General features: G+C 47.2%; 1 protein-coding gene across 1 annotated transcript; it reads right to left on the reverse strand.

Moving 5' to 3' along the window:
• Positions 1-14,517: 14,517 nt before the first annotated feature.
• Hdhd5 (haloacid dehalogenase like hydrolase domain containing 5) lies at positions 14,518-36,090 on the reverse strand. Its single transcript, XM_055604321.1, has 8 exons — positions 35,950-36,090; positions 28,070-28,273; positions 25,663-25,775; positions 23,171-23,264; positions 21,598-21,628; positions 19,340-19,517; positions 15,616-15,804; positions 14,518-15,444 (listed from the first exon to the last, which is right to left on the reverse strand). Exons 1-8 carry the CDS (start codon positions 36,073-36,075, stop codon positions 15,117-15,119), a joined length of 1,263 nt encoding a protein of 420 aa, XP_055460296.1. The 5' UTR covers positions 36,076-36,090; the 3' UTR covers positions 14,518-15,116.
• Between the last annotated feature and the right edge of the window lie 35,465 nt (positions 36,091-71,555).

Here is a 71,555-nt window from a genome sequence, read left to right on the forward strand (position 1 = left end):
AAGAGCGTTAGATCCCAGGGGACTGGAGTTACAGGTGGTTGTGAGCCATCACTTGGATGCAGGGAATCCAATCTGGAGCCTCTGGGAAAGGAGCCAGGATTCATAAGTAATGAGCCGTCGTCTCTCCAGCCCCCACAAAGAGTTGCTTTTCCGTAAGAGGTCCTTAAGCTGAATTTCCTGTAGACCCCAGCCCCTGAGTGACAAGTACACAAACCATCAGGATAAGACAGGGTAACCACCATGGAATAAGCTGGTGACCATAGTACTGGTAGCATCTCATCTCTCCTCTCTTTAGATTTCCAGGCTTCTTCACCCACTCATACACACACACACACACACACACACACACACACACACACGAGTGGGTGTGGGAGGAATTAATTCTAAACATCTGAAAAGGATCTAGACAAGGAAACACAGGTGCTGGGCATGGTGGTGCACGCCTTTAATCTGAGCACTTGGGAGGCAGAGACAGGCAGATCTGTGTGAGTCGGAGGCCAGCCTGATCTACAGATCGAGTTCCAAGGCAGCCAGGGCTACACAGAGAAACCCTGTCTCGAAAAACCAAACAAAAACTGAAAGTGAAAGAAAGAAAGAAACAAACAAACACACAGTCCCGGTGCTCCTTATAAGCGTGTGGGGGTCTGTGTAAACCTTCCACACAGCACCTGGAAACAGAATGAACTCGACCTATCCACGTCATATTACTGATGAAGGCATTCGGGTTAAGTTAGACTTCTGCTGGTCAGCCTGGCTGCCAGTTCTCTTCACAAACCCAGATGTCAGCAGCTCGCAGGTGTGGGGGGAGGGGTCAGTCAAAGCTGTTTCCTCAAGCACTCCCCACACACTAGACACTGGATAGAGTTCCTCTGGCACTTTATCTAACACTCCGAACTACAAAGCCAAAGGCTCATGGCCTCCTGAGGAACAAGAGACAAACCGGCAGGTGGACTCAGCCTTGTCCAGCTCAACAGTGGAGGAGGAGGGTTCAGTGGGGTGGGGCAGCCTTTCCTTGCACTAACCATGGCCCTGTTCCCCGCTGGTTCATCTCTGCTTGGACTCTGCCTCTCACCCTTAGAGTGAGAATAAAGGTCAGCTTCAAAGGGAGCTGTCAGAGCACTGAGGAGTCCACAGAGGCCCCTCGTGTGAACAGGAGATGAGAAGAGACAAGCGGAGTTGGCCGGTTCTCAGTCACAGTCAGCAGACAGGTTGCCCAGAAAGAGCAGACCTAGCAGGAGGGCGGGACTGAAGCGGGCACCTGTGCAGACTCAGCTTCCTTGAGGACTTGAAGCTTTGGAGCTACTCAGCACTCTGAGAGAACAGATTAGAGCCTGGGTGTGCCCCGAGCTGCCTCATGGCGATGCCAGCACCCACCGGGACACGCCTCAGCCCCTGAGCTAGGTGCTGGGGCTCCACAGATTTTTTTTTCCTAAGAGTTTCTGAGCAGGGAAGTCTCTGAGCACTTAGCACTGGGTGGTAAACTAAGTGATGTACCGTCCTGAGCCCTGAGTCAGGAGCCGGGAAGTAAGGCCTGACTACGAGAGCTGTTCTGAAGATGTTGGCAAGAAGCTGGGGTTGGGATGGGGGATGTGGGTAGACAGTATCCCAGAAGCAGGCAGCCGGGTCTCTCTGAGGAACGGCTGCTGGCTGGTGAGCTCCCTATTACGAGAAATGTCCATCTTAGCAAAAAGAGCTAAGAAAAATACAGCAACCTTTTAATGTATAGTTAATCTAATGTGAATGCAAGGAGCATTTTTGGTTTTTTGTTTGTTTGTTTTGTTTTATTTTGTTTTGAAACAGTGCCTCACTTTGTATCCCTAGCTGTCCTGGAACTCATCATGTAGACCAGGTTAGCCTTTAACTCGCGGAGACCCTGCCTCCGTGTCCCCGGCTCTGGGATTAAAAGTGTGTGCCAGCCTGCTGGATCTTTTCGTGGTTATTGTTGTGTGGTACAGGAGACAGAACCCCAGGGCCTCACACAGGCTAGGCCAGCATCCTAGCACGGAGTTATCTCCAACTTGTCTGCGCACGTGTGCGTGAATGTGCCCCAGAGGCCAGAAGAGGGCATCTGAGTCCCTGGGCCTAGAGTTTCAGCTATGGAGCTGCTCTGTGGTGAACTGCCTCATTTTCTGTATGGGTTACTTATCTCAACGCTATGATAAAAATACCTTTTGTTTTGTTTTGGATTCACTTGTTTTTTTCAAGACAGGGTTTACTCTGTTTGTAACCCTGGCTGTCCTGGAACTCCCTCTGTAGACCAGGCTGGCCTCGAACTCAGAGACCTCCCTGCCTCTGCCTCCCCAGTGCTGGGATTAAAGGCTTGTGCCACCACTGCCCAGCCATGATAAAAGACCTAATGGACCCATTAAGACAGGTTACTGTTGGCTCACTGTTTGAAGGGACACTGTTCACAGTGTGGGAAGGCACAGTGTCAGGATACGGAGGCAGCTTGCCAGGCCTGCAGACAGCAGAAAGAGCTGGCTGCTGGCTCTTGTCTGACGTACTGCTTTTATTCAGTTCTGGGCTCCAGTCCACGCAATGGGGCGGCCCACATTCGGAGCCGGGCTCTCTGCCTCAGCTGAACCTCTCTGGAAGCACCCTCATAGACACACCCAGAGGCTTGTCTCCTAGAGGCTCCAAATTCAGTCAAAGCGACAGTGAAAATTAACCTTCGTGGCCAGGAAATAAAATCAGCAAAAACAACAAATCTCAGGGAGGGAAAAACCTAAATTTCAGCATTTCCATATCATATATTTAAAATTTCCAGGTCCCCGCCACCATGTGTGGTTTTTCTGGGGACATATAGTCTCATGTTCTCAGCCTTGTTGCAGACTTGATATCACATCCACAGATGTGATATCTGGAATGTCTAGTTTTCAACAAAGAAGACATGTAAAAACCAAATCACCAGGAAAGTATTTTCTGTGCACTGCAAGAAAGCAGTTGATGGAAACTGGCTATGAGGAAGCCCAAATACTAAATTAAAACAACTATTTTAAATGTTTTAAAAAGTTAAAGAAGCCAGGCAGTGGTGGCACAAGCCTGTAATCCCAGCACTCGGGTAGGCAGAGGCAGGCAGATCTCTGTGAGTTTGAGGCCAGCCTGGTCTACAAAGTGAGTCCAGGACAGCCAAGGCTCCACAGAGAAACCCCGTCTCAAAAAAAACAAAACTAAATAAAAATAAAATTTAATTTTTTTTTAAAAGTTAAAGAAAATAATTTTATGAAATTAAAGGAAAGCAAGAGAACAATCTTCCACTAGTGCAACTCTTCAGGAAGAATTGGGAGGTGTGGTTGTTGGAGGAGGTATGTCATGGGGGTAGGCTTTAAGGTTTCAAAAGACTTGAGTCGTTCCTAGCATGTCCTCCCTCCTTCCTGCTTGTGGGTCAAGCTGTGAGCGCTCTGCTGTTCGCGCTGCTGTGCCTTTGCCATGCCAGCATGGACTCTAACCCTCTGAAACCATCAGCCCAACCAAACACACTCTTTTGTAAGCTGCCTTGATCATGGTGTTTCGTCACAGCAATAGAAATGTAACTAAGAGACCCCCACCCAGTTAGGGTGGTATCATTTCCTGGGCTGGTCTCCTGGATTCTGTAAAAAGGAGAATGTGGGCTGAGCGCAAGCATTCATTATTCTCTCTCCTGACTGTAGATGCAGTGTGACTGGGTCCCTCAAGCTCCTGGTGCAGGAAGACTTCCCCACTCTGAAGGATGATGGATTACCACATCAAACTATGAGGCAAGACCAACCCTTTCTCCTGGAGGTTGCTTCTGTTGGGGTATTTTTATCCCAGTGAGTATATTTTTGTTGGTTCGTTTGTTTGTTTTGCGAGACAGAGTTCTCTGTGCAGTTTTATCTCTCAATTGCTGGGGCTAAAGGCATGCCTGGCTCACACTGAGTATATATATTTTTCTCCCTCCTCCCCCAGACAGTGTTTCTCTGTGTAGCCTTGTCTGTCCTGGACTCCCTTTGTAGAGCAGGCTGGCCTCAGACTCACAGAGATCTGCCTGCCTCTGCCTCCCAGAGTGCTGGGATTACAGGCGTGCGCCACCGTGCCCGGCTCACATTGAGTATAATCTAAAGGCAGGTTATCCAGGTTCAAATCCTGCTTCCACCACATAGAAGCTGATTAGGTACACTTCTCTGGAAGGCAAGAATCAAGAGTGAATACACAGCTGGAAGGTGGCGCACACCTCTAATCTCAGCACTCAGGAAGGCAGAGGTAGGCAGATCTCTGTGAGTTCAAGTCCAGCCTACAAAGCGACTCCAGGACAGCCAAGGCTGCATAGAGAAATGTCTACAAAAACTGAAAGGAAAAAAAAACATATTAAAAGGGGATTAATTATATTGGCTTGCATGGTCCTGTCTAGCTAGTCCAACAGTGACCATCTTCAAACTGAGAAGCCGAGAACCTCCATCTTCGAAGGCCATAAAGACGGACAGGTGTTTCTGAACCTCAGCAGTCAGTCTGGAACTGAAGACTGAAGGATTCCTGAAGAACCACTTGGTCTTCACATTGGACAATATAAAGGCTCGGTTCTGTCATTGGTTGAGGGCGGCAGCAGCAGCAGGGTCAGTGAAACTCATCAGCAAGACATGAAGGCAAGCAGGCGAAAAAGCAAGCGTTCTCCCTGAACTTCCTTTTATTTGACTGGCAGATGCCACTCACAATTAGGGTTCGTCTTCTGATTTTAAATAACCTAATCAAGGAAATCTTTCCCGGATATGCCAAGAGGGTCTTGTGTTGTGTCAAACTGACCAAATTAACCATCACAGAAGCCAAGTGTGATGGCTGGTCTTAGCTGTCACTTTTACTGGAATTCAAGCTATTTAGGATCTCTAGATATGGCTGTGTCTCCAGAGAGGATTGACAGTTTGGACAGTGACTGAGAGTTGGGGGCAGAGGCTGCTTCTAATGAGGATGGCACCGTCCAGTGGGCTGGGGGGTGGGGTGGAAAAGTTGTAAGAGGAAGCCAGCAGATGCATTCAAGCTGCACTCCTCCTGAGCAAGTGTCTGCTGCTGCTACCGTGGCCCACAAACATCAGGTTCTAGCTTCTGGGCCTACACAGATAAACTAATCCAGGGACTCACCAGGGGCTTCCAGACCCCGCCCTTCCCTCCTTTTTAAGAAGATGAGCCCATTATTTTTTGGTTCATTTCATGCATCTGCAGTATCTTTCAGTGACATATGATTCTTCACCATAATCTTTAATCACTACATAACCATAACGAACTGCTTTAGAGTGGTTTTCATTCTCCACAAATTTTGCAGAGACCTATATATTGCCCCATTATTTTTTAATAATTTATTTTTATTTTACGTGCATTGGTGTTATGCCTTCATGTATGTCTGTGTGAGGGTGTCAGATCTTGGAGTTACAGACAGTTGTGAGCTGCCATGTGGGTGCTGGGAATTAAACCCAGGTCCTCTGGAAGAGAAGTCGGTGCTCTTAACCACTGAGCCATCTCTCCAGCCCTTGCCCCAGTTCCCTGCTATCAGTTAGGTTGATTTGGGGCTCAATACACAGGGCCTCCACTAATTTGACATGCACTGTGTATTAGTAAAGTTTTCTCTAGAGGAACAGCACTGATAAACACACACACACAGTCTTTACTAGAGTGGCTTACAGGCTGTGGGCCAGGTAGTCCCACAGTGGCTGTCTACCAACAAAGTCCAAGAATCCAGTAGTTGCTGGATATCCCAGCTGGTCTTTGGTATATCCTAGAATGCCAAAGAAGTAGGTTCTAATGCCAGTGAAGGAATGGACTCGTAAGCTGGGCAAGGACAGTCAGGCTGTGTTAGTTTGAATGTAATTAACCCTCACAGGCCCATAGGGAGTAGCACTCTTAGGGGGTGTGGCTTGTTGGAGGAAGTGCGTCTCTGTGGAGACCACTTTGAGGTCTTTTATATGCTCAAGCCACACCCAGTTGCTCAGTCTCCTCCTGCTGCCGGGATCAAGACTTGGGGTTGGTGTGGGCCCTCCAGCACCATCTCTGCCTGCAGGCTGCCATGCTTCCTATCATGGTGATAACGGACTGAACCTCTTAGCTGTAAGCCAGCCCTAGCTAAATGTTTTCCTTTGTTGTTGGCATTTGTTTTTTTTAAAACTTTTATTTACATTTCTTTTATCCTTTTCTCCCTACTCCACCCCAACCCCTTCCAACATCCCAACACCGGGTAGGAGAGAGAAAGGGTTAGTGGGAGAGGGGGCACAGTTCTCTTTCTTAGCTGCTTCCTGCTGGTTTGGGTCACTGGGCTCTGAAGAGCCAGTCCACTCCTCCTTTCAGGAGATCTCCAACTTCTTGTCTCACAACAGCAACCAGGAGCCACAGTGGGGAGGCAGGAGCAGCTTTGTTCTTTCTCTGATCTCCACTTTCTGGGCTCTGGCATTTACTCTCTTCAGAGTCCTCAGATTTAAACCATCTACAGCTGGCAAAGAGCTCTTCTCAGAGCCCACAGGAGGCAAATAGTCTGCTGCTGTGGACCATCTGAATCAGTCCCACATCCCACACCTGGGGCCAAAACAAAAACATGTTTATATCCACAACACTTTATAAGCATTGCCATGGTCTCTTCACAGCAATAAACCCTAAGACACAGGCCAGCAGAACTTGGTGGCGCACGCCTTTAATCCTAGCACTTGGGAGGCAGAGGCAGGCAAATGCCTGGTTTACAAAGCAAGTTCCAGGAGAGCCAGGGCTACACTGAGAAACGCTGTCTCAAAAAAATCAAACCAACCAGCCAAACAAACAAAAGACACAGGGGGTTGGAGCCAAAGCTTCCTTCTTCCATGTCCTTTTATAGGCTAGAAGGTTGAGCCAGATCAAAGGCGGACCTTCCCACCTCAAACATGCGTCTTTCCACTTCAAAGATTTCTTTTTTTTTGGCTTTTTGAGGCAGAGTTTCTCTATGTTGTCCCGGCTGTCCTGGAACTCATTCTGTAGATCAGGCTGAACTGGAGCTCAAAGATTCACTTGCCTCTGCCTCCTGAGCGCTGGGATTAAAGGTGTGTGCTATCACTGCCAGGAATCCACGTCAATGATTTAATTAAGAAAAATTCCTCACAGGTTGTGGTAGTGCGAATAGGAGTGGCTCCTATCGACTCTGGTGTTTGAGTGGCAATATTAGGAGGTGTGGCTTTGTTGGAGTAGGTGTGGCTGGGAGGTTTTATATGCTCCAGCTAGGCCCAGGGTGACACTTTCGTTTCCTGTTGCCTGCCGGTCCAGAAGAAAACTCTCAGCTCCTTCTCCAGCATCATGTCTGTCTGAACCCTGCCATGCTTCCCACCAAGATGAGACTAGACTAAACTTCTGAAACTTACGGTAAGTCAGCCCCAGTTAAATGTTTTCCTTTATAAGAGTTGCTGTAGTCATGGTGTCTCTTAAAAGCAATAGATACCCTAAGACACAGGTGTGCCCAGCCGCTTGGGTTTTAGTTAATTCCAGATGAAGTCAAGTTAATAACCAAGAATCATACACAGGCTCATCACAATCGAGTACAAGCACATAGAGATGGGCTTGGCACAAAATTCATCTAAAATCATGCTTCTACAACCAAAATAGACTTAAGGTTCAACTTAATGTAAAGCTTGATTTGCTGGCTGACTAATGATAACCCCCTTCCCTCGCCCCGGTCTATCTACTGACTAGCTGTACAACCTGCTTGGTAGATGCCCAGCAGCAGCTGCTGGGTGAGTAAATAAGGAGGAAGGAGCAGAGAGATCAACAGACAAAGGGGAAGAAAGAATGTGCCCCGCTCTCCAGAGAGAGCACCCAAGGAACATCGAGGCTCTGCTGGGAGTGCTGGGAGTCGGAGCGGGGGCGGAGTGTGGCAGGGTGGTAGCCTTTAAGTGAAAACGGTCCAGGCTTTGCAAACAAGAGTTGCAGGGACCTGGAAGCAGGTGCTGCCAACCCCCTGTCAACTTCCTCGAAGTTCACACTCCGAAACATCTCCCTGCCTCCGGGCCCCAGAAGCTGCCAAGAGGCCCACGCAGAGAAGCAGGCATCCGAGCAAGACCCACCTCAGCAGAGCAGGAAGCACTGGGAACTGAATTAACACACACACACACACACCACACACACACACACACACACAATTATTTTAGCTGAGGTATTTTAAAATTCCTCCCTCAAGGCAGCATAACGTTGCTACAGCAACCCTGGCTCTGTCCTGATTACCAGCATGCTCCCTGTACCCGCGTGAGGCAGTCCAGAGGGGTAACTTAGATTCTCCAGGGGTCTGCCATCAGTGGACCACTCACAGAGCACCTCAGTGATCATGTCTGTTCACTGTGATGGCTCACACAAGTTTGGTCCCAGCATTGGGGAGGTAGAGGCAAAAGATACTTGAGTCCAAGAGTTCAAGACCAGCCTAGACAACATTGTGACACCCATGGCCCCCAAAATAAAATATAAGCAAACTGTGGGTTCATTGCCTACCATGTATGATTCCAAGGGGGGGGGGGGATCAGATTGAAGCAGGGGAGTGTTATGGTAGCCAGCTGTGGTGGTATATACTTACAGTCCTGTACTGGAGAGGTAAAGGCAGGCAGCCCAGGGATTCAAGATTATCCTCCACTGTGAAGCAAGTCTGAAGCTAGCTTGGCTACAAGACCCTATCTCAATACAAACAAAACAAGTGATGGAAGCCTTGCCTAGCACGCACAAGGGGCCTCATCCCTCTTTTAGCAATGCAAAAGTAGCTTTTTGGTGTTGTTTTTTTGTAACACTGGGTTTCTCTATGTAGCACTGGCTGTCCTGGAACTCGCTTTTTGGACCAGGCTGGCCTCCAACTCACAGAGATCCTCCTGTCTCCACCTCAAGTGTTGGAATTAAAGGTGTGAGCCATCACATCCAGCTTAAAAACAGTTTTTAAAAGGCTTGCATCCTATTCAGATTGACATAGGGCCTTTTTTGCTTGTTTTTGCTTTTCAACACAGCATTTCCGTGTAGCCCTGGATGTCCTTGAACTCACCCTGTTACCCAGTGTGGCCTTGAACTCAGAAAGATCTGCCTCTGGGGTGCTGGGATTAAAGACATGTGCCACTGCCCCCAGCTGTTTCTGCTTTGATACAGGGTCTACACAGTCCTTGGAGGCCTTTTGTTTTGTTGCTCCATCAAATATGCGCAGATCACATTTTCATTTAGTTTGATATTGAGCCAATAAATGAAGGCAGTTGGTCAAGAGTTCAGTCTGCACTTCCCATTTAGCTAAATTAGCCCCTCAGGGACAGGACTGGACCTGCTGCCCTTGACACAGATCCAGGTTAGTGTACAGCATACACAGGCTGCCATTCTGCACCCAGCCAGGAATCATGTATGATGTCTTTAGGGACACAAGCAAGAGAGAAGAAATGAACCACTGCTACAACTGTCCCTGGCACCTCGCTGAAGGGTCTGGGCTACAGTCCAGGTGCCCTAATATTTGCACTCCAGAGAAGCTCAACATGCCAGGCCCAAGGAGCAACTTCTGGCCTCCGGCTCCACTAGGCAATGGGTGGAGGAAGACAGAGGAAGCCCACAGCCTGGGAAGGTCTTAGGGAGTGCACAGACGGAGTGACTTAAGAGGCTTGACTACAGGGGAAGTGCCTCTTTAAAAAAAAAAAAAAAAAATCTGTTTGCCTGCACCTCTGTTTCTGCACCACATTTGTGTGGTACCTACGGAGGCCAAGAGAGGGCACTGGATTCCAGATGGTTTTGAGTCGCCATGTGGCCCTGGAAATAGAACAAGGGTCCTTTACGGGAGCAGCCAGAGCCCTTAACCACCAAGTCATTTCTCCAGACTGCCCCCTCTGCCTCTCTCTGGTGGGGCTGCGGATGGTTACCCCTCAAGAGTGCTACTGCTGCCAACATGTGACCACTGCCGTGATGCTGAGTGCTGCTGGCCAAACGGCAGGCCTTTATGTTTCTAAAATAACCGAATGGCTTCTGCCTTTGCACCTTCTCAGTAAGCGAAGAGGTAAGAATTGCCTCTGTCTAGTGGGGCTTGTGAGATGCCAGACCCCTGAGGTTGTTTAGAAACACTGGGCCGGGGAGATGGCTCAGCGTGTTAATGTGCCTCCCACGCAAGCCTGGCAACCTGGCTTCAGCTCCCAGACCACACATAAAGAGGGGGGAGAAGCAACTTGACAAGGCCATCTCCCCATCTGCACACACTCGCCATGGCCTGCGCACCCCTCCCCGCACCACGCATACACAGTAAACAAGACTTTACCGAATTTGGAGCCAGGTGTGGCGGCTTCTGCCCGTTATACCAGCACTGGAAAGGAAGAGCCAGGAGGATGCCCAGCCTGCCTCAACTGGCCAGATAGCCTAGCCAAATCTGTGGGTTCCAGGTTCAGTAAGAGGCCCTGGATTACAAAATAAAGTAGCTCGGAGGTTAAGAGCACTGGCTGCTCTTCCACGTGACCCAGGCTTGACTCCCAGCACCCACAAGGATATTAGCATCTGTGATTGGGCCCAGGGGCTCTGATAACCTCTTCTGGCTTCCACAGGCACCAAGCACAAATAGGGTATGTGGTACGCAGGTACGCACACAGGCAAAACAACCACACACAGCGATAAAAATTGAAACAGTAAATAAAACTAAAACTAGGTGGAAAGTAATTGAGGAAGACACCAGACATTGCCCACATATAAGAGCACAGGCAGGCATGCAGAGGGACGCGTGTCCCCTCCACACCCAGAAGGTTCCCTCCCCACCCATGTATATATATATATTTAAGGTAAATCAAAAGTTGACTGGTAGTGGTGCGTTCGAGGCCAGCCTGGTCTACAGAGTGAGTTCTAGGACAGCCAGGGCTACTCAGAGAAACCCTGTCATAAAAAACAAATGGCTAGGCATGGTAGCACACACCTATAACCCCGGCACTCTGGGAGGCAGAGGCCAGCCTGGTCTACAAAATGAGTCCAGGACAGCAAAGGCTACACAGAGAAAACCTGTCTCAAAATGAAACAAAAAAAGAAAAACCAAAAATTTCTTAAAAACCTAAAAGAAAATTAAAGAAACATGGCAGGGGGTTGTGGTAGAATGTGTGCCTAGCCCACTCAAAGACCTGAGCTCCGCTCCCCTGTGAAACAAGCAGTAGAAACAGGTCAGTGGCTTGTCGGTACCTGGCACTGCAGCTGTTCCTAGCTTCCGGCCCAGCACGCACGCTATCACTCTTGCTATGTGCAGCCTGGTTCATCTTAACATTTGAAAGATCACTACAGTTTTAAGGGAGGGAGAGCACATGCCCACGTGCACATGGGGAAATCAGAAAAACTTGCAGGGGTCCGCTCTCTCCTTTTGCCACGTGGCTCCCAGGAGGGATGGAATCCGACTGTCAGGCTTTGCAGCAGAGCACCTTTTCCCACGGAGCCTCTCTCTGGCCCCAGAGCCTAAATTTTGAGTATCACTGTGCTCTGTCTGCCCCTGAACTTAGTGGTGCCGGGGAGAGCACGCTGTAGTCAACCAGATGGAGGCAGGAGTCCTGGGGATGGTCTGGAAAGTTCTCCAAGGCAATGAAACCCTTTGCCCTTTTCTCCTGATGTGAAATGTACAGAAACAAGGATGTGGGATAAATTTCTAAATCCTCAAGGGCAGCCCTGAGCCTTTCTTGCAGCCACAAAATACTGAATCTGGACTTTCTACTGCCTAGAAAAATGGTTCTGTGCGAGAAATTCTGTCCTTTAAAAAGCTCATCTGCTCCTTTTTTAAAAATAATTTATTACATTTTATTTCCTGTGTATTGGTGTTCTGCCTGAATGTATGTCTTTGTGAGGTGTCAGATCCTCTGGAGCTGGAGTCACAGTTTTGAGCTGCCGTGTGGGTGTTGGAAATTGAGCCTGGGCCCTCAGGGAGAGCAGAAATGGCTCTTACTGGCTGAGCCATCTCCCCATTCCCCCCTCTTGTTTTTTGAGGTGAGGTTTCACGTAGCAAGGCTGTCTCTGACTTTGTTTGTTAATGGAGTCAAGAACCGTGAACTCTGGGTCCTCCTGCCTCTACCTCCTGAGTGATGGGCTTACAGTATGTGCCACCATGCCTGGTTTATGAAGTGCTGGGAGCAGCCCAGGGCTCTGTGCAGGCCAGACCCTCTCGTAAGTGAGCTGTATCTCCAGTGCTCATTTATTTCTGACATAAGGCTATGGCACAGACACCACGAACACAAACCTGACACTGAGAAAACAGAACCTTGAAGAAACGGAAAGGGCACACGATTATACGGCTGGAGCTGAGATTCATTCCAGGTCAACCTGCAGTCTTCATTTCTGTCCTTCTCCCCAAACAAAAGGAGATGTTCAAGGTAAACATTCAGGACCAGCAGGGCGCATCAACTGAACACGGGTCAATAGACTAAATCCTGCCAAGTGCCAGTGAGGGATACAATACAGCCCGAACCCAAGAAACTTCTGTTTTAGTAGAAAGAAAAGAATCAAGTACATATTTAGGTCAAGGGGCGTAAGTACTGTTGAGCAGCTTAAGGGAGTGAGAATATGCTGTTTCTTAGAGGAAGCCAGAGTCTTTGAGGTGACCTGGCCACTAACAGAGGGGGAAGTAACGGTGTGAGGCAGATGTGGCGCAGAACAGCAGAGGCCCTGAGGCAGGACATGCGTGGCAAATGAGCATGACTGGAGGGAATGTGACTGGAGGCAAGGGCCACACTGGGTGTCAGGAGGGAGAGGTATTTTTAACGTGGTACGGAACCAGCTTTAGCCGGGCACTGGTGGCACACGCCTTTAATCCCAGCATTAGGGAGAAACCCTGTTCTGACAAACTAAAATTGGTGGCTTTTATTCAGTGAAACAGGAAGTCATAGGAAGGTTTTGATCACGAAATAGACCCAATATATTATTATTGTTGTTATTGGTTTTTCAAGACAGGGTTTCTCTGTGTAGCCTTGGCTGTCCTGGTTTCACTTTCTAGAACAGGCTGGCCTCGAACTCAACTCAGAGATCTACCTGTCTTTGCCTCCCTTAGTGCTGGGATTACAGGTGTGCACCACTGTGTCCAGCAATAGATCCAATGTATAACCTGGCTGACTTACAGGCCAATGAGGGAATAGCGGGAAGATGTGGAAGAGATGAGACAAGGAGCCCTGTGGGGAGTGGAGAAAGCCTGAATGTGTGAAGTTCTTGACTGATGTGATGCTGACATGAGCTGGCTGAGCCAAGAACCCCTACCTAGCCTCAGACCCATGGGAGAGAATGCGCACAAGCCCCATCCACATCCAAGGTGAGGCTGAGGGATGGCAAAGCTTCCTCTGGTCCACGTGTGAGTGCAGATGTCCACCATGGCCTTCTCCTCTGGGGCATTTACAGCCTCCAGACTGCTCCCTGATAGAGCCTGCTCCTACTGAGGTTGGCTAAAGCTGCTTCCTTGTTCAGCTGTACGCAGTACCCCACCGCTCTGTTCAACTGTAACAAACGTGCTGCGCTCGTAGAGTGCTGTGGCCCTGAGAGTGAGGGGGAGGGAACCCCCAGGAGGCAACAGGAGAAACCGTTATTTGTGAGGGGTGGGAGTGGGTATGCTCGGCTTTGGACGGTTAAGCTCTGGTCCTTGGGGAGTGGGCACGGAACAATTTTTTCATCTTCTAGGACGCCAGCTCTCCATTCTATTCCACAGGTCACTTCCTCAGTCTCCTTCGTCCCCTCACCTCTAAACAACAAACGAAGTATCCAGAGGTGTCAAGAAGCTAGCCAGTCAGGTGTAGTCAACAGTATTTTTAAGAAAAATGAAAGCCTGGCACAGTGGTGTAGCTCTATGACCTCAGCACCTGAAAGAGGAAAGCAGGTATCAGGAGTTCAAGGCCAGAAGGATGACAAGGGAAGGGGACAGGAAAGGAGGGCAACGGAGGGAGAAAGAGGAAATAGAGTCAGGAGTTCATGCCCTATGCAAGTGACTGGTGTAGTAAGACAAGAGCAGAAACTAAGTTTGTTGGCAGTTTTTGTTTTGTAGTTTTCTTCCTCAGACAGTGTTCTGCTGTTCTAGGCTGGCTTCAAACTCAAAATCCTCCTGCCTCAGCCTCCAGAATGCTGAGATTAGGGCCATGTGCTACCAACTCTAATTCTTAGGTCCCACCTAAGAAGGTGGCATCATGCTAGGAACAAACCTTTAACACATGGACCTTTGAAAGGCAGTCAATATCCAAAGTATAGCACCAAGAATTTTGGCAAATACCAAGGTTATGGAAGAGACAAAGGGAAAGTGGAGCCGGATTACTCTTTAGGACAGAACGTAAGGAGCACTTACTTTCTGGACTCACTATGGAAAAAGCCCTCAGAACAGACATGAACAAGATCCCTTTTCTTTTCCACATCAAAGCTGCTAAGCATATGCTGCAACGAGATGAATTCACTCCTAGACAGAGCCCTGCCTGGGAGTGGGAGGACGGAGAGCAGAGGAGAAGGCACCATTCTTAGAGAATGAAACGCCGCAAAATTTTCTGCATCTAGGAAGACGAGCATGTGTGTCACCCTCGCACTCTTCCCCGACAGGACTTCCAGCACATTCCAGACAAAGCTTCACAAGGCACAACATAACAAATATTAGGATAGTTTTTAATTTAAAAAAGAAAAAGCCCCAAAGTCTCTGGGAAACACGCTAAGATACAGTAAAAACTTCCACGCGTGCTAGAAACACTGCGGTGGCCTGCAGCACAGACTCTCCACAGGTTTCCGTGTAACTTTACACTGTGCTCTTGCTTTTTCAAGTCCTTACCGAGGCAGGTAGGTGGCGCACACCTCTGATCCCAGCACATGGGAGGCAGAGGTGGGCAGAGCTGAGTTTCAGGCCAGTCTGGTCTACATAGTGAGTTTCAGGACAGCTAGAGCTACAACAGTGAGACCCTGTCTGGGGGTGGGGGGTGGGGGGGGGAAGTCCTCACTGAGAGGACACTGAGGCACAAAGTTAAGAACCGGCATGAGGTTAGACTGTAAGAGACACACACAAAGGGACCAGAAATCTGTCCCTCCTGAAATGCTGCCAAAAGGTCATTTAGTAGTACCAAAGTTGTAGTCTTTATCCCAGGAAATAGTGGCAAGGGCCCAGGCTAGACTTGATGCCTGTGACCTGGCACACAGGAGTCCCTGAGGTGCACGCACCAACATCCCTGAGCCTCTGACGTGTCTCCTTCCTCTCAAGCCCAACCCTCCTTGTGGAACACCAGCTGCACAGCTTCATTCACATCACGGACGATGTGGGACGCCTCTAGGAGCTCTGGACTGAAGCTGTAGTCACGGTGCCCATGGAATGGAAGGTCTGTCGGTCCAGGGTTAGGCACTTGGGAGCCTGGGTCCTGACAATTGTATATGCCAGTGCATACCAGGATGGAGGCACAGCTCTGGGCTGCTGAAGGCCGCTGCTTCAGCTGTCCACCAGTCCCTTGTTCCTCCTCTCCATGCTTTTCCATTTGCAGGTACTGGTGGTACAGGTTAGCACCGTAGACATCAGACATAGGGTTATCTCTGGCAGGGCAGCAATACCGGAAAGCAAAGAGGAGAAAACCCAAGTTTAATGTTGCAGAGCCAGCAGAGAGAGATCAGCCTGGGGCGGTGTGACTCAGCAGCGGGGAAGTGGGTGGTGTGGGCAGATGAGAAGCAGCAGCAGAGATGGAGATGGAGATGGAGTGGGCTTACCCTATAGCATAGAGATTCCTGATGGGGGCGGCCCAGCCCCGCTTCTCAGCCTGCTGCCTGATCATGTCCTCTGCATACTTGTAAGTGAGGATGCTGGGTTTGCCCATCAGGCCCTCGTATTTCAGCTCCTTGCCTGTCACTTTCCGGTAGATGGCTTCCAGGCATAGCAGAAAGGTGCCATGGCCAAACCTGCCCAAGAAGAGAGCTTAGCAATGCAGCCTCAGGCCACCCGCCATCCTCTAAGCTATCTTCAAGCACCCAACCTGCACTCTCTTCCCTGCAGTTATTTCCCAGGAGGAAACTGAGGCAAGAACAGGCAATTTCCCCTGGGTAGTAAAACTAGGGTGAAAACCTGATAGCCTCACTCCCAAAACTCAGTTTTCATTTTTTTTTTAATTAAATATACACATGGGCCACACTGAGCCTGTGGAGGTCAGGGAACAACTTTATGGAGTCAATTCTCTCATCCCACCTTTATATGGATCCCCAGCATCAAAGTCGGGCTTGGTAGGCGGCATTCACACTATCTCACCTGGCCCCTACACCCTAAGACGGGGTGCTGTTCTAAATTGCTGGCTGCCGGAGAATGCTCACTGCCTCCCTTGCAGCTAAGTGTCGTCACTCTTCTATACACCACATGAGTAAGCTCCACGGAATAGTCAACCAAAGCTGAAGTGCTGGACTAGCTGTGACTCGACGCCCTGAAAACAATGGACACCTCGCTATGGTCTGGATCTTACATGGTCCCCAAAGCCCAAGCCTTAGTCCCCAGCTGATGACACCTTGGGAGGAGGTGGACTCCTGAGCCAGGGGAGCCTGACAGGAAACAAGTCCCTGAAGGCGCACACCCTCCTGTCCCTCTACCTTGCTGTTTCCCAGCTCTCACAAGGGGAGCGGCTTTGTTCCATAATGTGCTTCTCATTGCAATCCTTTGTTACTCAGGTGCTTAGTGTTGCAAGCTAACAACCCTACACTATGCTTCCTGCCATCTGAAATGCTAATATGGCTGACACCTAGGCACCTGTTCTGGAGGGTATGGTAAGGACTGTGCTGCAGAAAGGTGAGTGTGTCCTTAATAAAGGAGAGCCTGAACAGAGGCCCAGACTGCTAACCTTTTTTTTTAAGATTTATTATGTATACAATGTTTTGTCTGCATGTACAGCTGAACACCAACAGAGGGCACCAGATTTCATTATAGATGGTTGTGAGCCATGTGGTTGCTGGGAATTGAACTCTGAACCTCTGGAAGAGCAGCCAGTGCTCTTAACCTCTGAGCCATCTCTCCAGCCCCCGGCTAACCTTCTTTCAATGAGAAAGCAATACACTATGTCCTGTGAAGTGTGTGTCTTCTACCTTCGGTGCTAAGCCAAGCAGACAGATCTCTGCAATTTCAAGTCTAGCCTGGCTTATACAGGGAACCCCAGGCCAACTGTTAGAAGATGGTTAAAACATTGACCCATGGCGAACAATGCCTTGGGTCAATGGCATTGGAGTCTCTTCCTATGAGAGAAGCTCCGGGGAAAAAAGGCAGAGGGCCTTTGTTCCCTGGATTGTTCTTGGATGTGATTTCATGCCTTCTGTGACAAATTTTTACAGTCAATTTATAAGACATGTTCAGAGTGTGCCCTGAACTGGACATGGCCTTCTGCCTTGCTTTTGTACCTCCCCAGATATTACCTTTAATACATACCAGACAACTGTGTTAAGTTGTCTGCCCTGAGAAAGCTCTGGGAAAGGACTGCTCTTACTGGCATTTACTGACATGTTTTTCTGAACTCAAACAGCCTTCCTCGGATCACTGCTTTCGTGTATGAAGCACACTGACTGAAGTAAGGCTCTCTACAGCATTAGACTGTGGTCTGCCCCACCCTTTCAGGTCCTCAGACCCCAGGTCGCCCAGACAGGCATCAGCTTAGCTGGTGAGAACCAATACCAACCAAGCAAGGCTGAACAGTGAGACCTGTCTCAAACGAAATAAAGCAAAAGAATTCCATTTTCTTTGTTTCTTTTCATGTTGTGAATCAGGACTTTGCTGTATCCCAGACTGCTCTGGAACTAGGTATGAAGCCCAGGTTGGTGTTAAACTTGTGGTTCTCCCGCCTCAGTCTTTTCAGTGCCAGAATTGGTGCTACATACTACCACACCCAGCCAACTTTGAGCCAGACAAGTGTGGAGGAAAAATCTCAAATATGCCTTCTTTGAATAAAAAACTCAGCTGAGGAACTGGAGAGATGGCTCAGAGAGTAAGAACACTGGCTGTTCTTCTAAAGGTCCTGAGTTCAAGTCCCAGCAACCACATGGTGGCTCACAGCCATCTATAATGAGATCTGGTGCCCTCTTCTGGTGCACAGGCACACATGTAGGCAGAACACTGTATACATAATAAATAAATCTTAAAAAAACAAAAATAAAACTAATAAAAACACTCAGCTGGGCATGGTGGTGCACACCTGTAATCCTAGCACTTGTGGAGGCAAAGGCGCATGGATTCCTGTGAGTTTGAGGCCAGCCTAGTCTACAAAGAGATTTCAGGACAGAGAAACCCTGTCTCAAAAACAAAAACGAATGTAAAAAATCATCTTAATCTGGTCTTCTGAACTGTTTCCCCCCTTGCTTTTCAACTCACAGCTATCCTAACTTCTACCTGATTCCCATTTAGAATCAACATACCCTAACTGCAATGGTTTGACTAGGAAACGGCCCCCATAGACTCATGTGTGTGTGAACCCTGGTCAGAGGGAGTGGCATGTTAGGAGGCATGGCCTTGTTGGAGGAAGTGTGTCACTGTGGGGGTGGGGCTTTGAGGTCACCTATGCTCATGCTCCACCCAGTGTGGCACAGTCTCCTGCTGCCTGTGGATCCAGATGTGGAACTCTCAGGTCCTCTTCCAGCACCAAGTCTGTCTGCACACTGCCATGCTTCCCACCATGATGATAATGGACTAGACCTCTGAACTGTAAACCAGACCTAATCAAATGTTTTCCTTTATAAGAGCTGTTAATGGTCATGGTGTCTTTTCACAGTAATAAAAGACAAACCAATACACTAACTCAGAAAATATCAAATCTAATCTAAAGATACAGAATACACTTTATTAAATGTGACAGGGGCCAGGGGGAAACTGGAGCAGAAAGGTTGAAGTCAATTTGAGCTATACAGTGTGGTGTGAGCCTGGCTCACAGAAAGAGAGTCACAGGAAGCCCTGCCTCTTGTCTAGACTACCCTCTGCTGACTGCACACAGCCTCTGGGAGCCCACAGAAGGGTGAAAAGACACTCTATTCTGTCATCAGCTGGCTTCACAGCCATGCGTCCTGAGAGCCAGAAAAGAGGCACCTATCAACCCAGAAGAGGGCTTGACACAGGTGCTACACGGCTGATCTCAATTCTCGGCTCTACACCATGGGAATAATCCTGGTTTATAATCTCGGTTTTCTCCATCCCTAGGGCTCACATATGAAGGCAAACATAGACGTGAAAGAACCAGCATCTGAGGAAGAATCCTGAGTGTACAGCACTGACATAACTGAGAACTACCTGTTTGCCGGTGTGTCCTGAGACCAGCGGGGTGGGGCGCACACTACAAATCGCTCAGCACGTCTTCGTGCTCAGGACTCTGTAGCTTTAGTAACTGACATGAAGTAACTCCCGAAAGCCTTCACTCTCAGGTCGGGCTATGGTGGCACCTAAAGGGCTCATGAGATAAAAGGGACACTATGTGCTCACCTGGGCATCTTAGATTCAGCCATCCACAAGAGATCCATGTTGCTAGCCAGGACAGGGAGGTGAGGATATGGAGGAGCTGTTGCCAGGCCATTCTCAGGGTTTCCATTGCTAAGAAGGACATCCATAATCAGCTGCAGGCTTGTCTCCCAGCGGACTGGCTCCCCAAGAAGGAGAATCCCTGCAAATCAAAGGCACAGGGAAGAGGGAGTAGGGCACTTGGCTTGCCCTTTGTGGTGGGTAGGTGGGAGGCCCATCAGAGACAACAGAGCCCAGTTGTCTACCTACCCAGAGCTAGAGGTCCTTTATTAAGGTGTCCATCTGAGCACCCCTGCATGCCCCGTCCCAGTACACCCTGGATGAGCAGAGCCCGGGGCCCAACAAGGAGCAAAATAAGGGTGTCCTTTGAGTCCCTGACTGTTTAATAGATGCAGCAGATCTCATGCTGCTCTTGATGGGACCCTGCCCACCACACCCCAGCACAGCCCACAAGCACTACTCCTCTCTACAGGTGGCTGGCCCGCCCGCCCGCCCTCCCATCTCCGAAACTGATGGCCAAGCATAAGAACTTGAAATGGGAAGGCCCTGAGCTCTAACCCTAAGTCAGCCGAGCTTTCTGTAAAACTGTGGTTTATTCACTGCTAAACTTCAACTACATCTGAAAAAGAGGCATGGGCTCTGAAAGTATGGCTCAGTAATCAAATGCCAGCCCAGCATGAAGGAGGCCCTAAGTCCCAACCCTTGCAATACAAAGTAGATAAGTGAAAAGGCTAAGGCCTGGGACAATGGCATACACCTGTGTGATCGCGCTGTCACACAGCAAGGTGGAGACAGATGATAAACAGCTCAAATTCACCCCAGCTACTGATCTGGCCACAAACCAGAGGCCAGTGGTTACTATATGAGATCTTTTCTCCAAAAAAGTCCACGTATCAAGACGGGCATCTTGGTTTACAATTGTAATTCCAGCATTTAGAATGTTGAAACAGAAGGACAGGCTGTGAAATAGAGTTCACAGCCAGTCTAGACTATAAAATGAGACCCCTGTCTCAAAACAAAATAAAGTAAGGCGCTGGAAAAATAACTCAGTGGTTGAAAACACTTGCTGTTCTGAGTTTAATGCCTAGCACCCATGGCTGATATAACTCCAGCTCCAAGGATTCAGCACCCTCTTTTGGCCTCCACAGGCACCTGGATACATATGGCATATACACAGACACATGTACATAAATAAAAGCACGAGGCAGGCACACCCCTTTAATCCTGGCACTCAGGAGACAGATGGAGGTGGCTCTCTCTGAGTCTGAGGCGAGTCTGGTCTACACAGTGAATTCTAGGACAGCCAGGGCAATGTGGAGAGGCCCTGTATCAAACAAGTCTCTGACAGGGTGCCAGCTGCTCTGGATTGGAATTACAGACAGCTATGAGATGCCATGTGGGTGCTGGGAATTGAACGGGGGTCCTCTGAAACAGCAGCCAGTGCTCTTAACCACTGAGCCATCTCTCCAGCCCTGGAGGACATATTTTTATTGTCACAATTGAATAGTTAGCAGGTGGGAAACCTCACATAGGCAAAAATTGTCCTCTCCTAGCAGTGTATGAGGACCCTCCCAATCAATTCACTAGTGGCAGTTCTACCCGCAACCCTGTGTCTTTTGCTGGAACATCCCTGGTCACTCTGTTTATAACAATCACTTTCCGTCTCAGATAATTAGAACATACTGAGACATATTAGCATCTTCTCACGGAGACATTCATTTCCCTCTCTGGTACGGGGAGGGCATTACACTGCACTCATTACTTTGTTTGGTTCTAAGATAAAAGAGTCTCACTGTGAAGCCCAGAATTAGCCTTCAACTCAAATACTTTCATTTCAACCCCCTAAGTGGGAAGCTACAAATAGGCACCACCGCAACTGGCCCCTGAGTACTTTCTGATATGGGTCATGGGAAAGTAATTTAACTTCAGGATGGCAACAAGATGATACAGTATCTTTATTGTCCGAGGGAGACCTAAGCAATACTGGACTAGACCTATCTACTCTTAAGAGCTGCTGAGCTTGCAATTCTTTAACACAATCAGATAAGCACTTAGGAGGAGAAATCACCAATACATGTCTCAGAGTGGACAGCCAGGGCCAGAACCCAGGCGACCCAGGTCCTGCTGTGCAGTGTCATCTTCAACACTATCTGCAGAAGAGTCTGACAGGAGAGAGGGGAAAGGAAGAACCCACGCCTACCCAGGCTCAGGGCCTCTTTTACCTTCAATGGCAGGGAAGTCACTCCTCCGGGGCTGCCAAAAGACAAAGAAGAGGCCCATCAATGCTAGTAGTCACTTCCACTCCTGGAATATCCAGTCTCCAGGGCTGAGTAGCAGGAAGCACACAGGTCAGACACCATCCCCAAGGACCAGCCCACAGCAAGTAGAGAAAATTTAGGAAGAAGATGGACAGGGGAAAGACGAGGCCCAGACTGGGCTCAACACAGGCTGAGGGATGCCACGTGGCAAGCTGGCCAGGAGGGGCAGTGGTCAGTGGTGCTTCTCTAGCCAGGAGGGAAAACAAGGTCCTGGCTAAGCAGGAGCCTCTAGAATGAGGGTGCTAAAGGAGAAAGCAGCCTGTGAGAGATCTCTGGGCACAAGGACTCTCATCTTCATGCCAGTTCTAGAGGTTTTTCTCTTTACCGGCCTCGGGTCCACTCTTCCCTGGGCCACTGCAGTCTTGGCTGAGGTGAGTCACCTCTCCTGTGCCACGCTCAGCCTTGGAGCTATTCTGAGATGTGTTCCCACTCTATATTCCAGTTCTCCTCAGAATTTTAGTGACTCAAGACAAAGCTCTCAAAGAACAGGATCTTCTAATAGGAACTTATTTTCTACTAAATAAATTAAGCTTATCTGTTTATAACTGCATCTCATCATATTCTAAATTAACATGAGCTATTATATATATACACATATAGGTAGATATCAATTTTCATGAGGAATGGACCAAGGGACACCTTAGGAGGTAGGCAGTAATATGCCAAAGGATCACTGAGTGGCCTGGAACTTACTATCCCAAGAAATAAGAAACCATGGGCTGGGATGTCACTTAGTGCAGAAACTTCCCAAGCACGCACAAGCCTGGGTGTGACCCCCAGAACTACAAAAATAAAATAAAATAATATCAAGCCGCTTTTTGAAATCTTAGCAAACACCAAGGGCAGTGTGGATGGACTCATCAGGGTTTCTCTCCTCACAAGGCAGGCTCTCTGGACTCTGCTTTAGGATAAAGCAGCAGCAGGGAGTAACTTAAAGGGCTAATGGTTCCCCCGAGAAAACCTGGGAAGGCCACCAGTAAGAACACTGTTAACCAGGGCTGGAGAGATGGCTCAGAGGTTAAGAGCGCTGGCTGTTCTCCCAGAGGTCCTGAATTCAATTCCCAGCAACCATATGGTGGCGCACAACCATCTATAGTGAGATCTGGTGCCCAAGCACACATCCAGGTAGAATGCATGTATAAATAAATATAAACATATAAACATACATATATACACACATACATACATCTATTAAAAAACAAACGAACTGCTGTTACCTGAATTAAATACCAAGACTCCAAATGGAGTCCCTAGGGGGCTGCTCCTCCTCAGCCTCTCTCATCCTCCACCAGCCACACCTCTCCGAGACCAGCCTTCTCCGAGACCAGTCCAGAAGCACCCAGAAAACAAAATGCAGCTCCAAGCAGAAGGGTGGTGAGAGAGAGCAACAAGAGGAGCCAACACAGGAAATACGGAAATGACGACACAGACCCAAGGCGTATTGTGGAGGGTGAAATGACCCACCCTGTCCTATTACCGTGGTCTTCGGCCGCCGCTCGAGGTCCACCATGTCCAGCTCTGGGAAGGCCATTCGCAGCTCCTCTACTGTCACCACATTCCGGAAGCCTAGTCTGGAGCAAAATCAGGAAAACAAAGCTACAGTTCTGGGAAGATGCTTTTATGGATACATGGGGTCACACGTGAGCAGAACCAGACCCAGGCCAGACCACGGCAGGCAGGCGGCTTTCCTAAATCCTACAGGCACCAGTGACAGGCTGCTGACTGCATAGGCAGAGCTATAGATTACACAGACACATGGAATACCAGTACAATCCCTTGGTACCCACTCGTGTCACCAGATCCTACACCAGCAAGACCCAGGGGGCAGCCCCCATGTACTCAAGGAGCTTGTGCCGTGTTCAGTGCTGTTCAAACGAGCACTCCATGAATAGTGCAGCCCGAAGTACGGGGTGGGGAGGAGAGTCCTCTGTAGCTGGGATCCGAGCAAAGTCCAGTAACTGGTGAACAGCTATTTCCTCTGCATTGAAACATTCCCTCCTGGAGGAGAGGTGGGACTTATGGAAGTTACCAGATCCACAATCCCTCCCTCCACATCTGCTCACACTCTCCTACCCTGGAAGGGAACAGCAGCCTTCTGGGGGAAGAGGCACTCCCATCAGCCAAGGTGCCTGCACGTGCAGCCCCAGGCTATTCTGGGGTGGGCCTTTTGCTGAAGGGGCTGCCTTTTACCCCACATAACTGACTGGTTAATGAAGCCAATTGGTTTGCTACTGGTGCCCTAGTTGGTTGAACAGATGTTTGTTCGCATCTGCAGGAAAAGTTGTAGAACAGCCACAATGGTTAGAGGGAACTACCACTCGCCAGGAGGGGGCTGCCGTGCAGGGACCGAGCTGACCCCAGCCTGCTCTCTTGTAAAATCTGCCTCATCTTCCTGTCCATATCCTGCAGTCTTAACTAGACACATGATTATTCTAACGGATCCTTCTCGCACCCCATCTTTTCAATTTTTAGAATGCATCTATGTAGCTGGGTGGGACATGTGGATGTCAAGAGGACAGCTTCAGACGTCCATTCTCTCCTTCCACTCTGTGGGATCTGCGGCTCCAACTCAGGCGGTTAAGCTGAGAGGCAAGTGTTTTCTACCTGCTCAGCCATCTCCCTGGCCCTACGCCATCTTTTCTGCCCTGTAGTACTTGGGATCCAAAGCAATGCCTCATGCATGATAGACAAATACTCTACAGCTGAGCTTCATCCCCAGTCCCTCATGCTGAAGTAGTTAATCTTTTTTTAATTAATTATTTGTGGGGATTAGGGACATCAGAACAACCGTGGGAGTCAGGTCTCTCCTTTCACCACGTGGGTCCTAACAATCATAGGCAGGAGGTCAGACCTGGTGGCAGTGCCCTTAGAGCTGAGCTAGCTTCCCACCCCTGTGATGACTATCATCTGGACTGGACCCACATTCACCTAAGAGATGAAACAGACAAAATTAACTGAGGAAAAAGACTCCCCAGAGCAGGGGTCACCTTCTGAAGGTGGCCCAGATACAAGAGGTCTGACTTAAGGTCTCCCAGGAACACTGGCTTTCAGTGCCAGATTAGGAGTGCTGAAGCATGGACTGAGCAGCTACAGGGTTCTTAGGCCCTCTAGCAGGAAACGGCCATTGCTCAACTACCCAGCCCCTACTGCGTTAGCCAAACAAATAAACCTCCATTTAAAATATATATTCGGTCTATGGGTTCTGTTCCTCTAGAGAACCCAGTGACACCTGCTATCGGCAACACCCCTTTGCTGTTTGTGGGTGTGTTCTTCCCTCCTCAAGTATGAATTTCCTGAGTAAGCCACATTCCCAATGCTCTTACCTGGGTCCCTGACCTGCCTTAGAGCACACAGCCCAGATGGTACCCAGGAAGCACCAGGGCACATGAACAACCTGCCTGAGGACAGGGACCACGTCCTTTGCTTTCTGAGTACACGTGACCAAAGGGCACTCTTCAGTAACAGGAGCTGACAAGGAAGGATGAGGCTGGAGCGAAGCTCTCACACTGAGGAGTTGTTCGCTTAGAGCAGCTGTTCTCAACCTTCGATCTGCGACCCTTTATTACAGTTCTTCATGTTGTGATGATCCCCAAGCATGAAATTATTTTTGTTGCTATTCCGTAACTATAATTTTGCTACTGCTATAAACTGTAATGTTATATCTGCTGTTATCTAATATGAGACCCCTGTGAAAGAGTCATTCAGCCCCAAAGGGGTCACAACCCACAGGTTGAGAATCACTGGCTTAGAGATTCCTGAGTTTCTACTCAAGACACAAACGATCAAGACTCTTCAGGGTTAAGCCGCAGTCCATTAGGCTCTGCAGATGGCTATGACTGGCAGCAGTAGTCTCAAGGACTGAGCACATGAAGGATCTCTCTCTCCCTGTTTCCCAAGAGCCCACCGCACTCTCTGGCACCCCAAGCCTGCACCTGCTCTCCACCCAGAACAGCAAATCAAAAAGGATACGCTCTGGCGTTTCCCATCAGGGGCCCCTGCCCCGACACGAGCATCCGCCTGTTGTGGTACTGCAAGAACCACCTCATGGGACCGTGAGAGAGAATGACTTGGTCTGGATCCACCTAGAGAAGCCAAAAGGAGAGCAGGGAGACACAGACTTGAGAGAAATAACAGGAAGACAGCCACTGGGTTCTGTCACAAGGGTGCGGGTGGGGTATAAAAACAGAGTTGTGAAAGCCTTTCCTACACCTGACACTTTGTAAGACTTAGCCACACAGGAACTAGAACTTACCCAGGGCTGGAACTGTAGCCCAGTGACAGAGTGCTAGCCTGGCATACAAGAACCTATGGGTTCAATACCTTAAGTGTGAGTGTGTGTATGTGTGCCTAATTTAATGTTCAACATACAAAACAAGAGAAGCATTATTGGATATAAGATCCTGCTGGGCTTAGCTCAGAGAGCCCATGAGACTTCTTAATCCTCAGCCTGGAAATCACAGGCTTTACAAGCATACTCTGCCATGATATCTGTCTTGGACCTTGGCACTGCATTTTCATTTCTACTTAAATCCTGAGCTGACCCTTACCTCTGTAGTGCTGGGCAAAGAACCAGGACCTTGAAAATGCAAAGCAAATGTCCTATCATTGGCTCATACTCCCAGCCCCAGATCTAGTTGGTGTGTTGTGTGCACATGTGTGCATATGTATGTGAGGAGATGGATATGTGGAAAACCAGATGTCAACACTGGCTATCTTTCTCAGTCATGCGTCATCTTACCTTTTAGTCCGTCACTCAGTCTGGAGCTCCTATGTTGCCAGACTGACAGACTAGACTGGCTGGCCAGAGGGCCTCAGGGATTCAAGTGTCTCCAATCCCCCACCCCTGGGATTTTAGATGTGCCACCCAGCCTGGCTTTTTAGACTGGTGCTAGAGACCAAACTCAAGCACTTTACCCACCGTGCCATCTCCCCAGATCTAGCTTTTTAAAGCTACATAACTCCAACAATGTAGTCTTTGCCCAGAATTATTCTTTTGAGATGGAGTCTCATTACACAGCTCAGGCTGACCCCAAACTTGTGGTTATCCTCTTCCCTTAGTCTCCAATGTGCCAGGATTGCAGAGGTGTGCGAGACCACACCAGGTTCCTCGGAATGCTTTCGGGCCCTTCAGAGAAAGGGCTTCATGGTACTGGCTGGATTTCTCTACCCTGGATCCAACTTCAGCCAACACCACCTAATCAGCCTGTACTGACTCTCTTGGGTACAAAGAGCCTCCTCTCATAGCTAAGGTCACCCTGTCTTGAATAGAGAGGAAATGCAAAGGATTGGAGGTGCTTGGCTTTTGGAGGACAGCACCCATGGAGCTGGACAGCTGCAGGCCATGCACATGAATGGGATTTTGTTATTTTCTTTGACACAAGGTCTCACTATGCAGCCCAAACCCTTCCGCCTTGGCCTCCCAGGTCCGTGCCATCAGCTTATCCTTTTTAGTATTATTATTAACGAGATCTGTCATTGCCTAGTCCCATCTGTGATGTGGAATGCTGAACACATGATCTTTGCTTGCAGGGGCCAAACTGAAGCCATGAAGACAATAAACTAAACTGCTGGCAGCTCAGCTGGTAGAGTGCCTGCCTTGCACTCATGGAGCCCTGGGTCTAATCCCTAGTGCATACGCCAGGTGTGGTGGTGCAGAGCTGAGATCCCAGAATTAGTGAACAGGAGGCCAGATGTCCTCCTGTTCACTGTGTCATTACCAACTACCACAGACACACGAATCCTTGTCTCAAAACAAACACTAAAATGTAAGGGCAGAATCCTGTCCCCTGGCCACGTCCCCTTAGGGTATCATGTAGCCCAGGCTGATTCTGAACAAGGGTCATGTCCAGTGTGCACCACGATAGCCAGGAGTACCATGCTGGGATCAATTTAGGGCTTCTACATGCTAGGCACAGATTCTATCAACTGAATGACCCCCCTCAGCCCCACCACAGGACTTCTGTGCTCACTCAACCATGGTGTGTATACATGTGTATAAAGACCCTATTGCAGGCAGGAGAGATGGCTCAGCAGCTAAGAACACTCACTGTCTGTTCTTCCAGAGGTCCTGGGTTCAATTCCCAGCAACCACATGGTGGTTCACAACGATCTATACTGGGATCTAATGCCCTCTTCTGGCCTGCAGGCATACATGCAGATAGGGTACTCATCTACATAAAATAAATAAATAAATCTTAAAAAAAAAAAAAAAAGGCCCTATTGATGTCATCACAGGTCTAGACTAGAACTTTAAAAAACTAGTCCCATACTCCCACTGGCTCAATCGTCCCATAATCTAAGGAAAGGGATGTAGAGCTGGAATGGAGGCTCCAACAGGAATCTGTCTTTGGGTTTCCATGCCTTGGCTGCCTCTTACCTCGCACCCCAACTGGGCTGACAGCTCCTGGGCTTTGCTTTGTGGTAAGACGTTCCCAGCATTTGTGACAAAAACCACAGGTACCCGAAGCTGGCCCTGGGAGTTTACCAGCTTACGGAATGCTTCCAGAGCAGCTGGGATCACTCGGTGGCCTCGAATTAGCACTCCATCAATGTCAAATAGGAAGCCAAAGGTGGGCGGGCTCTATACAAAGGAGAAGAAAAAGAGAATTGGCACTGCATGAATGAGGAGACAGAAGAAAAGAAGGAAAAGGAAACAACCTCCTGTAGAAAGGTTCATCCTCAGGTCACTGTTTGAGAATGGCATTAGAAAGAACAAAAGAAAGCCGTGCCTGCTTTCTCTTTCCTATTTGGCAGTGCTAGAGAGCAAAGCTTGCATATGATAGGTAAGGACTCTACCACTGAGCTACACCACGACTTGGGATTTCTGACCGGCCAAAGAAGTAAGCTTACCAAGTTTATCAAGCACAGAACCACCTCACTGAAATTAATTTCACACCAGGCACAGTGTGTGTGCCTGTATTCCCAGCACTCAGCAGGCAGAGGAAGGCATGTTCAGAGTTTAAGACCAGCTTGAGCGATATAGTGATTCTGAAGCCAGCACTAACTACACAGCAAACCTCATTCTTGGGTTTTTTTGTTTGTTGTTGTTTTGTATGCCTTTTCACAGGGCTTCTGGCTGTCTGGACTCTTTTTGTAGACCAGGCTGGCCTCCAACTCCCAGAAATCAGCCAGCCTCTGCCTCCTGAGTGCTGGGATTAAAGGTGCACACCACCACGGCCTAAGGCTCAATCTCGGAAAAATAAAATAAGCAATCTTAAAATTGGATTAAAAAAAATGATCCCAGCATTTTTTTTTTAAATAGTCTTTTCCCCTTTTTTAAGATTTATTTATTTACTTATTTATTTATTATACAATGTTCTGTCTGTACATAGACCTGCATGCCAGGAGAGGGCACCAGATCTTATAGATGGTTGTGAGCCACCATGTGGTTGCTGGGAATTGAACTCAGAACCTCAGCCTGTGCTCTTAACCTCTTAACCTCTGAGCCATCTCTCCAGCCCTGATCCCAGCATTTTAATGCAACCAATTTATATTTTCCCTTTGACTCCTTTTTAGTCCATACCTATGGCTATTAAAATATAATTCTGTATCTTGTTCTCTTTGGGTGATAAACAACTTAACCAGAAACACTCACTAGCAAGTTCAGGAAGTCCTGAACTACACGACTTTGCCTCAAAAGGAAAAAAGAAAAAAAAAAAAGATTTGTTCATTTTACTGTAACAACATACACAGTTTTAAACAAACGAAGGACTTCAATAGCTACCAAGAGCATTAAATATTTAAAAAGCTTCTCAAGCCTTCCAGCTGGTCTTGCTCACTTGTACGCTCTCGGCAAACATGGACACCTAGTGCATTTTAAATATCTCTTGCCTACATGCACACATATACAAACACAATCGTGCTATTCTTTATTTCCACCTTACTATCTTTGTTTGTTTTCTTTTCTTTTAAAATCTATTTATACAGTATTCTACCTGCATGTGTGCTTGCATGTATGCCTGTATGCCAGAAGAGGGCACCAGATCTCATTATTGATGGTTATGGCTGGGAGTTGAATTCAGGACCTTTGGAAGTATGGCCAGTTCCCGTAACCTCTGAGCCATCTCTCCAGGCCTGTTGTTTTGATTTTTCAAGACAGGGTTTCTCTGTGTAGCCCTGGCTGTCTAGAACTCACTCTGTAGACCAGGCTGGCCTCAGACTCCATAATGATCCTCCTGCCTCCTAAGTGCTGGGATAAGACATGCCCCACAATGCCCAGCAGCCCGTCTTACTTTTCTTGGTTGATATTTCTTTGGTGGCCTGCCAATTTGTAGACATAGTTCACTCCCTGAACATCATTTCTAGTTACCTAACATTCTGACTGAACAAACCAGTAACATTGTTTCATTTCTTTTAGAAAGTTTAAGCCTGCACTCTGGCCCAAGCCTGAAATCCCAGAACTTTGGGAAGCAGATGCAGAAGGGATCTCTGGTCTACAAATCAAGTGCCAGGACAGCCACGGCTACACAGAGAAACCCTGTCTCAAAAAAACAAACAATAAAAACAAAACAAAACAAACAAACAAACCACCAAAAAAAACAAGTTTAAATGAGGTCATTAGTCTTTCCTGGGGTAGAGGCAAGCATCTCTATGACTTCAAGGCCAGCCTCATCTACATAGCATGTTCCAGACCAGTCAGGGATACAACTGAGACCCTAACAAAACAAAAAAAAAAAAAAAAAAAAAAAAAAAAAAAGGTTAAGTTTGGGCCAGTGAAATGGCTCAGCAAAGGCACTTGCCACCAAACGTGATACAAAATATACTTTGTATAAGATAATTAACTCCCCCAGTTTGTCCTTTGACCTCCACATGTGTGGCACGGTATGTGCCCTCCAATAAAGACAGACAGACAGAAAAAAGAAAGAAACAAAGAAAGATGTGAAAAGTTTTCCACATTTTTGCTACAATGAGAATCTAACAGAGACAGTAGCACAAATCTATATTCTTAGCACTCAGGATGTGGAGGCAGAAGGATCAAGAGTTCAAGGCCTGCCACAGCTATATAAGACCTTGTCTCAAAAAAGGGGAGGGTGCACGCCTGTAGTCCCAGAACTTGGGAGGCAGAGACAGGCAGATGGCTGTGAGTTGGAGGCCAGCCTGGTCTACAAAGTGAGTCCAGGACAGCCAAGGCTACACAGAGAAACCCTGTCTGGAGAAAAAAATGGTGTGGGGGGGACAACACAAAAGACAAAAGCCATGAAAAACTGATCCCAAAACCATGCCCCCCCCCCCCAACTGCTATAAGGAACCTATTGATTCCCGGGTTTTGTTTTTATTTTGTGTCTTATAAGTTTTTATTGCTGTGACGAAAACACCATGACCAAAAGGTAAGCTGGGGAGGAAGGAAAGGGTTTATTTGGCTTACACTTCTGGATCATAGTCCACCACTGGAGGAAATCAGGACAGGAACTCATGAAGGGCTGGAATCTGGAAGCAGAAGCTGATGCAGAGGCCATGCTTACTGGCTTGCTTAGCCAGCTTTCTTTTCTTCTTCTTCTTTTCCTTTCATTTCATTTCTTTTTTTTTTTTTGAGACAGGGTTTCTCTGTGTAGCCTTGGCTGTCCTGGACTCACTTTGTAGACCAGGCTGGTCTTGAACTCACAGTGATCGTCCCCCCTCTGCCTCAATGAGTGCTGGGATTAAAGGTGTCTGCCACCACGCCCAGCTAACAATCTTTTTAAAAACCTCATTCCATTTTTAGTTTATAAACTGCCTGTTAATATAAAAGACATTTCTCAATTATCAAAACTAATGAACTAACCTAACCTGTCTGCCATTTATTTTATTGGTGCCAACTAGGTCAAGCCATTTGTAGAACACACATAGTCTATGCACAAAACTTTATCAGTGGTGAGCAATCCAAACCACAAGTAGGAACAGGCACAGTGTCACAGGTATTTATTCCTAGCTGGGGGAGGTTGGGGCCAGCCAGAGCTACACAGTGACACCTGTCTTAATAAACAAAAGAACCAACACAGAGGAACAGGGCTCCAGTCCCTCCCTACTTAGTTGACAGCACAGAATAAGCAGCTAGCTCAGAAAGCAAGCCACTGAAACAGCAGCAGTTTCACAAATAGAAATCAATTTAAAATTTTTAGGTGCTCAGGAAAACTAGACATAGAACCTTGGACCTTATGCATGCCTGGCAAGTGCCCCACCACTGAGCTATGTCACCAGCCCTCAACATTGTAAATCTGATAATTACACACACTGTAAGGATCAAACCACACAGACGGGGTTTCCTGGAGAATTCTGGGCTAGCCATAAAAGCATTAAATTTTCTCATTCACCTCCTAAACTAATCACATGGTGCATGCCTGCAGTCCCAGCACTTAAGAGCTTTCAAGACTTGGAGGACACTGAATTTAAGGCCAGCCTAGGTTACCTAATGAAACAAGTGTCTCAAAAACAGGCCAGCAGGTGGCTCGATGGAAAGAAAGGCGCTTGCCAAGGAAGCCTGACAAGCAGAGTTAAATCCAGACTCCACAAGGCTGAGGAAAACCTACTCCCAAAAGTTGTCCTCTGACCTTCACACACAAAATAGGACATGCACACATGGACACATCCATATAAAAAATGTGAATCAAATCGTTCCCAGAGCCCAATCAGTGGGGGAGGACACACACAATGGCGGACTACAGATGAAGAGAGGACACTTTAAAGCAGTCACAGAACAGGCTATGCTGAGCACTAACCCCAGAGCTGAGAACACGGGGAGTGAGAAAGGCTTGAACCAGTGTACCTCCCATAAGGGATGGAGACTCATCACAAGGCTCCTAGGCCATAAAGATTTTTTAAATTTATGTTTTTATCATGTGCACTGGTCTTTTGCCTGCATCCATGTCTGTGTGAGGGTGTCGTCGAACCCTCTGGAACTGGAATTACAGACAGGTGTGAGCTGCCATTTGGGTTCCAGGAATTGAACCTGGGTCCTTTAGAAGAACAACTATTAAGCTTGGTGCGGTGTCCCAAGCCTGTAATCCCAGCATTTGGGGAAGCAGAGGCAGGTGGCTCTCTGTGATTGTGAGGCCTGCTTGGCCTACAAAGCAAGTCCAGGACAGCTATGGCTACACAGAGAAACCCCGTCTTGAAAAACCAAAACAACAACAAAAAAAGAGCAGCCAGTGCTCTTAACTGCTAAGCCATCTCTCCTGCCCAGTCATAATTTGAAACAGGAAAATGGCATCATCAGGCCTGATTACAGGGGAATTTTAGCTACAGAGGAAAGAACAGATTGACCAGACTGAAGGGAATCCAGGTGAGGGAGAAAGGTGGGAGCTTCTGCAATCCAAGACAATGATGATGGTGATTTTTATCTAGGTTACTAGCAACAAGAATGGAGAAGAGTCAGGAAAATGGATAAAGTGATCATTCTGTCAATAAAATAAAAGACAAGCACCACATTTTTTTTCATCTATGAAAGTAAAAAGAAGGCAAATAGGGACCAGGTGTAGTGGCCCACACCTTTAATCCCAGCACTCAGGAGGCAGAGGCAGAAAAAAAAAACCACAGGAAGCAGGAAAACTATAGAAGAATTTCCATTGTAGTTATCCCATTACCTATATCCCCACTCCACTACTTATGTGTAAGAAAAATGTCACAATGAAGCAGTTTTTTCAAATGTTTATACAAAAATAAAATTAAAAAATGAAACATGGAGGAGAGAAAATAGGAAAGAAAATAGAGAGGGCCTGGAAACCATGTAGTTGCAAGGGCAGAGGGAAAAGCAACAGGAATCACCAGGAATGTTGCTTTAGGGGTGGAGATCATGAAAGAAAGACTGGAGATGATCAGTGAACCAAAGAGGAACAGGAGGGCAGGCAGGGACAGATGCATCCTGACTGGGACCGGTGGGGGCAGGTGTGAGGTCAGGACTACAGATGAAAGTCTAGAATGTCTCTGTCCGGCTGGCGACATGCTCAGTGGTTAGGCACACTTGCTGCTCTTACAGAGGACCCAGTCTGGTTCCCAGCATGCACATCAGGCAACTCCCAGGGGTCCACAACTGCAGCTCCGGGGGACTCGATGCCTCTGGCCTCCAAAGGCACCTGCACTCAGGTGCACATACACACGTGCAGACATATCCATGTGCAGACACACCTACACACTTATTTTTTTTTTTTCTGTGTAGCCTTGGCTGTCCTAGAACTAGCTCTGTAGACCAGACTGGTCTTGAACTCACAGCAATCTCCCCTGCCTGCGCCTCTTAAGTGCTGGGATGAAAGGTGTCCGCTACCATTTCCTGACAAAAACTTTATTGAAAGTCTCTGTTCTCAGGGAAGTAGGAAGAACACCATCATTTAAGGATGGGACACATTAAAGCCAGTCATAAACACAAGAGAAACAGCAGTCAAGGAAAGACAGGAAACCAGGAGTAGGTCAAGAAGTGAAGTTACGACTTTCTGTATCAAGTAAAATAGGAAAGAAAAAAGGAAAAAATAGCTATAGCCAGGCCTGGTCGCGCATGCCTTTGATCACAGCACTCAGCAGGCAGGGGCAGGTGGATCTCTGTAAATTCCAGGCTAGCCTGCAGCCTGGTCTGTTACACAGAGAAAAAAAAAAAAAGAGAAAAAGAGAAAAAGAAAAGAAAAAATGGCTACTGATGAATATGACCAAACATTTGCCTAACTTTTATGAGGCCTGGGTTCTTTTGGCTCCTTCCCCTGAGCAAAGAACCAACTTCTGAGAGAAGGATGAGCCAAATGCTTCCCTACCTGATTGACGAGTGCTGGGTCCAGAATTCCATTTCAAACTGAGCTAGCAGCAAAACCGGGGCCTTTTTCCCTGCTCCCTGAGCAGTTCCTGGAAGCAAGCAAGGTTCTAGGAGACACTGAGATCTCTGGCCTCGCTGCTCACCTCACCTAACTTCCAGCTGGTTCACTTCTCCCCTCCTGGTAATCAAGAGTACTTCCTTCACACCCAGTGGCTCTCAGGATTGCCAAAGCCCTTCCCTACTGCTCAGCAAATTCCTAACAGGGTCCTAAACTACAAGGTTCATGGGTAGATTTCAGAGTAACCATAGAAACCCTTAAATCTTTTTTTTTCTCCAGACTTCTGATTTCATCATCTGACTCTTCTCAGAGAGAATCAGCACACAGGTCTGAACAGATGAGAGGTTATGATTTCACCACACACTTGCCATAACAAGGGGGCCGCTGAGTGACCCAAAGGATGGTTGGAAAGACCTTTCCCTTGAGATGCTTCCCAAAAGGTAAACCTTAGCAGCTCAATTTCATTGCTGTCCCATTGTGAACGCAGGCAACACTGTTCGGGATGCAAGTTTAAGCTTAAAACCCATTTGCTTGAAACCAGGCCTGGTGGCACATACCTAAAATCATCAAGGATTTGACGACAGCCTGGTCTACCCGGTGAGTTGCAGGTCAGTCAGGGAACATAAACACAACAAATCCATTCCCACAAACACACAATAAATCCATTCACTTATACTTTCAAAATAAGTTGAGGGAAATGTCTTAGTTCCGATAACAGCATGGTGGTTGAGTTTAAAACGCCCTTTCCAAAGGTCCACGAAGAGTTCAGGGTTGAAACGATAAGAACTCCGAGATTTAAAGTCTTACAGCCACAAAGGGGAGAGATAAGCAAGTGTGCCAAAATACAGTGACTGCTTATTTGGGAGATAAAAGTATGGAATTCACATTCTCTCTGAATTTTTGGAAACTCACAGTTTGCGAAACACATTTAAAAAAAATAAATAAATAAAGCCCAGCGGGATGGCAAAGCTGTGAAAAGAGTTTGCTGTGCAAGTGTGATGTTCCAACCGCGGAACTGGAAAGCGAGAACGGGAAAGTTTTTCTCTAATCTTCTCACTCTCTCACACACAGTAATGATGATGATAATACTAACGAGAATAAAATTAACAGCTCCTTTGCCTTGATGGCTGCACTCCTGAGCCACACAGAGTTTGCCACTCACACTCAAAACAGCTACCTTTTCAGAAATCAGAGTCCGCGGGACCTTACTTTACCCGAAGTGGAAACGAATTAGCTGCCGAGAACCTCTGCTGACGCGCGGAAAGTCGCTGCGAGCCCACCCGAGGTTGCCCTGGGGTTGCAACGGGTCGTTCCCCGGGGACACGGACTTCCCAGCGGGCGGAAGGCGCTCGGCGGGACACCGCCTCGGGAAGGAAGAAGGGTTCCGCGGCTCCACGGTCTCCGAACCGCGGCCGGGATGTTCGGTCGCCGGCACAGCCCTCCCCACGCCGGCCCTGCGCGCAGCGCCGAAGCCGCGCGTCCTCACCTCAGCGCGGCCCACGATGTAGCCCCTCCGGGGCCAGCAGCCGTGGAACCCCGCAGCCAGGCGCGCAGGCAGGGTCCACGGACGGCGACGGGCACCGAGCACCAACAGCCCGCCGCGCGCAGCCATCGCGCCCGCCGCGCGCACGCGCACACTGCGCGGCTCCGGGGCTCCGGGGCTCCGCGCCCCCTCCCCGCGCCTTAACGAGCGACCAATCAGCGGCCGCCGGCCGCGGGGCCTCACGGGAGTGGTAGTCCGGACCCGGGGCGTCGGGCTCCGGTTTGGAGTGCGGAGCCGGGAACGCGCGGGCGGCGTTCGCGTCTCCCGCGCTGTCTCCGGAGCTGAATGGAGAGCCTCTGGGTTCCTCGCTTCCCCCGTGGAAGACCTGGAGTCAGCTGGTCGGCGCGCGCGGCCACCCGGGAGGACAGGCGCCGGACCAGTCTGTGCACCTGCCGACTTCCGGGAGCGTGTGCTTCGGCGGGAGCTGGGGGGACTTCAGCTTAATCTTGAATTCCAGCTCGGGGAAGAAGACCTTTGTTTTGAGGTCCACGTCGTCCGAGCCTTATCCGAAGAATGCTGTGGTGTGCTGACACTCTTTAAAATCTTTTACTCAGTCAGTCCTGAAACCCGGGAAGGCCACGAATGAATGAGCAACTTGAGCCACACTCTGTAGGGAGGTTGGGGCTGGTATACAAAACGAGGTAAAGAAGTCACTGCCCCGAGAGATCAGATAACGAATTTGGCAAACGTCATGAGCACAGCTGAGAGCACTCAGCGGAGAAAAGGGGCTTCGGTCAGGGAGCGAGAAGGGTACAACTGAGTCTGACCAGCCTTGCTCCTGAGGTGGGAGCCTGCAGGAGGAAGAAATTTCTCTTCCAATGGCCTGAAATGTGTAGGATGCTCCCTTCCTTAGGCTTTGACCTGCTCCTGGATATAATCATACAAAAGAGAGAGAGAGAATGTGGCACTACAGGAGAAGGGGGGAGAAGGTCAAAATGGAAAAGGGCTCCGCTAACTCCGTTTGTGTGCGTTGCTTCTCAGCTTTGAAGGTCAAGATCGTAAGTCAGAGTAGCCACCGTCGCTGAGAACGTGGGAGATGGATTGTGCTTAATCAGACTCACTATGGCACAGGATACATAAACCCAGCAGATACAGTTGTCCAGATTTCAGATTTTTTTAAAAAGATTTATTATGTACACAACGTTCGGCCCACATATACCTGCACGCCAGAAGAGGGCAGCAGATCTCACTGTAGATAGTTGTGAGGCACCATGTGGTTGCTGGGATTTGAACTCAGGACTTTTGGAAGAGCAGCCAGTGCTCTTAACTTCTGAGCCATCTCTCCAGCCCCAGATTTATTATTTTTTTAATCTCTTTTTCAGCTACTCAACTACTTAGAAACTAATTTAGGTAGAGGTGTGGTAGTGGCTCATACCTATAATCCTGGTGCTTGAGAGGCAGAAAGGAAGATCATTCAAGACCTTATCTCAAATAATAATAATTATTATTATTTTATTATCTCAATAAATTGAGATAATAATAATTTTATTATCTCAAATAATAAAAATAATAATAATAAAATCATACGAAGAAATTGATTTAGCAATTAGGAGGTTTTAGGATGTGTCCATACTTGTTCTAGTGACAGCCTTCCCTGTAACACACTTTTTTTTTGGGGGGGGAGGGGTTCAAGACAGGGTTTCTCTATGTAGCCCTGGTTGTCCTGGAACTCATTCTTTAGACTATGCCTGCCTCTGCCTCCTAAGTGCTGGGATTACCGGCATGCGCCACAACTCCTGGCTTTTCCTTTTAGAAAGAGTTTTCACCATGCAATTATGGCCAGTCTGGAACTCACTATGTAAAGAAGGTTAGCTTGGAATTCACAGAAACCCACCTGCCTCTGCCTGTCAAGAAGTGAGGTAACCCTGTAAGGCCAGCATCTCCAAATTTTAGGTTGTGTCAAGGTATCAGTTAAAACTACATCAGACCTTTGGAGTGGTAGTGGTGGTGCAGGCCTTTAATCCCAACACTCAGGGAGTCAGAGGCAGGCAGATCTCTGTGAGTTAGAGGCCAGCATGATCTACATATTTCCAGGACAGCCAGGGCTACACAGAGAAACCCTGTCTCGACAAACAACAAAAGAATATCATGTGCTGCATTTGAATGCCTTATAAACTCAAACGAAAAGATCTTTTTAAACAAAGAGAGTTTAGGGACTGGAGAGATGGCTCAGCTGTTAAAAGCAGTGACTGCTCTTTCAGAGGACCTGTTTCAATTCCCAGCACCTGTATGGCAGCTCACACTTTGTAACTGCATTTCCAGGGCTTCTGACACCCTCACACAGACACACATGCAGACAAAACAGCAATGAACATAATTTTTTTAAAAAGTAAAGACAGTTTCTAAGTGCCTCTAGAATAAGGCTTTAATTTTAATGAATAGAGCTGGGCTCAGTGGCACATGCCTGTGATCCCAGCACTCTGAGAGGCAGAGGCAGGGCCATCACTTTTTTTGTTTGTTGGTTGGTGATAAACATTCTGGCTGTAATGAGATGTATTCTCACAGAAGTTTCATTTGAGGTTATTTTTTCTTTGTCAATCCCTGATAGTCAAAGATGTTGAACACTTAAAAAAATATATATTTATTAACACTTTGTGTTTCATCTCTTGAGAATTCTCCGTTGAACCCCTTCAGCCTAGTCTTCATTGGATTGCTTTCTTGTCAAGTTTTTCTGAGAGCCAGGTTTAGGGACACATGCCTTTAATCCCAGCAGAGGCAGGGATCTCTGAGTTCCAAGTCAGCCAGGGCTACACAGGAAAACCCAGTCTCCAAAACAAAAACAAACAAAAAGGTTTTTTAAAAAAAAAGCTTTGCATATTCTAGAAACTTAATTTTTATTAGATTTATTTATTTTCATGTGTGTGTGTTTTTTGCCAACATGTATGCCATCTGTACCTCCTGCATGCCTGTTGTCAGAAGAGGGCATCAGAACCCCTGGAACGGGGGTTACAGACAGTTAGTTGTGAGCCACCACGTGGGTGCTGGGAACCAAGCCCAGGTCCTCAGCAAGAGCAGTCAGTCCTCTTAACCTCAGAGCCTCTCCCCAGCCTCTGTATGCTAGATATCAACCTTCTATCAGATCTGCAGCTGACAAAGGTTTTTCTCCCATTTTACACTCTGTCTCTTTACTTCATTAACCATTTCTTTTGCTGTAGAGATATTTTTAATTTCTTGAGGTTTCATTTGTTAACAATTGGCCTTATTTCCTTACTGGTTTTCTATTTAAAAACTGCTCTCTATGCTTATATATCAGGAAATGGTACTTCCTGCTCCTCTCTCTTGCATTTTTACAGTTTCAGGGGGAGGGGGAGAGTGACTGCATCACTGCATGTTTGGAGGCCAGAGGATAACATGGCTACCACGTGAGTTCTGGGGATCCAACTCAGGCTTAGTGGCAAGGACCTTTACCTGCTGGGCCTTCTAACCAGGTCTTATACGATGCTCCTTGATCCATCCGGAGGTGATTTCTGTGCAAGACGCCTGCTAAGAATCTCATTTCATTCCTCCACATGGGGATATCATCTGTGATAGAAGAGTGTCAAATCTACAAGAAATATCTTTTGCATTTTTTATCACCAGTCAGGTAGCCATCACCATACAGGTTTCTGTTGGATTTTCTCTTCTGCTCCATTGATCTGTACGTCTGTGTTTGTGTCACCACTATGCTGTTTTTCTTACTATGCCTCTGTTGTTTAACTTGGAATCAGATGTGGTGATTCCAAGCATTAGTCCATATACCTCCAGCATTATTGTGTTCGGACTTCTTTCTGCTGACTGAGGTTTCTGTACTCCCAAGTAAACTTGGCGATTGTTTTCTTTATGTATGTAAGGAATTGTGTTGATGTTCTGATTGGGATTGCATTGAATCTGTAGATGGTTCTTATAAGATGGCCATTTTCTCACTATTGATTCTTCTGGTTCAGGAGTTTGGCAGGTTTATTCATCTTTCTTCTTCAGTTTCTCTCTCTCTTTAGTTTTTATTTTACATCTACTGGTGTTATGCCTGAATGTCTGTCTGTGTGAGGGTGTCAGATGCCCTGGAACTGGAATTACAGACAGCCATATGTGTACTGGGAATTGAACACAGATCCTATGAAAAAAAAAAAACAGTCAGTTCTTAACCTAACCGATGAGCCATCTCTCTAACCTCCTCAATTTCTCCCTTGATTGTTTCAAAGTTTCCATCATGGAGGACATTCAGTTCCACAATACTAACTTTCTTTTAGGCAATAAGTTTTACATTTATTTGCTTATTTATTTGTATTTATTGGTAGTAGCAAGAGCAATCTTTCCCATCCTTGAGGCAATTTTAAGTGGGATTGATTCCCTGGCTTCTTCCTCACCACATTTGCTGTTGATGTACAAGAAAGGCGACGGACCTGTTTACGTTAATTGTATGCCCTGCTACTTTTCTGATAGCGTTTATCAGCAGTTCTCGGAGAGTTGTGGACTTTTAAGGTCTCCCGTATAGAATCCTATCATCTAAGAATAAGGATAAAGTGACATACTCCTTGATTGACAGCGGTCGTGTGGCCCTGCTCTCAACCACGCGGGGGCAGCAGCAGCCCGCCTCCCACCAGCCACAGGTGACCTGAGCCGGCTGTCTCCGCCAGGGTCCCTCCTGCGGTGCTCAGATCTCACTAGTCGCCATTTGCTGTCCACATGCTGCCGGCTCGGGCCATTTCCGAAGAGGGCCACAGCTGTTTGCAAGCCGGGGTCGGTGGGAGGGGCCGGGCTGACTGAGGTTTCTGGGGCTGCACTCTACAGGGGACCCTGGACAAAGGAAGACTCTCAGGCTGAGGGGATGAGCTTCAAGGGCCTTTCCCTCCCTAGTGAGGGAGAGAACAGGAAATGGAGGATGCTTCCGGGCTTGGACATGGTCAAAGGAGAGCCAGAGGTCAGAATAGGGGTCAGCTGTCCCTGGAGAAAAATAGCTGCTCCTTTAGGACTGAGGCATTTTGGCTTCATGAGCAAGGGGAGGTGTATGTGGCCTTGCCCTAGGGCAGGTTAGGGCTCAGGCAGGGTGAGTTAGAGAGTAATCCTTCCTACTTCCACCCACCCACCCCCACTCCAGTTTACGGAGAAACCAGGCCTGGAAAACCGCGGAACACTTCAGGCAAGAAGAAAAAACAGCTTCAGCAAGCCTTCGGTCACCCACTGTGGAGCGGCAGGAGCCATCAAAACACAAAGCAGCTAGTTAGACAGGAGGAGCTCTCTGACCTCTGACTGCTCTAGTTCCAAGAACCGGGAATGCTCCCAGGCCCTCTTTGCTGCCTCAGACAGACTTCACTCTCAGGGAAGTCAACTGAACAGGAGAGGCCACTCCCTAAAGTTATCTCCAGACCGTGACGCGGGATAGGTCATTTGGAAGGCTGGCTGACGCCCATGCTTATGCTGGAGGGGGAAGGAGGAAGTGATTGGTTAGACAGGATTGAAAGCCTGGCAGTGTGGGGCTAGCCTGGCCTCTGTGGGCCAGTGCTTGACCGGCCTGGGTGTTTCCCCCGGCGAAAGCAACCTCGTTGCACTATCACCCCATTCCAGACACCTCAGAACCTTCCAGCTGCCAAACACTTTATTTACACCCTGACACACACAGGAAGGACAGAGGAGGGCAGGGTATTTTTAGGATGGCTGCTATTTTAAACAATGTAATACCTGTGTGGCTCAGGGCTGCAGCCCTTGTACAGGCGGTGGGAAGTCCTGCCTTCAGACCTCCACGTCAAAATCAAAACCACCTGAGAAGTGGAGTTCTTGCTGGATAGGAGGGAACCTCAATTAAGAAAATGCTCCCTTATTTGTCTGGCTGTAAGACATTTTCTTTCTTTCTTTATTCCTTTCTTTCTTTCTTTCTTTTTGAAACAGGGTTTCTCTGTGTAACCCATCTGTCCTGGAAGTCGCTCTGTAGACCAGGCTGGCTTCAGACTCAGAGATTCCCCCCTGCCTCTGTGTGCACTTCTACCACCAACCAGCTGTAGGGCATTTTTTAAATTAGTGACTGGCGGGGAAGGACCCAGCCCAATGTAGATGGTAGAATCCTTGGGCTGGTGGTCCTGGGTTCTGTAAGAAAGCAGGCTGAGCAAGCAAGAGGGAGCAAGTCAGTAAGCAGCACCCCTCCATGGCCTCTGCATCAGCTCCTGCCTCCAGGTTCCTGCCCTGTTTGAGTTCCTGCCTTGACTTCCTTCAGTGGAAGTCAATAATGTGGCAGTGTCAGCAAATAAACCCTTTCCTCCCCAATTTTCTTCTGGTCATGGTGTTTCATCAAGAATTCGTTTGGAATCTAAGCTGTGTTATGCTGTTTGCAGAAGCCAATAAATCCACCACCTCAGTTTCTCTCTATTCTAAAGACATTTCAAACAATTCAGTAAAGAAAATAATCTTATTCACAGATTGGATAAAAGCTGGAAAGGGGGCTATAATTTCCTCCCATATAATACACGAGTCAAAGGCTAGAATAAAAGTAAATGTAACTGACACAGGTAAGCTGCTTTTTTTTTTTTTCCTGGAACAGAAGTGAACTAGGCCCTGAACAAACTGGTGACATGGAGGCTCTGAGGTCTGGTTGAGGGAAGGCTTTTGTTATAGGTATGAGGGAGACTACAGCCAGCGGCATCTGGAAGAGTGCAGAGAAGAGAGAGACAGTAGTAGGCTGAACATGGCCTCCAGGCTGGACTTGGCCCTAGGCAGGAGCAAAAGAAAGGGAGAGTAAGTCCCCTTTGATCCCAGCACTCAGGAGGCAGAGGCAGGCGGATCTCCTTGAGTCTGACACCAGCCTGGTCTCCAAAGCCAGTACAGGGCAGCCAGGGCTATTGACACAGAGAAACTTTGTCTTGAAAAACAAAAACAAACAAAACAAAACAAAAAGAAAGGAGAGAGTACAGAGTGGAAATAGCAGGGTGATAAGGAAATGAGACGCTGCGGGGAGGAGGGAGCCCAGGAGTTGGAGGAGTTTAGGGAAAGGGGATGGGTGAGGAGAGCTGAGAAGAGCCAGGATGCCAGGATGTAACAGGCACTTGAGATACTGAGGGAGCCTGGAGGCCAGAACACACTTTGGTGTGTTGGTAATATCATGGCCATTTGCCCTGAGTTTTTTCTGGACCTGACAAGTTTTGCCTTCATTGTCTCTGTCCTGTTTCAGACACAGGGCATTTTGTTGTGTTTGTTTGTTTGTTTATTTTTGAGACAGGGTCTCACGGTGTAGCCCTGGGTGACCTGGAATTCACTATTGTAGACCAGGTTAGCCTCACACTCACTGAGATCTGCCTGGCTCTTCCTCACAAGTACTGGGATTAAAGGCATGTACCTGGAAAAAATATTTTTTTGAGAGAAGTTATTGTTTATCCTACACTGTCCTTGAATTCAATATACAACCACATAGGGCCTTGAATTTATGATCCTCCTGTCTCTACCTCCGTAGTGCAGGGATTGTAGGCACGTGACGCTTTACGTGGTTTATACATAATTCTTAATTTCAGCTTAAGCCAGGGAAATGGGGTTCTAAGGTCCCCCCTTTGGGGAGATGAAGTGATGGTTCAGTGGTTAAAGCCCTATCTGCTCTTCAGAGAGCGTGTGTTTGATTTCCAGCATGTACGTGGCTGGGACTCTCTGCAGCCCAGAGCTCCAGCTCCAGGGGACTCAACGCCCTCTTTTGGCCCCTGTAAGTACTGCACTGATGTGTACCCAACATTAAAAATAAATCTTGGGGTGTTTTGTTTGTTTCTTGAGACATAGTCTCACTGTGTAGCTCTTGCTGTCCTGGAACTCACTACGTAGGCCAGGCTGGCCCCTCGGTCCCTAGGTCCATTCTGGTGAGGAGCAGAAACTCTCCGTGTCTTTTCTTTGGAGGCTCTCGCCTCCTCCTGCATGCTGGTTAAGCATGTAAACTTCACAGCTGATAGAAGAGTTACTCTGATAACACATAGGACACGAGTGTCTTTTTAGACTATCTCCTCTCCTGCCATGGCTTTTGCAGGAACTTGAGATTACAGGTGGTTGAGGCAGGTGACAAACTCCTGTGACCATGAGCTTCGTAAGTTAAACAGGGGGCCAGGTATAGTGGCGCACGCCCCTTTCATGCCAGCACCCAGCAGGCAGGGGCAGGTGGAGCTCTATGAGTTCAAGGCCAGCCTGGTCTACGTAGTGAGCTCTATGACAGCTAGTGTGATACAATGAGACGTAGTCTCACAAAAATAAAGGACTAATCAGGGACAGATGTGTATATGGTGAACCGCTCTGACAGGTGTGGTGGCCCACATCCGTAATCCTAGGATTTAGGAGGCAGAGGCAGGAAGATTTCCTGTTCACAGCCAGTTTAAAGTCCTGAGTGGGTGTGTTTTGTTGACACATCAAGGAATCTAATGCCGTCACACCTTAGGAAACTGGCAAAGCCTTCAGACTCAGAGGAATAGCAAAACCTTCCCAGGAGTACCAGTGTGGACAAAAGCTGGGAACTGCAGCTTTCTCCTCCCAGATATGTGCAGCCTGAGAACTACTGCTCACAGATGCCTCCTCCCAAGACTAGATGCATCTAATGAAGCAGGAAAAGCTGAGGTTCTAGGGTGGCGGCGGGAGAAGATGCCATTCCATCAGACCACACACACCTTACCTGATCCCAGCTTCACTGTGTGCATGTCTGTGTGTCTGTCATTTCTTCCACAGCCCTAGCCAGAGTTCTGGGATTAAATCAGTGGGGACATGGCACCCTTATTCCAGTATTTTTAAATTAAAAAATATTACTTGTGTGGGCATGATATATGTGCGAGGGCATGGGCACACGCGCAGAAGTCAGAGGGCAGCTTTGTTGGTCTCCTCCATCCACCATTACATGGGCTCCCAAGTGTAGAACTCCGGTCACCTGACATGCGTGGCGAGTGCCTCCTGCTGAGCCAGCTGGCCAGCTCTTCCTCCAAGCTTAATTACTAATGTTAACGCTCAGATTAAGCATTAAACAGAAATCATCTGTCTGTCTGTCTGTCTGTCTATCATTCATCTGAGATATTGAGTGGTTATAAAGGGTTAAAGAGGCTACAGCAGAGTTCACGGAGTTTCCAAGAGGCCTGAGAGGTGGACCCTGGAATCTGAGAGGGTGTTCTGCAGTAACAAGGTAATGAACCCAGGCGGGAGTTCTGGGATGGCAGCTGCAGCTGCTGCTGCTGCTGCTGCTGCTGCTGCTGCAGAATAGTGTCAGGCTGCAAGTCAGAATTGAGCTGCAGAAGCTTGAAATTATGTAGGTCCCATGCATGCTGCCACTGTCTCTGTGAGTTCCTATGTGTATCTGCTCTTATGTAATGCAGGCAATTCAACTGTCCTGCCCTTAGGGACCTTTAGGGTCCTGACAATATCCTATGACATCATCTGGGCCAGGTACTTCAGGTATAACTGGTCTGCCTCTCTCTCTCTTGCTCTCTCACTCTCAGTCTCTTGCTCTCTTGCTCCTCACTGTTTCAGTCTCTCTCCCCTTTCTCTGTCACGGCACCCATCTCCCCCTACCTCTCTCTGTCTCTCTGCCCTTGTGGCTCACTCAGGCCCTACCTCTCTTCTGCTTCCCTTCCCCACAATAAAACCTCTTTTGTATAAGATCTGTTGTGTGTATGTGTCATCATTTTTAAATACTAACATCCGTCCTGTAGTGTCTGCAGGATAATTTTTCTTTAGAGTCATCCATCGCTTCTGCTCTTAAAAATCTTTCTACCTCTTCTCCTGTCTAGATCTCTGAACCTTGAGGAAAGGAATTTGATTGAGACATCCCATTTAGGGCTGAGTGCTGGATGATAGTCTCTCACTTCCCACACTTGGTCCAGTTGTGGATCTCTGTGTAAATTCCTGTCTTCTGCAGGAAGAAGCTTCTCTGATGAGGTTTGAGCCAGGCACTGATCTACAGGTATAGCAATATGTCATAAGGAGTCATCTTATTACCGTGTTCCTTTAATAAAATAATCGTAGTATGTTTTCCCCTAGGTCTCATGACTGATCTAGTGTCAAGTTCTTGACCGATTTAGCAGTGTCAGGTATGGATTCCAGATTGAAATATTAATATTGGTTATTCCCATAACGTTTGTGCCACTATTACGATGGTGTATTTTGAAGGCAGTTGCTGTTGTAGGTTGCACGGTTTGTATCTGGGTGATATGGATGATTGCTTTTCTCCTCTGGTAGGAGGCAAAGTGCCTTCAGGAATCACGTATGCTAGTCAGGAGAGGTCAGGCGTCTAGTTGGATACCAGCTCAAACTCTCCACATTTCGATGACATCAGTAAGCGTTATGTTTAGCACAGAGCCTTGCCATCAGGCTGTGGAGAGCATCTGATAGCATTAGCAATAGCCTGTGCTGTTTTGAGGGTTCAGTGGGACCCCTTTGGCCAACAACTCAACAAGATGTATCTCATTCTTGGCACTGGAGGTTTTACTTGGTGGCATAAGATCAGTCGGGACTTTGTCTCCCCCATGTTACGGTGTCTCCATTTAGATTTCTTTCATATATGCATTTATTTTAGGAAGCTTCCACAGCAGTGGGCATCCATATGGCTTTTCAAAGGCCCTTTAATATTAGGTGGGCCTCCCCATATTCTTTCTTTCACCCTGCTCTCCCATGCCCTTCCCCATTTATTCCTCCCGTTCTCTTCCCCTTTATCTCTCCAGAACACTGTATTTTCTTTCCCTCTCCTTGGGCAATCCTGTCCTTGTCCCTGGCCCCTGCACACACGTGGCATACTGCTTTACATGCAGGCAAACATCCTGCCATCATTTGACTTCCCTGGTGGCCTCCAGTTGCTACCGGATGTTTCCTCACAGAGGCAGAAAAGAAGCTAAGACAGATGGTCACAGGAGAGTTTGTCCTCGCGCCGTGGAACTCTAGCCTGTGGTGACACAACTCCAGTGGCCCTTCATCGTTGTTTTGTGCTGTGTAGACCACGCTGTCTGGCCCATGTGCTTCTGGGGACACCCTTGTTTCTAGGTCCCCCTTATCTGCAGAGTGATGGGATTACAGATGCACACCACCATACCTGCCTTTTGGGTGGCTTCCAGGGTATTTGAACTCAGGTCCTCACACTTTCACGGCAAACACTTTACACACCGAGCCATCACCTCAGCTCCCTCTCTTTCCTCTAGACTTGATGGTGACCAACTGTCAGGACGAATGTGCTTATATCCACTTGCTGTGAGCCTGTCACCGGGAGCAGGCCTCATGCAGGAGTCAATAATCAATGTGTTTTCAAATGCGTGGTTGTGGCACACACCTTTAATCTCAGCACCTCGAAAGCAGAGGCAGGCAGAATTCTGAGTTCAAGGCCAGCCTGATCTACAGAGTGAGTTCTAGGACAGCCAATGGCTACACAGAGAAACCCTGTCTCAAAAAACAAAAACAAGCCCGACAAAAAAGCTCCATGAGCTGCACACACCATACACCCTGACCCAATTATCCTACATGTCCTGAGGCTGTCCTTAAATCTAAGGAGAAGGCTAATAAATAAATAAATATAAATCTGTCTCCTTGGGGAAAGAGGAATGACAAAGGAGACACCACTGTGACACACCTCAGCCTGTCTGGAAAGGGCCTTCCCGCAGATTCCCTTCAGGAAGTGCTGCAGGATGGCTGAGCCATTGCGCAGGACAGAGCACGCCCCTGCCTGCTGCTATAGTGGAAGTTGGGAACTGGGTTCAGGGAGCCTCCAGACAGTGCCAGGGCTAACTGCTTTTAACTGGCAATCTCTCTAGTTTGGACATAAAGAATCCGGGTGGGTGGGAGGGGAAAAGGGAGGGCAAGAGGGAGTCTGTTTTGGTCACTAAAAGAACGTCTCATTTCCAACAGCCTCTCAGTTCTACTGGAGGGCATCACACACGCGCGGCAAAATACTGCAAGGGTTCTAGCCCGGGCCAGTGAGATGGCTCCGTGGAAAAGAACGCGCGCTGGGCAAGCCTGATGGTCCGAGTTCGATCCCAGATCCCACGGTGAAAGGAGGGAGCAAACCTCCGACAGTTCTCCTCTGACTTCCTCATACTCTGTACGGAACGCATATAATTACACATGCATGCGCACGCGCACATCACGTGCACACACATGCGCGCACGCGCGCACACCAACCATGATGTCCCAGCTTGTCTTTGCTGGATTCCTGCCTCCTCTTCATGAAGAACGATGTGCACAAACAGCAAAAGGTGAGTGAAGCGACAATTTGTTGAAGGAACGTGAAGGCTTTGGGCCCCTGAGAAGGAATGGCTGAGGTGGGATTGCTGAGTCCTTGTAGGCTTAGGTGAACTCTGGTTGGCTGGAGTGAAAACCAGTGACGAACAAGGACCAATCAGTCGAGAGACAGGCTGCCTGAGCCAGGACTCCCGCCCTCAGAGGGAGCCTGACCAGCTCAGGTGTGGCTGTCATTTAGAACTACAGTTGTCCTCTGTCCTCTGTCCCTCAACCCCCTTCCCCGTGTAGCATCAGAAGTGGGGCCTGGAACAGGAAAGGCAGGCAGGGCCAACCCCCAGGAAGTTCTGAGGTGGCTGTGGTGGAGATCTCTCCACAGCAGCTACCCTTCTGCCTCAGCCTCCCGAGTGCCAGAGTTAAGAGACACGTGCCACCACATCCAGCGTTCGTTTTGTTTTAACATTCCTGGGTGATTCTACGGTTCGATGCGCGGCTTGGGCAAGTGTATGTAAAAGTACCTCAGCAGCGACCTACCGTTTACTGGATTTTAGAGAAAAGTAAACACAACTGCTGACATATTCAGAGTAGTTAATAGTTAAATGGGGAAGGGCCGTGGTGGTGCTGGCCTTTAATCCCAGCAGAGGAGGCAGAGGCAGGCGGATCTCTGTGAGTTCGAGGCCAGCCTAGTCTGCAGAGCTAGTTTTAGGACAGCCAAGGCTACACGAAGAAACCCTGTCATGAAAACCAAAAATCATCTGCAAGCAGTGGTGCATGCCTGTAGTCCCAGTCCTCAGGGAGGCAGAGGCAGGCAGATCTCTGCGAATTCAAGGCCAGCCTGGTCTACAAAGCAAGTCCAGGACAGCCACGGCTACACAGAGAAACCCTGTCTTGAAAACAAAAGCAAAAACAAGCAAACAGTAAAAGACAAAACAAAAATCCACCAAAATAAAATAAAACAAATAAAAGAGTAGCTAAGTGGGCTGAAGAGATGGCTCAGTGCTTAAGAGCACTTTCTGCTCTTCTTGGGGACCAGAGTTCGGTTCTCAGACTGTACATGGTGCCTCACAACCATCTCTAACTTCAGTTCCAGGGCATCGAGTGTCTTCTCCCAGCCTCGGAGGGCACCAGGCACAAAGATCCATACACATGAAAGCACACCAACCATAACAGCTAAGGGAATGGTTTTTGTTTGTTTTTGCTTTTTGAGATGGGGTTTCCCCCATACAGCATCACCCAGGTTGGTCTTGAACTTCTCACGTGTAAAGGCTTGAACTCTTGATCCAATTGACTTACCTTGCAGAATGTCGGGATTATAGCCATGTGCCCCCAGCCCCCAGCTAATTTGCAGCTTGACACTAACGACACAAAACATCACTCACCTCAGTAAAAAGCTAGGTGGGAGTTTTTTCGATGAAAGGCTGCTAAGAACCCAAGAAAAGCAAGGAGTGGGGTGGGGGGTGGGGTGGTGTTTGGTTAGGTGGAAGGTAAGGGTAAGATGGTGGGGCTGACAGCCAGGCATTTACATGTCTGTAAACCTAGCCCTGAGGCAGGAGAAGCATCATAATCTTGAGGCCAACCTGGTCTACCCAGCAAGTTGCAGGCTAGCTGCTGCTACATAGTAAGACCCTTTCTCAAAAAATAATAACCCCCTTCAAAAAAACAAAACAAGAAAGTATTGGCATCCAAGAAAATATGTTCGAGTGATCACCATGGGATCTTTGACTCCATAACGTACATCTCTCACAAGAGCTCCTGTCAAGAGGGGCCAGCAGGTCCACTGCCTGTTGGAAATCCTCCAGGGTCTTAATTATAAGAACTCTATGGGATCCAATCTGCTTCTCAGATTCTGGCACTGGGGGCAGGGCTGGAGCCCAGGAGATAAGTAAGACCTTCCTAGCAACAGTTGCTAGAGGCCTTTGCTGTGGAATAGCAAGAAGACAATAGGAGGCCCAGCAGCCAGGACAGTCCATCAACGGCATCCCCCAGGCCCTGGAGTAGCCCAGGAAAAAAAAAAAAAATTCCAGTGCAGACAGTTGTAGTTGTTAATGTGTTGAAGGCCTCACTCAGGCTAATAGGGGGCATAAAAGCCTGGACTCTATTGCGAGAGGCCTTTGTTTGTGGGTCAGGTCAGAGTAAATGGCTGAATCCCAACCCCTCCGGCTTCAACTGAAGCCAGAATCCCAGCAACGTGGAGCTAGAATTCCTCCACGTTCAGGAAAGGCTGTTGGGAACTGCTGGGGTGGACAGAAGGAAGAGAGAGGACAGGAGCTAGACACACACCGGGTATCAGAACCAAGAGCTCAGAGTGGAGAAAATGTCCTCTGCAAGAAACAGATCAGGGAACCTGGTCCCCTGTGTTTCTTCCAGCCCACTTTTTCCATAACCTCTCCACCATGCCCAGAGTGAAAGCCGCTACTCTCTGCCTCCTGAGACCCAGGTTCTTTGGTGTCATTTCCTCCCTCCATCTGTTTCCTTCAGGTTCTGCAAAAGCTGAAGGATCTTATTCCAACTCAGGACAGCAAGAAGGGGCTGGGTGTCTCTGATGCTTCAAACTCTTACCTCAGAAAGGCTGAGCCAAGGGCTGGAGAGACCGCTCAGAGGTTAAGAGCACTGGCTGCTCTTCCAGAGGTCCTGAATTCAATTCCCAGCAAGCACAGGGTGGCTCACAGCCATCTATACTGAGTCTAGGGTCCTCTTCTGGAATGCAGGCATGCATGCAGGCAGAACAGTATACACTGTATACATTAATAAGTAAAGGCTGAGGCGGGAAACTCCAGAGTCTGAGGCCAGTCTACCTAGTGAGAAAAACAAAGCAAGCTGGGCCGAGTGTGGTGATGCTCACCTTTACAGAGCCTCAGGAAGCAGATAGATCTCTGTGAGTCTGAGACCAGTCTTGTCTACAAGACCTAGGACAGCCAAGGCTATATACAGACCCTGCCTCAAAAATTCAAAGAACAAAACTAGGAGGGAGAGAAGCTATTGCCCAAAGGAGCTTCTCCCTTGCTGGCGGCCGCCTCCATTTGAAGTGAGTCTACTTCAGAAATGTGACATGGAAGAGGGAAGCCAGACCTCTCAGAAAGAGTCTTTGAACTGGAGAGAAGCATGCTGTTTGGAAGTCCTGCCTCTAACACGGACACCCATGACACTGTGACTTTGTTCAAGCTCTTTTACTTCTTCTGTGGGAAATTTAGTTCTTTATTAAAGATAATTAGCCTCACGAGGGCCTTTCTGTTAAAAATTAAAAATAAGAAGCAGAAGATGCAAGGGGACAACCGATATATTCTCTGCGAGAGGTTTATTAGGGGGTATGGAGGAAGTGGTTAGAGGGACATGGTGGGGGAAGAGAGGGGAAAAGGGAAGGGGAAAGGACGCACCCCGAGAGAGAGAGAAAAAGAGAAGAAAGAGAAAAGTGTAAAGAGAGTAAGAGTAAGAGAGAGACCACGTGTCGGATCGGCTCTTTTAAGGGGGCATGGTAACTATGCCTTCCAGGTGTGGTCACCTGGCTCGCTGGCTGGCGACACATGACATCATCATAGGTTGCTGGGCAACCCAGAAGCAGGTTGTGTTCCAAAATACTAACATTCCTCCCTTTTTCTATAATTAAAAATGGGGAGGTTGGGCTGCTTTTTATAAGGTAAGTTAAAGTATATGAATTTAGGCTCATTGGAAGCAGCTCTTGGTTGTCATGTGAGAGGTTGAGAGAGAGAAGAATTATAGCAACAAAATGGTCAGATTGCAAGGTCAAGAGTAAGGGAAGCCTCTGCCCTGGAAAATTTAGGGGAGAGGGTTGTCAACAGAGAGTGTTGCCAGCCATGCAAGGCAGCAGGGGAACACTGGGAGAACCTGGAGCTGCTTGTCCTGGTCCTGAAGCACACCATTTCAGCCTTTTGTTAACAAGTGAATAACGGGTGTAGATTCTCTTCTGGCTACTTCCTGCTGACACTGGGGGCGCTGTAGGGAGGTCAAAAGGCTGAAATGTTGGCCAAGTCCAGGAAGAATAGGCTGCTTTGATGCTTTCCAGGGTCTGCAAGAACATCCATGGCTGGGAGGGAAGGTGCAGGTACAGCTTGTTGGAAGTCTGTGAGGGCAGAGCTGAACACCTGCAGCTTGTTGGAAGTCCGTGAGGTCAGAGTTGAACACCTGTAGCTGCTTTGGCTCTGTTGTGGCTATAGGAAACATCTGTGTCTGGCAGGCCACCGAAACACATATATAGGCAAAAGATAAAGTTGAGTAGGGAGAAAATCCTGTAGATATACATTGAAAGATTTGGATCGATGAGGCTTATACATGGGAACCTCTGTCTGCCTGGGGGGACCTTTATTTACCCAGTCACTGGCAATATTTAAAGAAGGCTTTGTTTTTGATTTGTCATTGAGGTGAGGTTTGGTTACAGAAGCGTGTAAACTTAGAGGCCCTGGTGCCAGCTGGCACTAGGTGTAGAAACTTAAAATTCTCCAGAGGATATTCTATCTGGAGTGACAGGCGTCTGGGCATCTCCCATTGGGGCAGAGAAGTCAAGACCTTCCAGTGGCGTCCCAAGGGAAGGTGTGACTCCAAGCGAGGGTCCTACCTGGTCAATACCTCGTCAGCTCTTGGCCAGGGACTGGGGCACGGTGCCCAGTGAGGCACGGCCGGAGCACGATGGTTTGCCTAGCTAGGTCTTCCCACCGAGAGAGGGGGGGGAGTAGGAACCATGTGTGAGAGGGAACCTTCCCATGAGCGGGGGGGGGGGGGGAAGGAACCGTAGAGAGGTGGTGTGCTGCCCAAGGGAGAGTGTGGCCCTAAAATGGAGGTCAGCATAGAGAGTCAAACATAGACAGTTAAGGCTATGGCTGGGGGGGGGGGGTCCCTCCATCTCAAAAGATAGTAGGAAGTTGCCAGAGCTCTGTGGTCAAGAGAGGCATTTATGCTGAGAAAATGGAGTGAACTCACCAATCTAGCCAATGGTTGCATGCAGTAACAGCAGTCTGATAGCCAGGAAAGGAAGTCCCAAAACCAGGGAAAGGGGAGGAGTCCCACCTTTTGAGATAGGCAATAAGTACAGTACTTATCTGGAGTCCAGTTGACCTGAGAGGTGGATTTAGGTGGACTTTCTGCAGCTTACAAGAATTACTTTTAAGTTTTAAGAAGTAGATAAAACTTTAGACATGTTAGTATCGCAGTTGTATTCTGCAGTGAGAAAAAGGCAGTAGACATACGTATGTGTTAACGGCATAAGTACTTTTTAAGGTGAGCTGTGAAAAGGCAAAAGCCTTTTATGAAGTAAAAGGGAAACTCACTTGATCTTAACCTTTAGTATAAGCATACACATCGTGGAGGCTTACAATCTTGAGCTTAGAACCATAATAGTGGAATAGTGAAATGTTTTTGTATCAGAGTTAGATTAATAAATTAGAGCCCTATTAATATAGGTCAAAACTCTGGACAGTCAATACAATAGTAGCATAACAACAGGAAGAAATATTTAAGCCTTTTTACCTATTTAAGATACTTTAAATTACCTTAGACCTTGTAACCTTTATAATTTGCATTTATCAACCTTAAAACATTTTTCTTTAGAACCTCAAACATTTATAAGGTGCATTACCAACCTTAAGACACATTTTTAGACTCTCAAACATGTATAACTTGTATTTATTAACCTTAAGACATCTCTCAAATATGTTTTTTGAGAGGGACCTTTGTATTTAGTTATTTATCATGAGACACAGTTGAAACTGCTATGAACATTTATTGTCCTTTAGCTAAAGGGATAGTAAAAGGTTTCATTTAGGCCTGTTTCTTGAGTCTGGACTGTGTCTAGGCCTGAAAATAGCAGCTCTAGGACTTAGGCTTAACATCTGCTCTCCTGCATATAAAGAGAACTGGGAAGGCACCTGAAGTCTCTGTGTAGGCCTGAAAATAGCAGCTCTAGTGCTTAGGCTTAAGGCCTGGTGTCTCCTGCATATGAAGAGAGCTGGGAAGGTACCTGAAGTCTCCCAACACAGAAGTTGGCAATATGTCCATGGGACCTCATTCTGAGGTCAAAAACAGACCTGTGCAAGAGCTGTGGAGGTTGCTAAGTCAAGGAGCCACATGTCCTCCGCCAGGCCAATGAGCTAGAAGGCTGGAAGTGTCTGTGCTCTTGTGCTGGTTGAACCTCCATGGCTGGGCACAGAGGACAAGCCTGCTTGGGAGCATTTTGACTTCCAGAGGCCAGTTTACCAGCATCCGGCTTTGGCATGTTGCAGCAGCAGGACCAGCATCCACTTTGGCTGCATTTCAAAATGTCACCTGGCAGAACAGACTTTTTGTCTATGCAAACCTCTTGCGGGAACGCCAGCAGCTTCAGAACGCAAGCTAGGTCTAGAGCCTATCGGGATGGCTCAGATTTTACCAACTCCTATATGGTGACTCAACGACCATCCTCAGCTGTTTATTAAAAATTGCAGTGAGACCATGTTTGCATCTGCAGGACCATAAATCTGTATGAAATTACTATTAACCCGCATTTGTTAACCATTAAATATTAAGACTTTAGGTTTTGTCCTTGCTAAGTTAGGACCTTAAAAGTCATGAATATAATTTATTAAAGTGAGAGCATAAGAGTTTTTGTATGATTTAATATATAAAAGTTTATAGCTTGTAATAGTCTAAGGCTATACTATAGATTAATAACATAATTTTAAAAGAACAAGACCAAGCTTACATTAACCTTTTGATAGCAGAGATACAGTAAATTGACCGAGTTTTAATATAAATATATTTTAAAAAATTAATAGATCTTAATTTAGAATATTGGTAAACAACTTGTACATAATAACAAACCCTTGAGCTATAAGTTTAAGACCAACAATTTAGCAGAACCATATAAACCAAATTTAAAATTAACCAACTATATTTTAACCTTTTGATAGTAGAGATGTAGCAAATTTTCCCAGTTTTAACATAGATAAATACCTGTAAAATTAATAGATCTTAATTTAGAATATTGGTAAACAATTTGTATGTAACAATGAATCCCTGAGCAGAACAGTATAAAGCAATTTTAAAATTATATTTGAGTAACATATAGTAGGAGACAGTAACAGTCTTATATTTTAAGCCAACTTAATTTGAATAGATATTTGTAACTTTGAAATTTTATTATTATATAAAATTTATTTTAAGCAGGGTTGAATCATAAGATAGTAAAATATAACTTTGAATTTTTATAAAAATCCATACCAACTTGAAATGAGGCTCATTGTCTAAAGATAAGTCTAAAAGATAAGATAAACAGTTAATTATGATTAAGACTCATAAATGCAAACCCATTGAGAATATTATATAAAGCATTAGATAAGGAATTTAAAGCATTTTAAAATATAAGAGTAGAGTGTATAGAAATCAGGGAGAAAAGATTTTATTTAAATCAGGCAGGACAGGGATCCAAGCCTGGGGAGAGGGGAAGCAGCTCAGGAAATCAGAGAAGAGAAATCAGAGAAGAGAGCAGTGCAGTTGTGGCCATGGCCCCAGGGGGTCCGCACACGGGAGCAAGCTGATGCTTCACACTGGGGCTCGGTTTTTGGGCATAGAGCAGAGAAAATCGGTTGTAACTGTCCTGTCCTGGCCAACGCACCAATGTTAAAAATTAAAAATAAGAAGCAGAAGATGCAGGGGGACAACCAATATATTCTCTGCGAGAGGTTTATTAAGGGGGTATGGAGGAAGTGGGTAGCAAGACATGGTGGGAGAAGAGAGGGGAAAAGGGAAGGGGAAAGGGCACACCCCGAGAGAGAGAGAGAAAGACAAGAAAGAGAAGAGTGTAAAGAGAGTAAGAGTAAGAGACCACGTGTCGGATTGGCTCTTTTAAGGGGGCATGGTAACTACGCCTTCCAGGTGTGGTCACCTGGCTGGCTGGCTGGCGACACATGACATCATCATAGGTTGCTGGGCAACCCAGAAGCAGGTTGTATTCCAAAATACTAACACTTTCTCCTTCTTCATTTTTTTTTTCTAACACAACACAGGGTTTCTCTATGTAGCCTTGACTGTCCTGAACTCACTTTGTAGACTAGGGATGACCATGAATTCACAGATATCCACCTGCCTCTGCCTCCCAAGTGCTGGGATCACAGGCCTGCACTACAACACCCATCAGGCCAAAGAGATTCTTTCTTAAAACACACACACGTTATATCTGAAATAAAAAGTTCTCTGACTTTCTGTTTGATAGTGCTTTTTTTTTTTTTCTGGGCTACTTTGGAGCTAGTTTTGGGGACCTTAGCACATGACCAATGATGCCACCATAAATGCTGAACTCAACCTAGACCCCCTTTCCCCCAAGAAAAATCCCCTCTAAGAGTCAATGGGTTTGCATCTTCCAGCCTGTCAGTGCTGGGATTACTTCTATGCACCATGATAACCTGGTGTATGCAGCTGTAGATGGGCGTGAGCTGAGTCTCTGTCTGTTCTGAGTTCTAACCCTACATGAGGAATGAAGAGAATGGGAGGTACACATAGTAAGAATGGGGAGCGGAGACGGAGATGAGATCCAGGCATTTCTTTAAGGGATCGTCCTAAGGGACAGATGGGAGAAAATATGAGGGGAAGTTGTCATTGGGGTTGGATGGTGTATTGTGAGAAGGAAGTAAGCTGAGTGGAAATGACTAAGATAAGGAAAAAATGTTCAAAAGGGTATAGGCATAGGCACATGTTTTTGGTAAGAAGGGATTTCTGTGTGGTAGAATAAGATTTTGTCCTATAGTAAAATGACTACTTCAGTTAACACCATCAAGACAATCCTTCACAGACATTCTCAGAGGCATGCTGGCTGTCTTCTAAATAAGTCCCCATGGGTATACCCAGCAGTCATCTCTTAGGTAATTCTAGAGTCTGTCAGATGATGGTTAACATTAACCTCAGGGCGGTCTTAAGGCCAAACCATAGCTCTGCCCTTAGGAGTTTGATCTAGAAGGAGAAGGAGCAGGAACTATTTCACACTGGGTTTGTTAGTATTTCGGCAGCCTGCTTCTGGGTTGCCTAGCAACCTATGGTGCCTTCATGTCTCCTGCCTTCTTGCTCTTACACTCTCTTCCTTTCTCCTACTCTCTCTCCTGTCTCTGTTGGGGTGCCCGCTCCCTTGCCCTATCATGTCTCACTCTCTCCTTCTCTCTCTCTCCATCCAATAAACCTCTCTCATAATATATCTGTTACACATCATCATTCCAGGGTTCACATAAAGGCAACTACTCTTGTCAGTTTAATCCTTTTGTCATGAGTCCCAGTTGCAAAGCATCTATGACCTTAAAAGTTCATGGAGCAAGCCAGGTGTAATGGCAAGCACCTTTAGTTCTAGTACTTAGGAGACAGAGCCAGATAGATAGATCTCTGTGAGTTCAAGGCCAGCTTAGGTACGTTCCAGGATAGCCTGATCCACTGACACACATGTGTGTATTTCTAGTCACCGAGCAGCCTGAGCTCAGAGGGAAAAGATAAAGGACCTGGAAACACTTTTTCCTTCTCTCTTTAGATGGAAAACAACCTTCCACATGCCCTCCTTTGAAGTACATCCAGGGACACTGGGGCCCCTTTGGTTTTCAGATATTGAAAGAGAAATACTTAATATTTTTTCTATATCAGTTTGGCATGGCTACAAGCTGGAAGAAGGAGAGACCTGACCCCCCACAGAAGTATCAACAAGGCCGCTAAGGACAGGCCTCTTTGCCCTATGGGATGACCTTAAAGTTATTCAGAGTAAAAAGTTGACACAGCTCTACCAGTCCTAGTGGCCAACAAAGGTAACCTTCGGCTTCCGGAACCAGACCTCCCTGTAGTAAAGGGGTGGATTACCCCTCTGCCAGCCTCCCCAGGGAAACTCTGTTCTCCTTTTCCAAGTGCTTCCCTGGCTGCTCTCTAATGGGTCTCAAACCAAATCACTCCAGCGTCTTCTCTTCCTCAGCAGGAGGATCTGACACCATCTAAACACCGGTTCCTTCCTTTGACCTAATAAAGCTAAAGGAAGAACTACCATGTTTTCACATGACTCTGACTAGTACTGAGGCATTCCATAATCAATCGACATATCCGATCTAACCCATGTTGGGGTGACTTTCCTTCAAATTGTGTGAAGGCACGTCTCTGTATTCCCAGTTGTTAATTCTGTACTGGCAGAGAGCTAAGTGTCAGCAGGATTTTGGTATTGTCACTTCTATGGCCCGTCACTGGCTTTATATTTGGAAATACTTGTCCTTCCATTCCTGTTCAGATACTTGACCACCAGTCCACCCTGTGTGCCTAGACACAAGCAAGGAGATGTTCTAGTGCTGTCTTACTGCTGATTGGTTATAATAAAGAGCTGACGGCCAATATCTGGAGCAAGAAATGGAGGGTGGAGCTTCTGGGAGAGAGACGGGTGCAGGGGGAAGACACAGGAGAATTTGGAAGCACACAGGGAAGGGAACAGACAGACGGGAACAGCAGCAGAGATGTAGAGAGCTCGCCGTACGGCAGCGAGTTGTAGGCTAGAGTAAATTGGGTTAAGTTTAGACGGTAGCTGGGAAACTGCCCCAGCGAGAGGCCTAAGCTTTAAACGACATAAAAGTCTCCGTGTCATTATTTGTACAGCTGGCAGATCCGCAAAAGCTCCCGCTACAGACCCAGAAAGATGTAATGCTGATTTATTTTTCAGACTCTTCCTGGGTCAAAGAGGCAGGTGGACTTACCGGCAGCTGAGATCTCTGGGGAGGAACATTGATGTTACATAGCTTCAAACCTGAGCGGAATAAAGTCGACGGGGGAAGCTTTCCCACGGCGTCTGAGGCTGGCAAGCACAGGGAATATCTTAGCACCCTGGGCTAACCTGGGCTGTCCTTGCCATGTACCAGCTCCTAGCAATCCACTTAGCAACCTGTTGGCAACCTGAATGGTAGACCTGCTTTAAACGATAAAAATAAGTTACCCTTCTTAGCCACGCCTAATGTGGCTAAGGATAATGTCCCTTTTCTGTTCAAACACATCTAGGAACTATGGGCCATGGCAGAGGCAGCCTGAACCATTTGGATATGTGCACAATAAGACAAACTGTATCCTCTGAATTAACTTTTAGGGGAAAACTCCCTGTGTACCATCTTATGACTATGCATAACTGGACATGCATATGATTAAAGTAAAATGCATCATGGGAAGTAAAATGCAACAAAAGCTGTCAAAACAGAAAACCACACAATTGCACTGCTAGTAAACAGGCTCTTACTTCTCACAAACCCTATAGAAAGAAGCCACAAACCACAGTCAGGCAGCCCTTGAGTTTTTGTTTGTTTGGCTGGTTGTTTTTTTGAGACAGGGTTTCTTTGGAACCCTGGCTGTTCTGGAACTAGATCTGTAGACCAGACTGGCCTCAACTCAGAGATCCACCTGCCTCTGCACCCCCACTGCAGGGACTAAAGGCTGGGCAGCCCCAGTCTTGCTCAACAGCATATTTCTTTCTGTACTATCACTCAATTTTGAATACAGTCTCCTTGCCATTTTTAAGTCTGTGTGGGCCTTTGTTTCAGTTCCTTGAGTAGGAGGCCAAGAACCTGGACCCCCTGGTCCATGTGAGGCATGACCATGACCACTAGCAACAGGGCGACAGACAGCATTCCCTAAGGGTATGAATGGGTTCATGGTTTCCCCTTTGGAGACTGGCAGAGGACACTTTCATTCCCACGTCCCGGTAGGAATGAGAACAGGGTTGAAACCCTAAATCTCTCTAAGTTAATAGTGATAGATCAAAGCTTTGAGGAGAACCCCTCTGCCTTTGTAGCAAGACTGAGGAGGGTTCTAATTAAACATTCCTGGCTCCTGACCCGGAGACGGCACAATTAATTTTAAAGGCCAATGTTATCATGAGCATGTAGCATAGCAAGCTTAAGGCCTTGGATTTAATCCCACAGCAAAAAAATGGTTAAAATAAATAAGAAAATGAAAAATCGAGACAATAAAGAGATAGTGATAACACTTGGGGCAAAGGAAGAGGTTACCCCAGCACCCAGGGAGACTAGGAGAAAGGAAGCCAGGCATGGTGGTTCAGGCCTGTAACCCCAGCACTCAGGAGGCAGAGGCAGGTGGATCTCTGTGAGTTCGAGGCCAACATAGTCTACAAGGGAGTCCAGGACAGCAAAGGCTACACAGAGAAAAACCCTCACTCAAAACAAACAAACAAACAAACAAACAAAAAGCCTGGGATAAAGTATTCAAGGGTGGATATTGGATGAATTGGAGGGTCTTCCTCTCCTCTCTGTTTCTATATTGGGCAAGGTGGGCATATCCACCACCCCTAAGGGTCCGGAAGTAGAAATGCTGGATGTCTGAGGGAACTTCCTGAGAACTGAGATGGGCAGCAAAGTAGATCATGCGAGCTCCTAAAAGTGTGGAGGAATAGCCTTGGCTGTAGACACAATCCTGTCGTCATCCTAACTGATATATGGCTGCCAAGTGGAACACTGGGGTGCCAGCCAGCTATGCTGAAGGAAAGGTGGGCGTGTTCATGGAGGGCTCTTGGCTGGAGGACCTAGTAGGGAGCAGGTCGTTGGAAGGGACCGTGGACAGAGAGAAGTAGAATGTACTGGAATGGGCCCTTCCCAGTGACTGTCACAGGAGGGGAGAAGGAGGAAAACCTGAGCTGCCAGATCAGACGGGGCCACCTCAGTGACAGATTCCAAGACTGAATCACTGCAGGAAAGGTTCTGAAAGGAGCATGTGTTCCCGGGACCTGAGTCAGAGTAACAGCAAGATCTGGGGGGTAAGAGAAGAGGCTGTGTTAGTTAATTTCAGCTGTCATCTTGAGACAACCTAGAACCAACTGGGAAAATTCCTAAATGAGAAATTATCTAGATGAAGTTGCTCATGGCAGTTCTGGGGTGCTGTTTTAGTTGATAACCACTGTGGGATAAGGGGACCATCTCTCCCAAATGTGAGCTCCACTATTTCTTGGGCTGGGCCTCCGTTTTTATTTTAATCTCTTTATAACATTAAAAAAGGTGAGGGGCCTGGATGGTGGTAGCACACGCCTTTGAGCTCAGCACTTGGGAGACAGAGGTAGGTGGATCTCGTTGAGTTGAAGTCCAGTCTGGTTTACAGAGTGAGTTCCAGGACAGTTAGGGGATATACACAGAGAAACCCTGTCTCAAAAAAACTGAAAAAGCAAGGCTTGATGGTGCACACCTTTAATCCTAGCACTTTCGGAACAAAGGTAAGCAGATCTTCTTGAGTTCAAGGCCAGCCTGGTCAACAAAGCAAGTCTAGGACAGCCTGGGCTATTACACAGACTAACCTTGTCTCAAAAAACAAAACAAACAAACAAATAAAAAAACAAACAGAGAGAGAAAGAGAGAGAAGATGTGCTGGGCGGGGCAGCACACGCTTTTAATCACAGGACCAGAAGGCAGTGGTAGACAGATCACTGTGAATTTAGGGTCTGCATAACAACTTCCAGAATAGCTAAAGCCACACAGTGAGACCCTGTCTGAAAAGAAGAGAAAACAAAAACAAAACAATAAAAACAGGGCCAGTGAGATGGCTTGGCAGATAGACACTTGCTGCCAAAGCTGACAAAAATGAATTCAGTCCCTGAAACCACACGGTAGAAATGACTCCCTGAACTGCCCTCTGACTGACAGACATAACCTCCCACCACCCACAAATAAATAGATATATGTTTTAAACAGTAAGGCTCCTTGTATGCTGCAAGCGGGTTTTCTCTTTCAATTGAACTGATTTATTTACTCCGAGTACCGGGCGTGGCACCCAAGTACAAGACTGAGCTACACCCATAGCCCAGCATGTGGCCATTTAGATGCACAGGATTAGAATTGGGTGACATTGATAGAAACAGCTGTCCTGCTTCAGGGTGCTCCTGCTCCACTCCATTCTATGTGCTGGAAATAGATAAACTCAGTGTCACACAAGGCAAAACAAAAGTGGTTCCACAGGGCAAGTTCGTTTTTCTAGCAGAAACAGTGAAGCAGAACCCAAAACTGGCTCGCAAACACCTTCATCAAAATGGTGTTTATCTCGGGATGAAGTTAGTAACTGTCTCTTAGCCCATTGGTGGGAGCCTGATTTCACAGTCTGACAAGATCCGAACAAAGGGCCCTTGTTAGTCTAATTACCTTTGATGGAAACAAACAATAACAAATGCACATAATGGCATTCGACTGGGCTGAGGCCCAGGAAAAAGGGTCCTGAAGAAGTTACAAAGGAATAATCACGTTTTCCGGTCCTGGAGCACAGTGTTTCAGGGCTCAATGCTTTTGTTGTTGTTTTATTGTTGTTTTGCTGAGACAAGGTCTCATGGAGTCCTGACTGGCCTCAAACCTACTAAATTCTGACTCTCCCACATCTGCCTCCCAAGTACTGTGATTATAGGTGGCTCTCTCTCTCTCTCTCTCTCTCTCTCTCTCTCTCTCTGTGTGTGTGTGTGTGTGTGTGTGTGTGTGTGTGTGTGTGTCCATGCCTGACTTTCAGGGCTTTATCCCGATTTGTCAGTAAATTAGTCCTCACCTGTCTTTGACAAAATGTCTGACACAATTAAGTTAAAAGGCCATAAGGGAGGTACAGGCCTCGAATCCCAGAACTTGGGAGGAAAAAGCAAGATGATTGCTATGAGTTCAAGGATAGCCTGGTCTGCCTAAGACGTTCCAGGCCAGCCAGAGTGACAAACAGAGACTGTCTCTGCAACGCATAGTAATGTATACAATTAATCCCAGCACTCAGGAGGTAGAGGCAGGGGGATCTCTGTGAGCTCAAGGCCAACCTGGTCTACATAGTCAGTTCCAAAACAACCAGAGCTACACAGTGAGCTCATAAACAGCGTCTCAAACAAACAAACAAACAATTAAACAGAGCCAGGTGCAGTGTCACACACCTGTAATCTCAGCGCTCCAGGAGGCAGAGGCAGGTGGATGGATCTCTGTGAGTTCCAGGCCAGCCTGGTCTATAAATCGAGTCAAGGACAGCCAAGGCTTACACAGAAATATCCGGTCTCAAAAACCAAAAACAATTAAACAAACAAATAACAAAATGAGGCTGTCTCAAATAAATCGGTAAACAATTAAAGTTAAAAAAAAAAAGTGTTGGAAGCCAGCCTGTGGTGGCCCATGCCTTTAATCCCAGCACTCAGGAGGCAGAGGCATCTCTGAGAGTTTGAGGCCAGCTTGGTCCAGAGTGAGTTTCAGGACAGCCAGGACTGCACAGAGAAACCCTGTCTTGAAAAACAAAAACATGGGCTGGAAAGATGGCTCAGAGGTTAAGAGCTCTGCACTGGCTGCTGTTGCAGAGGACCTGAGTTTTGTTCCTGGCACCTACATGGCAGGTCACAGCTATCTGTTACTCTTCTGGTTTCTGCAGACACCAGGCATGCACCTGAGGCACAGACATACACGACACACAGACATAATAACCATACAAACAAAACAAAAAACAAAAACATAAAAACGAAGGTTTGGACATGGTGGTGAAGACCTGAAATATCCGCTACTAGGAAGGCTGAGGCAGAAGGAGAAAGTTCAAGGCCAACTTGGGGAACTTAATAGAAATTGTCTAATAAATAAATAAATAAATAAATAAATAAATAAATTATATATGCCTGGTTTGTACCTTTATGCCGCTATTCAGGAGGCAGAGGCAGGCGGAACTCTATGACTAGAATGGCCTGATTTACATAGCAAGTTCCAGGACAGCCAAATAATACTGATACTGTATTAATTAGGGTTACTGTTGCTGTGATGAAACACCATGACCTAAAGCAACTTAGGGAGGAAAGAGTTTATTACCCTCACAGTTCCAAATAACCCCAAATAACCCTTCATCACCAAAAGGACTGAGGAGAGAACGTCTTGCAGGGAAGAAACCTTGGGCAGGAGCTGGTATAAAGGCCAGTGGAGGGGTGCTGCTTACTGCCTTGCTCCACATGGCTTGCTCAGCCTGCTTTCTTATAGAACCCAGGACCACCGTCACCCACAATGGGCTGGGCCCTCCCCATCCGTCACTAATTAAGAAAATGCCCTACAGGCGTCCCACAGCCTGGCTTTATGGAGACATTTTCTTTATCAAGGTGTCATCCTCTCGATGACCTCAGATCGTGTCACATTGGCATCCAGCACAAGTAACCCTAACACTCAGGGGGCGGAGGCAGGAGGATCACCACAAGCCAGAGGCCAGCAGGGTCTACATAGTTCCAGTCTAGCCAGAGCTATATAGCTAGACCCTGAAATGCTTGTCCTGGAGGAGGAGGATCTGGTTGGGAGACTAATATGTTTCCCTGGCATCGGTGACCTCAGGTTTCTAGTGACCACGATGCTCCTATTGGACTTCTCTGGGACTGTCAACCGCACCAGCGACCCGCACTACAGACACTTCTCTCCCAATGGGAGGCGATTCCATTCTTCGTCTATGCCTAGGATGAAACTGGCGACAGAGACCAGTCTGCAGATCCTTGGAGAGCTGTTGTTCTGACTGGGGTAACTGAGCTGGGAAGACCTACTGTAAGCGAGCTGCACCATTTCCTGGATTTAGCTCCTGCGCAGTGTTAAACCTGAAAATTCCAGAGAAAGACCAAGCCCACGATTGTCCAATTAAAGTAAGCTTTATTTTAATACTGGCCAGGATGACGGCCAGCGGCCAGGCCCATCGCTGGGACCTCTGGAGAATGGAGCTGAATTAGGTTCATCAGCTGCTTACAGAGGCAGACCCCACAAGGTCATGTGCTTCGGGCCTTCGTCCAATACGGGGCAAGCGTTGATCCTGACATACATCCTGCCTGTGTATTTCTAACAAGCACTTCCTGTACAGTTGGGGCAATCAACCTCGTTTACTGAAGTGAAAACTCCTTGCTCATTATCTTACATGAACAACCCACGGAATTCCAGGAAGTCACCAGGCCACATTTCTTTCTTTCCAACTACCTCCTTCCTTCTCCTCCTCTTCCACCTACCTCTCTTCTGTCCAGTTACAGGCTGTCCAGCCTTTTTTATTAACCAGTCAGAGATCATTGGGGAGCAAAGTTTACACAACAAAGACTGGTGTGGGTGAAAATGCACTCATCTGGATTGCAACTAGATGGGGAAGGGGGGGGGACAGAACTTATCATCTCAATGCATAGAGCACCAGACCAACCCCTAACAGAACTGCACCCTCAGACTATGAAACAAAATAAACCCTTTCTCCTTCAGGTTACTTCAGGTATTTTCTTTCCCCTGACTATTCTCAGATTACTGTTCTCGGCATGCTAAAGAAGGATTCTTCTCTCAGACTCTAGCGAAAAGAGCCCCAACTAAAGGTGTGTATATAGGTGTCTCCGAAATAAGGATAAACTTTGATCTTTACACCACACCTCTTTTTCAGTAGAAGGATTTGAACTCATGGCCTTGGAATTCTGTATAAGCACTCAATTTCTAAGCCCAAGCTCCCTCCCATTTTGATTAAAAGATTTAAGTAATATCTTCTGCAGTTTTATCTTATTTATTTATTTATTTAACGTGAATATTTTCTCTGCATGTATGTATGTGCGCCATGTCTGTGCAGTGCCCTCAGAGGCCAGAAGAGGGTGTGGGATTCCTGGGAACTGGAGTGACAGGCGGTTATGAGCCACCATGTGGGTACTGAGAATCCAACCCAGGTCCTCTGGAGGAAGGGCTGAGTCATCCCTCCAGCAGTTTTTAAGACAGGCTCTTCACTATAAATTGCCCAGGCTGTGCTGAACTTGCTTTTCTACTGAATCAGCTTCCCTAGTGGTTGAGATTACAGACCTGAGCCATTACGCCAGCCATGAAACTTAAAAAAAAAAAAAAAAAAAAGACTTGCTCTCAAACAGAACCACCAGAATTTACACTTTCAGTATAACCTGAAAGCAGAAGATGACATCCAAAGCGCTCCACATCCCCACACCTGGGATTAAAACAAAAGCACATTCTTATAATATTTCTGTGTTTTTTAAAGAAACCAAAGTTCCAGAAATTCTTAAAAATGTCACTACATCCAACCCTATAGGATTGCAAGTTGTTTGGGCATAACTTTAAACATTTGTTTAAATGTTTCTAGGTGCCTAACTCTTTGCTGAGGTTGTTTTTTGTTTCTTTGTTTAGTTTTCATGTTAAATAAAACTTCCTTCTCATTTTTTTTTAAGTGTCCTCTATGACCAGAGCATGCAGCATGCCTCAGGGCTGCCGAGCTCTTGCCCTAGCGAATTAAAAATGGAATAAAAGTGGGAAGCTGTGTATTCACTCACCTACATTTCATCCAAAATTCTTTCCATCTCCAGAATTCAATTATTCTGTTACAGTAGATGGCAAGAGGGAATTTTAAGAAGAAATTAGTCTTATGGTTATAGCAGGGGCTATTGTCCACTAATCCTTTATATATTCATTCATTCATTCATTCATTCATTCATTCATTCATTCATTCATTCATCTACTCATTTGTGTTGCTAGGCACACAAGTGCTCCACCCAAGCCAGACCTTCCACCCAAGAGTGGGATTTTATTATGTTTCTTTTTTAAAAAATATTTCATTTATTTATTTTACATATACGAGTGTTCTATCTGCATGTACACCTGCATGCCAGAAGGGGGCATCCGATCCCAATATAGATGGTTGTGGGCCACCATGTGGTTGCTGGGAACTGAATTCAGGATCTCTGGAAGAGTAGACAGTGCTCTTAACTGCTGAGCCATCTCTCCGGTCCCATTATTATGTTTCTTCGAGACTGGGTCTCACTGCATAGCCAGGCTTAGCTGGGACGCACTGAATAGCAAGGTTTGGCCTCAAACTGACCCCCTGCCTCAGCCTTCTTGAGAGGGCATTGAAGCAGGTAGAAACCACCATGGTCCACTAAGAGCTGAGACGTTTGAAGAACACCTTCTGCTTTGTTACACCCCCAAATCTCTTCACAGACCACAGTATTAGCCTCCAAACCGAATGCCGAAGGGCAAGGTCAGTGCCCCTCATGTTCCCATCCCGCCTCCACAGTCTAAAGTCCGACCGAGCTCCTTGTTCCTTTCTCACTAGCCACACAGAACACAGGCCTCCAAACTTAACAAAATCTCCAAGACCCACCCAGCAAGCATTTGTGTCCTAGTACCTGGACACTTTTCCTAGCTTGACAGACAAACATTATATCAAAACAAGACTGGTTGGCTGTGAGGCAAAATCCTGTCAACACATCTTGGATGTACTCCAGCCTTGAGTTGCCCCTTCTGCTCAGTAACTTGCACATGAGGCCTCCAGACAGCACTTTGAAGACAGAAGAAAGGTGCCGCCTGGCACCTCTGTGGCTGTGAGTCCTTATGGACCCACCCTTCCCCCTGGGCTGCTGAAACTCAGGGAAACCAAGCCTAGGGCCACTTCCCAGTACACCTGGGCTCCACTCAAACAGCAGCTCAGAGCCGTTAGGCAGGGCAGTCCCAGAAAACAGAGCTGTTTGCTTAGCGTCCCGCCAGCTGTGTCAGATGTCCTAGAAAAGCCGGTGAGTTGTTTCACTTCCTGTCAGAGTGGTTTCACTTCCTATCAGATCGGTTTCACTTCCTGCCAGCCGGTCACTCAGGCCTTTGCGCACAAGCAAGCCAAGAGGCCTCAGCCAAGAAGCCTCTTTGAGCCCAGGCAGCCAGGAGGGGATGGCGTAGATTCTCTCTTGCCTTCTTGTGTCTGCACAGGTTTTTCTGGTTTTGTGCAGGATGGTTGTGTCTATGTGTGGACTGTGTGCTTGGGCATGTCCGTGTGGGCTGCCGCGTTCATGACTGCATCTAAGTTGAGAGTTGTATACTGTTTGTGAAGTGAGTTAGATACATTTGTGAGCTTTGCATGTATCTGGGGAGAAAAGTGTGTGTGCTTGTGTATCTGTATGTTTGTGAGTTTGTTTCCTCCTATGATTCAAAACACTTTCAGACAAGCCATAGAGAAGCACTCTAAAATGTCTTCATGATTCTGGGAACTTCCTAAAAAACACAGTTGGAGGACTAGACCAAAGGCTCAGTGGCTAAGAGTACTGTCTGCTCTTCTAGAAGACCCAGGTTCAGTTCCCAGCACCCACATGGTGGCTCACAACTGTCTGCAACTCCAGTTCCAGGAGATTCAGGCAAAACACCCATGCAAAAAAAAAAAAAAAAAAAAAAAAAATTAAATTAAGCAACAACAATAAAAAATAATTCAGCCCAGGTGTAGCAGCACACACCTTTGATCCCAGCACTCAGGAGGCTGAAGCAGGTGGAGCTCTGTAAGTTCTAGGCTAGCTTGGTCTTCATAGTGAGTTCTAGAACAGACAGCACTGCATAGTGAGACCTTGTCTCAAACAAAACAGAACAAAACCTCACTATGTAGCTGTGGATGCCCTTGAGCTTCTGGATCCTCCTGCTTCCAGCTACCTCCATTTGAACCCAGGACTTCATGAGTCCTAAGCAAGAACTGTGTTAATGGCCACATGCCTCCTGACTATTTTAATATCACGCCTCCCTCTAGGCTGAAGGCTGCTTGAGGACATTCTGAACTGGTGCTTACTACTGTGCCCTCTGAGCCCACCTGGGCCTATCTGACAGTGGACACACCCAGAGATACCTGCTGCAGAGGTTCAGGAGTGAGGGGCAGTAAGGAGGAAAGAGAACTCTGCTGGCTTGATGAGCTAAAAAGAGCAGCCTATACGGTCAGCACTGTGAATGGTGCCTCCTGTAGTCAGTGCTCAGCCTATCGTACCACACACTAGTCTTCAAGGCGAGTTTATAAGCCTGGCCTATTGGGTTTTTTTTTATCCATCTCAGTGAAATGTTGAGGCAGCCTTAGTGATCACACCTTGAGGCAATTTCCTCCTGTAAAAGGAGTAAATTATGAGTCTCGCATGGTCATGGTGAAATGATGACGGCAATTCATTTATTTCATGTGAAACAGGGACTTATAAACCTTGGGCAGCGGGAGAGGTTTTGGGGATGAATGTGTTGGATTTGCAGGGACTAAAGGTGCTAGGGATACTTCATTTATATGTAGTGGTACAGTCCTATGGTAAGAAGGAAAAGACAATTATCCTATGGGTGGCAGAAAAACTCCAGGTACGGTTAAAAGTTATTTGCTGAAAGCTAAGATCTCATTAGCATAGGATAGGGTATTTCCAGGAATCTCCAGGTGATTGCTGAACAGGTTTCTTATCAGGAAATAGTCTGTAATCTTCCCTGAGGGCTCTGTGACTCTCCTTAGAGGATCTGGGGTTTCCCCAGGTCAGGGGGAGAAGAAGGAACCCAGCTGAGGAAGAGAGTCCATCATTTTCTCACTGAGCTCAGGAGCTATCCATTAATGCCAGAATTTGACCTTATCATCAAGGTCCAACAGCCTTCTGAAAACAAAAGCATGGGGATATTACTCAGAGAATCTAAATGAATAATCACAGTCATAAAAGCAGACACTTTTCCTAAACATGCTCCCTTTAAGGTAATCGTTCTATAAGGAAGATGGAGGACTTTTTTTTTTCTTTCTGTAGAGCTGCAACTCAAAGTCACCAAATGCATGTTCAAAAGTTGAAATGGTACATGAGAAATGGAACCCAGGTCCTCTGTAAGAGCAGCAAGTACACTTAAGTGATGAGTCATGTCTCCAGCCCCAAACAGCACACAGCAATGGAAACAGTTATCTTTAAAATTTTTTAGCTGAAACAAAATGATGGAGTTCTTTAAAGGCATGTTAGAATAAAAGTGTGTAGAGAAAATATCTTGTGTATTGTACAGATGCATTGTCTGTCAATTAAAAAAACCTGTGGCCTATAGGAAAGGGTAGAATAGAAGGTGGGACATCCGGCAGGCAGAAAGGATTCTGGGATAGAGTCAGGCAGGAGGGATTTGTCTGGCAAGAGTGAGGAGGACAGATGTATGGTATCTGAGCAGAGATAACCAGACATGTGGTAGAATGTAGATTAGCATAAATAGGTTACTAAATTATGAGCTGGTCAGAGAAGAGCTTAGCTTTATGGCATAGGTATCTGTAAAAAATATTTTGAGTCTTGTGAGTCATTATTCCAGGAGCTTGGGGCTGGGAGGAAAAAACCACAACAGAAGTTTGTAACTGAAGGTTTCATGTTCGATCAGAGGCTACTCTGATCTACTGTTATTTTGTTTGAGCTTTTGGGGGGTGGGGCAGGTGATAAGGATACAGTGATCCTCCTGTTTCAGCCTCCTCTGGAATTCTGGGACTGTAGGGATGTATCACCAAGCCAAGCTCCTGTTGTTATTATTGTATGAGACAGGGTTTCTCTGTGTTAGGGTCCAGACTACAATGAGAGAATGGAAGAACAATCCCAGCCCAGCATGCAAGCAACAAAGGGTGTTTATTCTGCAGAAGTCCCGCATGCTGGGACTACCACCTAGACAAAATGACGGCAACCCCAAGGGGAGCGCCGAGGGCCCTTGTAAAGCCAAAAAGGGGAATGCCTACTGTGGCCACATAACCTCGATTGGGATTGGTTGGTGCTCATGGAGGCTATGTGATCTGGTCAGGCCTTAGGTGCTTTTCAAACTGGTAGTTAAGCAACCTCATCTTCCCCAGGACAGATGTCTTGGAGGTTTCTGACTGCTTGCCCCTTCTCTCTCTCTCTCTCTCTCTCTCTCTCTCTCTCTCTCTATCTATCTATCTCTGTGTGTGTGTGTGTATTTCTTGCCTCTTCTGTCTAGCAAGAAAATGAAGCCTGACATGGAATTGGTCAGGCTGACCAGTATACATCTGTGTATGTAATGCTGTATAGTCCTGGAACTCACTGTAGACCGGACTGGCAAGTGCTGGGATTTAAAGGTGTGCCCCGCCACAGACCAGCTAGTTCCATAATAGTGAAGAGCAGAGAAAGGTTTATTTGTCATGGCCACATTAGGAAGACAGGAAGAAAAGGCCTAGTGACTACTCAAGACCAACGTGAAGTGTAGGTTTAAGGGGAAGAAAAAAAGTGTGCAATCCCAGCCATGGTGTCCTGTCAACCATCAACCCATCATTGTCTCTGTGGCAGTCTGTCTTACGAGGTGGGTCTGACGATTTGTGGGAATGGTGTGAAACCTGGTCCTGGGAGAAAGCTGCTGCTCTGACTGGCACTAGGTGTTAGTCTTTTTCTTCTCCCAGCATGAGTGTCCTGGTAAACACCAGTTCCTTTGGGACCATTATTTCAGTATCCTGATAGCCAGGGGATACCAGTGTCTCTTTGGGATGTCTACCTTCCTCATAAATGTTTACAGACTTTGAATTCGGGGGCAACCTGGGCTACATGGAAGAAACTCCATTCCACATCCAGAGTGGTAGCACACACCAGTAATCTCACACTTGGAAAATGGAGGCAGTAGCATCAGTAGCATAAGGTCAGATTCACCTACGTGGTGTTTTGCGACTACATAAGATTGTCTCACAAAACAAAACACCGGGCCGGCTCATAGTTGAGGAGCCTGTGGCCACCAACCTCA

Source organism: Psammomys obesus, unplaced genomic scaffold (assembly GCF_907164565.1).
Source record: "Psammomys obesus unplaced genomic scaffold, mPsaObe1.curated_primary_1811, whole genome shotgun sequence".
NCBI lineage: Eukaryota > Metazoa > Chordata > Mammalia > Rodentia > Muridae > Psammomys > Psammomys obesus.

What these genes read in the sequence shown, in the direction of transcription:
- Hdhd5 (XM_055604321.1), bottom strand. Translation starts at nt 36,075, where the DNA reads ATGGCTGCGCGCGGCGGGCTGTTGGTGCTCGGTGCCCGTCGCCGTCCG. An exon ending in CTGATGGGAAACGCCAGAGC is followed by an intron (nt 23,265 to 25,662) that starts GTATCCTTTTTG and finishes ATTTTGCTCCAG; the next exon opens with ACTAGGCTTCCGGAATGTGG. An exon ending in GCTGAATCTAAGATGCCCAG is followed by an intron (nt 15,805 to 19,339) that starts GTGAGCACATAG and finishes CTTCTTGGGCAG; the next exon opens with GTTTGGCCATGGCACCTTTC.